Genomic DNA, 72,089 nt, shown 5'->3' on the forward strand with positions numbered 1-72,089 from the left:
TGGTTGTGAATTGCGCTCAAAAAACATTGCCTCTTCTCTTACCAGCTGACATAAAGCATACTTTCAATAAACGGGAGACAAATTTTATTCAGTTATGAAGTGTTTTCTTTGTTTTGACATCTTTCGCGATGTTCTTACAGACGGGATTCACACACAACGTGTCTGCTAATGTCCGATTCGTGACCTGATGACTCATTTGAACAGAATCATTTTAACGACTGGTTAGAACAACTGATCTGTCCAACACTGAACTCATGAATCAGTTTATTAATTTACTCAGAACGCATCTGAAATGAGAACACAAGTGCTTACCCAATTAAGCAAGAGTGGGTAGTAAGAATTATTTTTAATTATCAACAGTATTTCAGCTTATTTCTGTTGACAATGTGTAGTAAAATAAATAGGCCTAGCCTACAATCATTTAGACAGGAGTGAGGTGAAACCAGAACAAAGTTGTTATTAGCTAGCTGATCATTTTTATTAAATTGCATATGGCAGAAAATTAAGACTATTTGTTAATTTGTAATGCTACTTTTTAATATTGATATGATTATATACCAAAACAATGATCTGTAGTGTAAAAAATGTTTAGTAACTGTCAGATTACTATTGTATGTTTGACTGTTTTTTGTTTCCACTGCTACATTTTATTTATTTAAAGAAGTTTGATTACATTCTATTTTAGATTTGAAAGCACAATTGTTTTTTAAATAAATAAGAATTCAACACTTTACATTCATCTGTTATTTTGTCTTAGTTATGTTTAGTTAGTAAAGTCTGGTGCCTTTAGTCTCTTCAAGGAAGGTATAAGGTGGAAGATATACAGTTTATTATTAATTCAACAATAGTATCGGATCGGTATCGGGTATCGACAGATACACAAAGCCCAGGCATCGGTATCGGTATCGGGACTGAAAAAGTCGGATCGGTGCACCCCTAATTCATGGTATTATGTTCTTGACTAATTTTGACAATTGAACAGACTATTGTGCATGTGATGACTTATACAATGAAATGACGCAGATAGGTTTTGGAGCGAACAACCATTAGACTGAGAATCAAACAATCAGTTTAGATCAACAAGATCTATTCACTTGCAAACTGTGCTAAATGTAGGCTACCTGTACTTAATCATTTGCAAAGATGTACTGAGACATTGAGACATGTACTTAGACATTTGCAATTTGATGAAATGAATGAGAAATGCTATTCTGTTGTGAACAATTGCCAAGTGGTTTGGAGATTTGTCCATGTTGTTTTGAGAATGTAATTTCTGTTTCAAGAAATGAGCCAAACCAATGGAGAAAAACTGTAATATAAATACACACTTTTCAATTGTAAAAATTATTTTATTAAGAATAATCGCAATTAGATATTTTCCCCAAATCGTGCAGCCCACACTCTGTCCAGTATTATAATGTTCTTTGTGTTTCAGCAGCATTACCTGTAAAATGAGTCTCTGTCAGAAGAGAGAGGAGGAGGAAGGTGTTCACACACATAAAAAAACAGCATCTCCAGAACCCAGCTGTGTGTCTATGAAGAGTGATGCATCCATGGACCCTCCCCCTAAACTCAGTAATGGAGCAGTGACCTCTGACCCTGAGTGAGTAAAATGTGAAAAACACTGTATTGTTATTTAATTATTTGTTTACATCCAAGATTTGTGGCAGGGGCTTTGTGTTAGGTTTAATCTGTGACTGCTAGATCTCAGCTCACTAATTATCACCAATGGAAGATGAAAGAATTATACCAGCACCTGCCGTGGTGTACAGAGCTGAAGTGTGAGCTCATATTAGCTTCCACTGTAAATAATTGCTTTATGTAAAGAATCCTGCAAGCGTTCATTTCTATCCTTTACTCAGATTGCAAAAAAGTAGCGCTATGAAGTTGGATACAGGGGATGATAAATGTTTATTGCGATGATGATATAAATTTAGTACTATTCCCTGTTTTTGGCTACAAGTGAGAGAATTCTTGATAGCCTCAGAAACACAAACAATGATCAGAAGTAAAACGTACCCGTCATCATATAGGCTCCTATAATAAACACATTACATAAAAGAAAAAAAATTGCAAATAATGATTTAATGTTAAAACTTGGTAATCATGTGCGAATGAAAACGTATGAATGCATGTTTGTCATTTAAACCATTTTAATCATTTTAACCATTTAAAATCATGCCTGGATGCAAAGTGTGTACTAGGGCTGAAACAATTCCTTGAGTAACTCGAATACAAAAAATCATTGAGGCTTCGTCCATTTAACTACACACGGTCAAGTTGCAGAAAAATGTGCTAAGAAATTTTATGCATAAGGAGTGATGCGTGGATCACGGTTATATCCGCGGACACAGCAGTTATATCCGCGGACCGCAGGTCTGGTGGGTCAAGTAATAAAAAAATAACATTCCAAAAATTGCGGGTGGATGAGAGATAAATCATTAGTGTGTTTATTTTTATAAAGACGCAGGACTTTCATTTCACGGTAGAATGCAATGAACGTGTGTCTTTCTTTTACATTTGTTTTCAGCTCATTTTAAGACCAAAGACCGCAATGTGAGAGCGGCATCAGCACTGGTAATATAATTTAGTCTCGCTTAGGGTTGGGCGATGTCCCCTAAATTGGCAGTTGACGATGTTTACAGTAAAACATCGTGATGGCCGATGATATCGTCGTTGGGGGGGGGGGGATTAGGTAAATAGGGAGATAATTTACTATATCTCTTTACATAAATACTATTTTCTACTTAAAACTATCCTTTCGTTATTTTTACTAACCCAAATAATGACTCATCAGCTAGGTTGGACGTGAGGGGGAAAAAATTGCTTGAGTTGAGAGTTGAGCTCTTTTTATTTTAATATATCTCTTTACATAAATACTATTTTCTACTTGAAAAAAATTATTTCGTTATTTTACTAACCCAGTGTTTTGTATGTGAATGCTTTTTCACGTGAATATTAGGCTACCACAGGAGTGAAGCACAAAGGTTTAGCCTAGAAAGGAAATAATGGTCAGATAGCACTTTTTAATTCTGTTTTGAGATCTGGTCACTCGATTTTCCATGAATTTTAACAATAGGCCTAGTCCATTTTATCCCAATGGACATGGAGATCTCGTTTCTTTTCCCAAATCTTCACTCACGTTGCACCCATTTTTGCAGGGGATTATAAACGTTTCTTCCTTTTGTTTGCTTATATTAAAGTCTATTATAACTATTCACATCCTTTACTGTGGTAAAGTATAAAAAACACTGTAGGACGAATACCTTTTACTTCAAGTTTTATTGTTTTTTTCTTGTTATTAAACTTGGTAAGGTGCGTCAAGTTTGGTTTATTTGAATAGCGCATTACACACACACACACAGATTTTAGTTTCGTTTTCTCTGGCAGTGAATAATCAAACATTGCCTAAATGTCTTGACCCTGTGGAAGATAAAATCCGCTCTTCAGAACTTTTACAACAAGTGTTGCTTTGCAACATAAGGAGAAAACAAAAAGACGAAGATATTCGAAAAGGTGTCTATCCAGCTTGAGTCCCACATTCCTCTCAGAGCGCAGAGTGGTAGCCTATAGGACACATCTTTGCGGGGAAATGGTATATATTTAATTTTCTTATATTCTTTCGGGTACCATTATTTACTGAAAATCGTTTAAATGATATCGTCCATCGACACAACCCTAGTCTCGCTATGTTTAAATGAAGACAACTGTGTGTTGAGCTTCAGGATGCGACGCTGAACATTTAAGTGTCATTTGCAGCAGTTTGTGAAAGAGAAACGAGCTACTCAAAACACATGAAGCGACCAGCATGAATGAAGTTTGCACATGCATCACCGTCATTGTGATGTGTATGTCAAGAAGAAAGTATAGGCTTCTGTCATGCCTGAGCTGTAGTTAGGCTGAAACTTGAAAGTTAAGTTGCACAACATAAATGCAATGTTTAGGTATTATTATTTTTTTTATTAATATAATTTATAAGTTGTAGGTTTAGTTTTAGGTTGTACTATTTAAAAAAAAATGTTTTAAGTAATTTGAAATTTGAAGATTTTTTGTATTTTTATTAGATTGTTTATTTATTCATATATTTGCATTTTGAATGTAATCTGGTAATTGAATGCACTAAATGTGTTTAGTTTTCACAGATATTAATGTATGCAATTTCAGCAATAAAAATTTACTTTTTTCCAAAAAGGAAACACATTAGTTGTTAATTTTAAGAGACCGGTCTTATTTTCTCTTGTATATTTAGTATTGCTCTTTAATAAAGAAAAAGTGCTTGTTATCCAATTACTGATTAATCAGTAGAATACTCGATTACTAAAGTAATCGATAGCTGCAACCATAGTGTGTACACTGCATATCCTGAAAACACCTGCATTTCATATGAATTCTGTAACGTTGTTTCTAAATCATGTCAGTAATCAATAATCAAAAAATTTCTCCGTTCATTATTTAGGTGAAAAACCTTTAAAATACAAACATACAGAAAGTGTAAATCACCAGCAAACCCAAGCTTACAGTACAAGATATTTCACATAGGTCTGAGTTATTAAATATTGCACATTAAAATTAAAGCTGATTGATATTACACAGCTCAACAATAAAAGTTACATTCAATATCATTTAACTTCAAATTTAAAGTATAAAATGCATACATTTTAATAGCTTTTACACATCTGTATAGTTTAATTACAAAGACTATAAAATAACATGTGCTTTTAACTTGCTCAAATCACTTAAATTATTATTTATATATTATTTATATTTATCAATGGATTTTACGCAATATTTTATAGAATTTAACTACGATGCAAATCATGAATTACCAAATTTAAACCAGGCAAATTAAGCAATCTTAAGTAAATCAAATTCAAAAAAATATTATCAAACCATAACCATTAAACAAAGTATAAACATATACAAAGATGCATTTTAGCACTACACAAATTTAAACACCTTGTGAATTGCACTACTCAAACCAATGGCGCAGAGCGTCATTGAATACTACGTTATTTCACTCGGAAAGCAGTAACAACAGCAGAGCTTCAGAGCTTACCGGCTTTCACTTCAGAGTTCTTTGGTTAGTACCCACTCCCGCACAGTGTTTGAATCAAACAGGCTCTAATACTCATATGACTTTGAGTCAGCACTGCTGTCTGCTGTAGCATCAGCTCCCGGTGCACACCAACAATAGCGAAGTGCGTTGCCTTATCTGACCCAGGCACGCACAACAGATTGCGAATCAGTCTCACCTGGTCCTAATGAGGGAAGGCTCTTTAATGGTCACCCTTCGCCGCGAGTTTGATTGACAAGCAATCTGACCAATCACATCGACAAATCTGCCGGTTTGTACAACAAAGCAGTCAGGAGAGTTAGTAGATTAACGTCGGTGGACTTGAACTTGAAAAACGGTGTTTACTGACGTCTTTCTGCAGTTGAAACATTTCTTTTATTCTTCATTCATGTTTATTTGATGCTTATCAATGAACTAGAAGGAAGAGATGATCGGTTCACGAGCAGCTTTAACTGAGGCGCTACAGCGATCATGACACATTAAAGGCTATTTGTGGTTTACATTTCTTAAAAAAAGACAACATTTTAAAGTTGAGACTTTGTTTCATATCAAAAGTAACTTGCTCTGTCCTGTCTGTCGGTGTGTTGTCAGTGTCCTCTTTGCTCCGCAATGTATTTTCTCTACGTGAGAACGTGTGTGGTGTGAGAGCGCCATGGCTTGTCGGACATAGCAACAGTAACTAAAGGGGGCGGGTCTTTGCGAACGGTCAATTCACCAGCATACGAACGTTCATCTATCAACAGGTTTTTCTGTTTGGCCAGTGACCACACACGCACAGTGGTGAAGTGGCAGTTTGAATTGAACACAGAATCGATTCTGAATCGTTAGATAACAAATCGCGATGCATCGATGCATCAACCTTTTCTCCCACCCCTGTATTATATAGTGTCAATGCGGGCAAATCAGTAATAGTTTAATATTTAGTGTCCCCAGCTAAGCAAGCCAAAGGCAAAAAAGGCGATGGTGGCAAGGACCCAAAACTCCATCAGGTTACATAATGGAGAAAAAAACCTTGGGAGAAACCAGGCTCAGTCAGGGTACCAGTTCTCCTCTGGCCAACGAACAAACAGTGTATGATTATGATTTAGGCAAACATTACAAGTCAGAAGTCAGATTAGATTGGAACATTCAGAAAAGTTGTCCAGTTCCATCTGGTTGAAGATCGGAGTCATCACACAGGAGACTGATTTGTTGAGGATCAGTGCCACAGGATGACGTGACGACACCAGCCCCACTCCAACACCGTCAGAGACCAGCCAACCACCACCAGCGAGCCACTCAACGGAGATGTTGCACAAACCCACTGCAGACCGTGGAGACCAGCCTGCCGCGAAGGACGAGCCCCAACCGAGGAAAAAGTTGGAGGGAGTCATCGCCCGGGAGCCAGCTTCACATTATGCATCTGACCAGGTGCGCGAGCCGGCAACACCGCAGACCACAGAGAGAGTGTTAGTGGTGATTAATGGCTTAGAGAAGAGCTCCGCCCACACTCCCGCCACTATGTGTGAGTACAATTCAGCTCCACCTAGCCCAGAGAATCCCCTGGCTATGTCTCCAGCCTCTTTGCCCATCACACCACCTTGGCCTGTTGACACTTCGGCTTTATCCTCTGTTCCATTGCTACACCTCGGATGCTCGTCGCTGCGTCTCCACCCCGGTCTCCAGGACCTTCAGCGTTGTGTGGGCTTATCGGCTCCACCTGGATCTCCAGGTGTTCGTAGGGTATTATGTCTGCAGTTAATTTATTAAAGTTGATGTTCTAGCATTCTCCTTTTGTCTTTGTGAGCTTATTCCTACACGTACTGTGACACTTGAATTATAAAGTTTCATTTGTATTAATTAGGAGCGAACATGCATCAAGACTAAGTAATGCCTATGAAAACCAAATTATATTAAACCGGGTGTCACACAAGAGCTAATAAAACAGATGTGATGGTGATAATTGGAAAATTAATGAGAACAGAAGAAAATTAAGAAAACGTTCTTCCATCTAATGGCCGTTAGTTCCATGTTCTATTGTTCTTCCTGTGACGTCATGGATGGGTGACCAGAGCAGAACCACATTACCAACAATGACAGACCTGCATCAGATTTTCATCAGAGATGTATTTTATGATAGTGGTGTTAAATGAAGTATGTTTCTGTTCTGTCTGTTTCAATAGTACTACCTGGAAAATTAGTCCCCCTGAGCAGAGAAAGGTGTTTTCCTTTGGGAAACGTAATGCAGCTTCTCCTGAACCTAGCATTGTGTCTGTGAAGAGATGCAGATCCATGCGTGATCCCCCTGAACTCAGTCATGGAGCAGGGACCACTGAGGCTGAGTGAGTATCAGTGTGATTCTGTAATTGGGGTAGTTGTGACCTAATGGTTAGAGAGTTAGACTGGTAACCCGAAGGTTGTGATTTTAATTCTCAAAACAAGCCCTTCAGTAACCCCTAATCCCCGGGCAACCGTGTGTGTGTGATTCTGAGTATGGGTTTACTATATTGGCCTTCACGTCACTTCACTTCACTACTTCATACAGTTACACCATTTGTTCCCAAAGTATTATGTAGTTAAAGGAAATGTATGTAAGATTGTGGCCAAAACTGGTACTGCAATCACTTTCAAATTACTGTAGAAAGGTGTATCCCCTCTCCCCCTTCCCCCTGACTCGAGGTTGCCAGATAAGCTGCAGGATCCAGCAGGAACGTAGGCTGCTACAAGGAGCTTCCAATGGCAAGTGAAGAGTCCTACACAGCAAGTTTTTTTTTTTCATTGTCACAACGTTTTTCTGATTCATAACGAGGTCTTTTAGGTTTCGTAAAGTTTTATTTTTTATCCAAAAAGTTTGTAGCTGCAACTGTAGTAACTAGAGCAGAGCTGGCAATCCAGATGCCGAAACTCTAATGACTTCATGATTGGTAGGTAGGTGGAGGGTGGCACTTCAAGCCAAAACACAACATGTCAACATCAACATCAGTTGAGGGCTGCAACTTCACTTTTAAATGACAATATCCTGGCCGGACTACTGTTGTCAGTGATATAAGTATTTGAAATTAACATGATTTCTTAATGTCTAGTGACATATCAGGGCGATTTTATGATTAATTGAAATACATTTCTTACATACAGTTCCTTTAAGTTTGGTGTGCTAGAAACATTAGTAAATTTTTCTGGATTTCAATGCTTTTTTAATTACAGTTTCTGTCTTTCTGAATTTCATCTCCCTGTTTTTGAAGAGTGATGAGAGATGTGACCTACTCTGACTCCGACTGTGAAACCTTTATTTGGCAAAGAGTCAAAGACCATCACAAAACCAGCATGAAGAACAAATATGAGAGATTATTTGAGGGAATCAAACTAGAAGAGAATCAAACCCTCCTAAACAGGATCTACACACAGCTCTACATCATAGAGGGAGAGAGTGAAGGAGTGAATGAAGAACATGAGGTTTTACAGATGGAGAAAAGAACCAGAACACAAGACACTCCAATCTACTGCAATGACATCTTTAAACCCTTACATCTACCAGGATGTGAGGAGAGAGACCAAATCAAGACTGTTCTTACTAAAGGCATCGCTGGAATTGGAAAAACCGTTTCTGTGCAGAAGTTCATTCTGGACTGGGCCGAGGGAAAAGCCAATCAGGATGTAGATTTCATGTTTGTGCTTCCATTTCGAGAGCTACACTTTATTAAAGATCACCAGTACAGTCTTCACAGACTTCTGCTGGACTTTCATCCTGAACTTCGAGATCTGGACTCAAAGATATATGATGAGTGTAAAGTTGTGTTCATATTTGATGGTCTGGATGAAAGCAGAATGAAACTGATGTTTTCAGACGATGAGAGAGTTTGTGATGTGAATGAGTCTTCATCAGTGGGTGTGTTGATGTCAAACCTCATCAGAGGAAAGCTGCTTCCCTCTGCTCTCATCTGGATCACCTCCAGACCAGCAGCAGCCAATCAGATCCCCTCAAAATACATCAAACGTGTGACAGAAATTCTGGGTTTCAATGAGTGTCAGAAGGAGGAATATTTCAGAAAGAGAATCAGTGACGAGCATCAAGCCAGCAGAATCATCTCACACATTAGAAGATCAAGAAGCCTCCACATCATGTGTCACATACCCGTCTTCTGCTGGATCTCAGCCACTGTGCTTCAAAACCTCCTGAAACAAGATGACAGTGCAGAAATCCCTCAAACTCTGACTGAAATGTACATCCACTTCCTGCTGACTCAGATCAACATGAAGAATCAGAAGTATGATGAGAAAGATCCTGAGAAACTCCTGAAGTCCAACAGAGATGTGATTGTGAAACTTTCTGATCTGGCTTTCAAACAGCTGATGAAGGGCAATGTGATGTTCTATGAGGAAGACCTGATTGAGAGTGGCATAGACGTCACTGAAGCCTCAGTGTATTCTGGGATTTGCACCGAGATCTTTAAGGAGGAATCTGTGATACATCAGAGGAAAGTCTACTGCTTCATTCATATGAGCTTTCAGGAGTTTCTAGCTGCTTTCTATCTGTTTTACTGTCATGTAGTCAAGAATGAGGACTCACTGAAGTTGTTTTTGAATGAAAGAAATCAGTGGAAAAACTCTCTGCTTGAGCTACTAAAAGAAGCAATTAATAAATCCTTACAGAGTGAAAATGGACACCTGGATCTTTTCCTGCGGTTCCTGCTGGGCATTTCACTGCAGTCCAATCAGAGACTCTTACGGGATCTACTGACACACACAGTGAAGAGATCAGTGACCATCAAGGCAATCACACAGTACATTAAATACATAATCAAAGGTGATAGTGAACGTCTCTCAGCTGACAGATGCATCAATCTGTTCCTCTGTCTGCTGGAAATGAAGGATCAGACTCTGTACAGAAAGATTCAGGAGTTTGTGAAGTCAGAGAAGCACTCAGTGAAAGGACTCTCTCCGTCTCACTGCTCAACAATCGCCTACATGCTTCAGATATCAGAGGAGGTGCTGGATGAGTTTGATCTGAAGAAATACAACACATCAGATGAGGGCAGAATGAGACTGATGCCAGCTGTGGTGAACTGCAGAAAAGCTCAGTGAGTATTAATTTATGTGATTGGAGATTAAACTGAATGTGTCTGTTTTGTTGAGACAGTGACATTGTAATTCCTCCTTAAAATCATGAAGCGGTTTTCTTTGACATGACAATAACGTGAGGAGAAATAGACAAAACTTATAGACAAAACTTATTTACAGTGTATGTGCATAAATATTTGGCAAGTCGATATTCTGATCATATTTTTTCCAAGTAGTCGACTACAGCTACAGAAGAGGCTTAGTCGACCAAAATTTTATCAGATGGTTGTCTAGTAGCAGAAAAAAAAAACTTGTGGCAAAGCTGTTGCCACTGTTGGCGTTTTTGGCAGTGGACAGGGGTCAGCATGGTCACCCTGACTGGTCAGCGGCTATGCAGCCCCATACGCAACAAACTGTGATGCTCTGTGTATTCTGACACCTTTCTATCAGAACCAGCATTAACTTCTTGAGCAATTTGCCAGTTAATTTGTCAGATTACTGCTAATAATGCCCTAAGAGAGAATCACATTCTGCGGAATATTTTAAGCTATTTTAATTGACGACGGCCATTATAAGGAAGGAAATGCCACAGAATAGAATCTTGCTTAAAAAAGTGCATAGAGCTGCTTGTTTTATTTGTTGTTTGTTGTTTTTTAAATATAAAACCTTCTGGATGATCTCTGTGTTTGATTATGTTTCTCGAGTAGTCCGTTGCTCCAAGGACTGTATCCTGCTCTTGGTTCTTGTCTCTTTGTTGTTGAATTCTCCACCATTTTCACTGTACAGCCTCCGGGGGGCGCCATATATACTAATCCCAGTGTGAATGGAATTGACAATTTCAGATGACTCCTTTGTTCTCACAATGTTTCCAGCGCAGAAATATGTGAAGTGGTCGATAATGTGAAGATACCATACACTTGGCTCAAACTCAGATCCGCTGCCACTGTCTAATTATATTCAGAAGCTAAGGGCAACCCCACAGCAGGCTTTGACTTTTTCTTTTTGTACTTTTGGCATATTTCACAGCCATATAGTATTTGTTGTAAATAGTAAAGCATTCTTTGTCCTTATTTCCTGAACTGCGTGACAACTGTTTATGGTGCTTCAGAAGGAATTTGCGTTTCTCATGTGGAGGGATATTTTCTGTCACTCTTAGGACTTCCTCTTCCTTTTTTTTTAAGTTTCTTTATATCTGATATCGACACAGTAATGCCCATAACTAGTAAATTTAAGAGGAATGGATTGTTTGAACATCACTGCACTGTCCTTTTCCATGTCCAAAATGGATTTGTCCCAAGTAATGACTGCATTAGTTGTCCACTCTGCAAATTTGCGTTCCTTTTTCCTCTTCCTTGTGGACTTTATTCTGTGAAAAACGCCATGTTCTGGTTCACTTGTCACAAGCCGGTCGTTTTATCAATAAGAAATCAAGGTTTATCATTAAATCAGATGTTTTATATTTTTTCATTTTATTGTATTCTAAGTTTTATAAACAAATAATTAGTCAAATCTCTCCATAATTCCAAAGCAATGCAGTCATATATGTAAATGCAATAAGAGATTGTGTAGATAAAGCAATCAAGTATTTTATTGAGCCATATTTCATTCTGTTATAGATTTGCTGGCTGTTATCTCACTGATCAGTGCTGTGAAAGTTTGTCTTCATCTTTACAATCTTCAAACTCCTCACTGAAAGAGCTGGACCTGAGTCACAATGACCTGCAGGATTCAGGAGTAAAACTGCTCTCTGATGGACTGAAGAGTTTACACTGTCAACTCAACATACTGAGGTAAGAAATAGATAAAGGTTCACTGATTATGAAATTAAAGATGCCCTCTGATCTCCAGAATTTTTTTTTACTGTTACTGTACTTATCTAGTAAACCTAAAATCTAGAAGGCCTACCTAAAGCTCATTTATTATGCAGCTCGTTATTATGCAGGTCTTTGATTCTCAGGAATGATCACATTATTATTCATGAATCGTTAACGCCTACTCGCAAAAGGCCTGAGTAAAGAAAAAAGTGTTTTACAAAATGTAAATTAATATATTGTTTTATGTGAATGAGTAGGCTCAATGATTCTCACATCAGTTTAAAGCGAAAACTCTTAACAAAAACACCCAATAATCAAAGGGCTTGTGAACACATATCTATTGTGTGTTTTGAAGCCTTAATTTTAAAACAATTTAAAAAAAAAACTTAATTTGTTTTTTTCCAAAAATTATGCATAAACATTATTCTCTCAAAAATACAACCATGTAGATACATGTTGCTCACATATTATGGTAGCCCAGTTTGTGCTAAATACAGTGTAATTACACTTTTGCCATTATCCCTCTAGGCGCCACGGTCGAGTTTACTCGACAAGATGCGTCACTGAATAAAACAGCCGATTTTGTCAAATAGGGTGTCAAATTTCGTTCGCCCTCCCCTCCACTAGATGGCAGACATGTCATACTTCATCCCTGACTCAAAAAAACGTCATGCTTCTATACAAAATCTTCGAGCAAGAGCGCATTGAATCAGTGCGAACAAAACCGGAGCTAGTGTGCAAGTGAGCCATTTTATCAGAGCAATATTGTCAATGTCAGCGAGTATTTGCATTAGAATTAGATTATTATTATTTTCTAATGGCATCAATAAAGCTTACCCACAATGAAGTGTTGGGTCTTCTGTAAGGTGGAAAATAATCAAAGATATTTGAAATGGAACAAAATCATCTGCTTTGCTGTTAGCGGCCATCGTCGTGATCAAGAGAATGGAAATTGACTCAACCCCCTCCCCCTTAACGCCATCAGAGGGGCCATTTGGAGTTAGAAGAACAAAAGAATGGCTGGCTGGCCAAAAAGGTTTTTATACCTTTGATTCAATGGGGGAAGTTTTGTCTGATTGGTTACTTTCAAACGTCTTACGGTTTGGTCTGATTGGTTATTTTCAAATGTCTTACGGTTTGGTCTGATTGGTCAGTTTTACAAGAGTCAGATTTGAATTTGGTGACATCAGGGAAGAGGATAAAAGAGGATTTCAACTGTAGCTCGCTCTCTTTTGGCTTTCCCTAGAGAGAGCTGCTCTTTAGCTCTCTCTTTCTCTCTCTATCTCACAGGTAACATTCTAGGCAGAGGCCTACTGAGCATAATTAAGGGTTTATGTTTACATTTATTTGAAACGATTTTAAGTGTAACCATAACTAGAATTTGTGTTTCCTTTTAGAAGAGATTTCTGTCTATTATGTAATTGACATTTTACATTTACTTGATTGTTAATAAATTGTTACATTTTTGATCCTTTCTGAATTAATCTGTAATTATTAACTATCTCCAATGTGGAACGGTATAATTGCAACAAAGGGTTATAACGGAACGATTAAATGTATGATTAACTATCAAATATAAATGATCAAACAACTGGTTGGCATTCTCTTCTAAATGCGAAAACTATGATAAATGGAGTCAGATAAAGAATATTATAATCAAATCCATTCTTCCAGCTGAAACACTGAACGCGCGTGTGGCCTTCACCGCGTTTCGCTACCGATCCTTGGAGCGAATTCATGCGGTCTTACACTTCTATTCGCGGACTTTGATTCTGAAGGGGAATATCTGCTTTCAGAAGATTACGTGATTCTGAAAGTGAAAGTATAGCCCTACACCAACAAGCACAAACGGTGAATCCTTTGCCCAATGTAGATGGTCCTTGGCCCAATGTCAGTGGTGGGAACACAGTGGTGTTTCCCAGGGTCGGAGTGTTCATCGCAAAGTTAGAAGGCGTGTTACGCCGGCTTCACACCGCACGCGCAGGCAGGTGCGTTGGCAGGGCAGGAGTGGTGCGTATGTATGGAGAGCGGGAGCCGCGCGTTGTGCATTCACACTGGCAGCGTTTGTCTTGCGCAGCTGAACCACGAATTGTGTATTGCAAATACAGTTAGGGGCAACGTGGAGGCAGGCTGGGGAGTCGCAATGACAATGACAGTAGTCCGAACTGTGCACACTGCGGCGGGCGCGCTTGGCGTCTGTCTCTCGTCTTGTCTCGTCATCTCACTCATGATCTCTGCCTTGCCGTGGCGAGTGATCTTTTGAACTAAACAGGTCTTGTCTACTTGTGTTTGTGTGTCATATGAATAATATACATATGCCCCATACATGGAATCAGAGTGCCTACTGTATAAATGGAAAGTCTCTATAGCAAAAGGCCAACCGTTACATGCATTCGGTTTGTTTCTACCATTTATTAGTAACAATTTACACAGTTTGTTTACTATTTACAATTTACCTGAGCATTCAGTATTGTGCAATATAGCATACAGAAGGGGAGGGACATTTTGGGGGGAAAGAAGTGCTGCATTTTATCATTTAAATATGTGACTTTTCATGAAAATTCCATAATCCAAGGTGACCACCACCATATGACGTCATAATATGCAAATTACAACCCCAAATCAGAAAAAGTTGGGACAGTATGGAAAACGCAAAAAAAAGAGAAGTGATTTCTAAATTTACTTTGACTTGTATTTCATTGCAGACAATATGAACACAAAATATTTCATGTTTTGTCTTGTCAACTTCATGTCATTTGTAAATATACATCCTTTCCTGTCATTCAGACCTGCAACACATTTCGAAAAAAGTTGGGACAGTAAAGCATTTATCACTTTGTAATGTTGCCATTCTTTTTCACAACACTTAAAAGATGTTTAGGGACTGAAGACACCAAGTGATGCAGTGTTTCAGGTGTAATTTTGTCCCATTCTTCCTGCAAACAAGTCTTAAGGTGGGCAACAGTACGGGGTCTTCATTGTCGCATTTTGCGCTCCAAAATGCGCCACACATTCTCTATTGGAGACAGGTCGGGACTGCAGGCAGGCCAGTCAAGTACCCGTACCCTCTTCCTCCGCAGCCAGGACTTTGTAATGTGTGCAGAATGTGGTTTTGCATTGTCTTGTTGAAATATGCATGGACGTCCCTGGAAAAGATGTCTTCTTGAAGGCAGCATATTATGCTCCAAAATCTCTATGTACTTTTCAGCATTAATGGTGCCTTCACAGAAGTGCAAGTTACCTTTGCCAAGGGCACTGACACAACCCCATACCATGACAGACCCTGGCTTTTGGACTTGTTGCTGGTAACAGTCTGGATGATACTTTTCTTCTTTGGTCCGGAGCACACGGCGTCCATTCCTCCCAAAAAATACCTCAAATACTGATTTATCTGACCACAGTACACGTTTCCACTGTGTGATGGTCCATCCCAGATGCCTCCGAGCCCAGAGAAGTCGACGGCACTTCTGGACACTGTTAACATAGGGCTTCCTTTTGGCACAGTACAGTTTTAACTGGCATTTGTGGATGTAACTACGTATTGTGGTACTTGACAAAGGTTTGCAAAAGTAGTCCTGAGCCCATGTGGTGATATCGCTTATAGATGAATGACGATTCTTGATGCAGTGCCGCCTGAGGGATCGGAGATCACGGTTGTTCAGCTTAGGCTAGCGCCCTTGTCCTTTACGCACAGAAATTCCTCCAGATTCCTTGAATTTTTTAATTATGTTATGCACTGTTGAATGTGAAATATCCAAATGTCTTCTTGTCTTTCTTTGAGGAACATTGTTTTTAAACATTTCAATAATTTTCTCACGTATTTGTTGGCAAACTGGCGATCTTCAGCCCATCTTTGCTCCTAAAGGATTAGACCTTTCTTGGATGCTGCTTTTGTACCAAATCATAATTACAATCACCTGTTGACATCACCTGTTTCAAATCACATCATATTTAACCATTTTACCTCATTACTAGCCCTAAATTGCTCCTGTCCCAACTTTTTTATAAATGTGTTGCAGTTCTGAATGACAGGAAAGGATACATATTTACAAATGACATGAAGTTGACCAGACAAAACATGAAATATTTTGTGTTCATATTGTCTGCAATGAAATACAAGTCAAAGTAAATTTAGAAATCACTTCTTTTTTTTAATTTGAGTTTTCCATACTGTCCCAACTTTTTCTGATTTGGGGTTGTAGATGGGAAATCTACATATTGTATTTATGTAATCCCTACATAAACTTTGGGTCATCCTTAATATTTCTCTAATTCACAGAAAGTCTCTATCTTTTATCACTTTTAAGTAGTGCTGTCAGTTAAACGCGTTATTAACGACGTTAACGCAAACCTATTTTAACGGCGTCAATTTTTTTATCGCGAGATTAACGTTCTTTTTGGTCTAACAAACTTTGTAGTTTTTTCACATGCAGTTGCAGCAACTAGTAACGTTAGAAAAACTACAACACCACTCCGGATGTAGCTAGACCGGAAACAAAACATCAGGCACGCTGCGGCTGCCCACACTTGTTTGGGCCATTAAAAGATTAGACGTGGATGGCAAGCGTGAGACGCCGAAATGAGAAACGTATTATGCCATGGTTTAACTCAGGGGTCTTCAACTAAAAGTGCTTGTCTTGAGCGCTGCTTTCTGCTCTGATGGTGCATTCACACCGGACGCGAATGAAGCGTTTTGCGCGAGTCATTTAAGTCAATGCAAAGACGCAAATAGACATTCTGCGGCGCGAATTAAGCGGCGTGCATGTCGCGTCATTCGCGTCCGGTGTGATTCACCTGCATGCTTGACCGCGCGTCTGGGTCTGAACGCAACAGTGAGCATTGCAACGTTAACTGTTTCATTAGCCTACGTCAAAAGGCTTCGCGGTCCGGATTTGGACCGGAGTCCGCTAGTTGGCGACCCCTGGTTTAACTGCACTATAGGCGGAGTCCTAGTTTACCTTGCATGTGCACTTTGTAATTTTATTTTGTATCACCCTGTTTTGATCCCTTAGAAAGGGCTGTTGAAGGGGCTGTTTGTGCAACAAAGTATTTTTTTTTACCCTTTTATTGATGGACAGTGTTACATTGTGTGAGCGATTATTTGCTCCAAGTGTGAATGACTGCTTCAAGTGAGAATGTTGGTGTGAAATCGAACACTACAGTATGCCAATGTTGTTTTCAATAAAACAAACATTTGAACAAAGCAAGCCGATCCACTTTTCTATGTTGATAAGAGCATTAAAATAAGAAAAAATAATGGGACAAAAAGAAATCAAGGGACATTTAGAATAAATAAAAATTTGCGATTAATTGTGATTAATTGTGAGTTAACTATGGCATTAATGCGATTAATCGCGATTAAATATTTTAATCGTTTGACAGCACTACTTTTAAGATATAGCCTTTTAAAATTAAGATGTCAAAATCGAACGTTTTAGGAAAAAACCTCTGGCGCCTAAAGGGTTAATATGTTTATAAGCAACAAAAAAATGCACAAATGTCAGAGCATGTCAAAACTTCTAAAGGGCCCCAAAACAGCTCAGACTCATAGGGGTTAAACATATTTGAATTGATTTTCTGTTCACCTCCTGATGAAAAATAGAATATTGGTGGAGACCATATATTACTGAGATGGACCACTGGTATTATAATAAATCGGACAAATTGGAATGTAATATATGGCGGCTTTAGCAAAGAACGTCCCACTTTGCAAATCAAATAGCCAATTGGCTAACTCAATGCCTGGTCTTTCAATGAAAATTCCTGAGTGAATTCTCAAGAGTGGACTGAGGTTCACTGAAAGGGACTTTGATATTAGACATGTGATCAATAGCATGTGCATAACAGAGAACACAATATTTTAACCCAGCATCTACTTATTTGATCATTTCTTTTCATCCTGCTTAATAGACTCACTGGCTGTAATCTCACTGGTCAGTGCTGTGAAAGTTTGTCTTCATCTTTACAATCGTCAAACTCCTCACTGAAAGAGCTGGACCTGAGTCACAATAACCTTCAGGATTCAGGAGTGAAGCGTCTCTCTAATGGACTGAAGAGTTTACACTGTCAACTCAACATACTGAGGTAAGAAACAGATAAAGGTTCACTGATTATGAAATTAAAGATGCCCTCTGCTCTGGTCCTGATCTCCTTGGTGATATATAATATATCAGCAGTGTGTCTGAAGACTTTGGTTTGTATTTTCTCCAGTCTTGTTTTTGAAAAGGATCTATTCAATTATTACAATGTTGATGTTGTGAGAATGGAGATGAACAGAGTTAAAGATGATCTCCAGTCCTAGATGATGTGATGTTGAGTGTTTGTGGGCATGTGTTTGTAGATTATCTGGCTGTATGGTGACAGAGGAAGGCTGTTGTTTTCTGGCTTCAGCTTTGAGTTCAAACCCCTCACACTTGAGAGAGCTGGATCTGAGCTACAATCACCCAGGACAATCATTAGTCAAGCTGTTCTCTGATCCAAACTACAGACTGGACAAACTCAAGTATGTTCAACTCTGACAATCATCCTGTCATGTGTGTTTGAACATGTGTCAGGTATAATTAAAAACTCACATAGATCTCTGCATACAGCACATATATACACACACATTCTGCACAGGGCCATAAAGATGTGTCTTGAACTCTTACTGAAGATGATCTTGATTCAGATCAACAGCTGCTTGTGATTCATAACAGGAGCATCTGAGAAACAGACTCAAGTTTTGGATCCTAAAACATCAATTCAAAGGTTGTTGCTGGTCTAGAAATGTAATTTTAATTGTTGTCAGAGACAGATACAAACACAAAGATACAGACTTAGAGATCACAGTCTGAATGAGAGGAAATTATGTACCTCATTATACTGAATAAGCAGATCAGCTGAACAGCAAGAGATTGCTGCTAGAGCTGCATGATAAAATAAAACATCTTGCATTGTTATATTTATTCTTAAATAAAAAAAATGTGTATTATTAATAATGAACGGGTTATTCTATACATTTTTTAAAAAGTGAAATTACATTTCACCCCCAAAGCAGCCCTTATTTCTGCAGTTGTGATTAAAACACTTTATGAAAGGATAAACACACAAATGTTCAATGAATGTAAAGGTGATTCTGTAGCTCAAGACTTTAGGATCTTATTCTGTGATAGAGTCTGTGAATCAGGAAATCCTGACATCAAATACTGGTGGATAGAGGATTTTGTAGATATAGTTCACCAAAAAATACAACTGTCATTTACTCACCCTCATGTCAGTACAAATATGTGTGACTTTCATATTATATTGTGGTACTTTTTTTGTTAGTGTAGCAAAGGCCTAGCCTGGCTCCGCCCTCCTAGGTACTTCTGCTCAATTTTCATTTTCCTTCAGTACGTTGTCTGGGTTTGCGGTACATTCGCTGGTTTTCTCCGGTCAAATTTTAACCGGTCCAATTAGCGAACAGAGGGAATGGCTGAGAACAATGACGTTGATGCTGTGCACTATGGTGGCGGAGAAAGATATGAGCAAAGCTAAATTAAATGTACAAGAGTCTGGTAGGACCAGGCTAGCAAAAGCCCAATTGAATGGTTGAAATTACTTTAGGGCAGAATGTTGATTGGGAGTTAAACTGTAAGGTAAGTGATGTATTGTAATCATCATAAAACAGAGAGAGACATGCTTAAATATTTTTACAACCATGTAGAGATTTTCTAATTTGGCAACTAAATGTTTTTAGCCTGGCGCCCTGCAATAGAGAGAGAGAGCAATGGTTTATTTTGTTTAGGAAAGATTTGTATTTATAGCAGCGGTCGCCAACCTGTCGATCGCGATGGACTGGTAGATCTTTATCACTGTCCCGGTAGCTCCCGATAAATAACCGAAAAATAAGTTACAACATGTAACAAGTAGAATTAGGTACTGCTCCTTTAAAGCAGAATTCATGCACTCACTCACTCGCTGATGAGTGGGCAGTCCGTGGATGGAGCGCGAGCTATGAACATCGCATGTAAGCGTGTAATATTTCTTTTGCTCTTTGTTTATTTTCTGTTCAGTAACGCGGTTGTTAGTGGAGTATTTTTCAAACAGCCCCATGTGTGCACGGGATCGACAACGCTGATAATAAACCCCTGTGAAATATCAGATACCAGAGTTTTGCTTACACTCGCTATTCAGGCCAGCTATCCGGCCTCTCTGTGTAAAGCGCTCCATTTACTCCCAAAATTTATTCTCTGCAACCTCAAAATTCGCACCGCACAAATTGCCAATGTTATAGTCAGATATGACAGCGCTACTGCCGCACGCCTCGCCGCAGACGAGCAGCTGAATATCTCTTCAGCAAACTGACACAAATGAAAGTAAAAGTTGCAGACGCTCAATATTCAATCGTCATCATTAAAAGTAAAGAAACTAAATGATCAGTGCTTATTCCACTTTTTCTCCTATTGCAGTTCTTGATTTTGAAATTAGCTGTTGATCATTATATTTGTTGCAGCTCATATCTGTTGATTTCGGTGACATGAACTCCATTAAAATGCATATAACGTGGGAATTGAAGATCGGATTTACATCCATTTTGCGGAGACACATTTATGTGACCAAGTGTAAATGGAATCTTTCTGATACACATGAAACACATGAAGTGGAACATAAATAGGCAAAATCACTGTTCGGGATGCTTGAAATATAGGAAGAAAAATATAAATATTGAATTGGGGAGGGCGGTTACGTGAATGTATCTCTGAACAAAACTGACTGTCTTCAGAATAGTTTCGATGGCATTTTTACAGCGGTATCCAATAGGGTTGTGCCGTGATGGCTGACTGACATCACGATGGAGCGCCACCATAGTGATGCCACGCCCCCCATTGCGAGTCTTGTTGTGAGTGCGAAGCACACTAAATCCTTTTCTATAGTTAAAAACTTTGCAGGCATTTCCCTGAAAATTAAATTGAGAATATAACTAATGCATATATTCTATTTTAAATACTGTAGTCTATGCCAGATATAGCCTACATTTTGAAATAATAAACGAGGCTCAAACATCCATTTCAAGCATGCGTGTTTCTTTCAGCGCTTCCGTCAGTGAAACAACACACCACAGCCTGTTAAATATTTAAACAATTATCAGTAAATAATGGTAACCTAAAGAATATAAGAAAATTAAATATTATAAAAAAAAAAATAATCATTTCCCCTCAATGATGCGTCCCCTCCGCTCTGCGCGAGATCACGAGCTGAATAGACACCTTCTCAAATATCTTCGTCTTCATGTTTTCTCATGATCTTCCAAAGGCACACTTGTTGAAAAAGGTCTGAAGAGCGAATTTTATCTTCCACAGGGTAAAGACATTTAAGCTATGTTTGATTTTTCACTGCCAGAGAAAACGAAAGTAAAATGGCCTGTGTGTGTGAAATGCGCTATTCAAATAAACTTGACGCGCCTTACCAAGTCTAATAACAAGCACAAACTGTGTTAAATAAAATTAAGTAAAAAGGTAGCCTATTCGTCCTTCAATGTTTTTCTACTTTCCCACAGTAAAGGACGCGAATGGGTATAATAGACTTAATTATAAACAAACGAAAGGAAGAAACGTTTATAATTCCCTGCGAAATGGGTGCGACGCGAGTGAAGATTTGAGAAAAGAAACGAGATGTTCATGTGGGATAAAATGGACTAACGTTATGCCTATTGTAAAATTCACGGAAATCGCTAGCCTGGCGTGGCCATACTCAATTCTAGTCAGAATTTGAGTCGGGTACCGCTCCATTGAGCTTTGAAATATGGGGCGTGTTTCAACCGAGCCAGGAAAGACCTCAATTGGATAGACCCACAACCAATCAGAGCAACGGAGCGACGCGTAACGTTAGTTGTCAAATGTCAACAGAACTCAACTGCACTGTGTTACCAAGTCCGTGTTTTTCTCCATGTCCGCGGGTTGAAGCGACCCCAATTATGTGATTATATAAACCCAGGAATGCGAATTTTAGCAGGCAACCTTGCCAAAATAACATATTTTGCCAACCAAACGTTTTGAGTAGCAATTGTGCGCAACATTGCAAAAACACTTGGAAACCCTGTCTGCACGCACGCATGATTAAGTAACGTTACAAGAAAAACATGAGTGTAAACGATCTTTGGCAGTAATAAAATAATTTAAGGATACACAGAGTACTTACCAACACGATCATCGTTTCTGAGAGAAATAGTGAAGGTGAACGCATATACGAACAAGTTCTCCGTTTAGGATAAGAGCAAATTCAACCCAAGAGCCTTCGATCATGACGTGGATGATTACGTTACTGTTGATCATCTGTCCATCATCGTCTAAAGCCCGCCCTGACAATTTCATTGGTCCGAACAGTTTCTGTTCGGGCATAATTCCTCCTCTATGGAGCGAGTCCAGACCGAATTGCCCGAGCAAAACATTTTGTGGGCGGGGCTAAATTCGGCTGGCATCCAGGCTAGGAAATCGCAAAACAGAATAAAAAAGCTGACAAATCTTAAATTGGGCTCAGCATACCTCTCTCATTCGGTATGAATCCATTCATGGCTGCGAATTTATTTCCTTTGTAAACAAAGCTTTGTGCTTCACTCTGTATTATTCACGTAAAACAGCATTACCATACAAATCACTGACGAAATTATAGTTTTGAAGTAGAAAATGGTATTTATGTAAAGAGATATATTAAAATAAAAAGTGCACAACTCTTCTTAAGTGGAAGGAAGCTACTTTTTTCCCCTCACGTGCAACCTAGCGCGGATGAGTCATTATTTGGGTTAGAAAAATAACAAAATTATATAGTTTTTAAGTAGAAAATAGTATTTATGTAAAGAGATGGTAAAATACAGATATAGTAAATTATATATTTGTATTAATAAAAAAAACGACGATATCATCGTCCATCACAATGTTTTACTGTAAACATCGTCAACTGCCAATTTAGGAGACATCGCCCATCCCTAGTACCCAAAGAAACGCTTCTTTTCCATAAGAACCACCTACTGTCAGAGAGTGCATATTTATTCAGTCCATCTGTTTTTGTTTTGTGCAGGTGTGTCTTATGTAACAATTTCACAAAGCTAAAGTCAGAACATTCTGTATTTGCTCTAAGTCTGGAATCTATTCAATCTCATTTAAATAAAAAACACTTGCTCATGCTACATGTGTGTATCTCTGCGAGTAAAAAATGCAGTGGTTCCCTCAAATTTCAAATGGCAAATTTTTTTAAGGCCAGTTTTGGCCTGTTATAGAGCAAATAAACAACAAATACATTTGCTTAAATAAAGTTTAAAAAATCGGTAAATGGTGTCGGAAATAAAAAAAAAACTCTGAATCGGCCATGAAAATTGTATAGGTCGCCTTTCCTTGCCTTTCATCAAGGCTGAGGTCAGGGATCTTTGGCTTGAAAAGGTTGGTGACCACTGATTTATAGGATTTATGTGTGTTTAATGTCCAGCTTTATGTAAAATGAGAGTGACATCTTTTATTTTATAGTGTGGATCATGGCGGAGAGATCAGGATTACAGCAGGACAACAGAAATGTAGGTCTCTCTCACACACACATACACACATGCACATTTGTTTCACTATATTAATGAGGACATTGCTAGACTTTCATTGATCTTATATCAGGTTAATGATAGTTCCCTTTCAGTCGGTCACGTTCGACGTACGTCGGACGTACAGACGAATTGGGATCACTTCTGGGAGCCCCTATCAGCTTCGAGCTATATAGAACCGGCCAATGAACAATTGGCGTGCGAGATTTGCATCTCGCGCTCCTCCCCGCACTGCTGGTATAAACAGGAAGCGAGAGCGAATGCACGCTGTCATTCACTTCGGAGCCAAACACGTTTGAAGACGACTCTCAAATCGTTATTTGAGTTTAAAGCTGCTATCAGCGAGTTATTGAGAAGACCGGAGAATGAGAGAAATGTGTGTTGGAGAGACGGCACATTCCAGCGGGATCGCGCTGACTCATCGGCTGCTCTGTGAAACAGAGAAAAACTGCTGTTTTCACAGCAACAAATTTCTGTTGGTCTGGTGGGCGTTTTTCCTGTTTGAGTACAGGCACGGGCTGCACTAAACCCCGTGCGCTGTCGCGTTTCCCACAGAGCATTTCCTCACAAAAAGAGCTTCACGGGTGACGCTGAGTCTTTTTCAAGATGGCATTCCACCTGTGCGTTTCTGGATGCGGTCGTTCCCTGGCGCCTACTGACGGTCACAATCGCTGTCTCACGTGTTTGGGCAAACAGCACGCTGAGGCGGCGTTTGTGGATAGTTCATGTTCCCACTGCGGGAACATGACTATCTCGGAACTAAGATCGAGACTCTCCTACCTTCGGGCAGGCGGAGTCCCCTTACCCATCCCACGATCTAGTGCTACCCCTAACCCGGGTAGACCTACTTCTTTGGATGGCCAGGGTGATCTGAGGATCACGTTTAGGGCAAACCCGCCGAGTGAAACTCCGCAGGCCCCTATTCCCTCGGTTCCGCAGCCGGTAGAGCTCCCGAGAGAACCCGCTGGTCCCTCCCATGGGCGGCCAGTAGTGACTTTTGGAGCTCCAGCAGACGAACAGATGTCGATCGTTGCATCAGAGGGGGAGTTTCAGTCCTCGGAGGATGAAGGGTCAGATGTACTGCCTCCCTCTGGGAGAGTGGCAACGGCTGCCCCAGACCCCGAGATCACTACTATGCTTGCCCGGGCCGCCGAAAGGGTAGGGCTCATGTGGAACCCTCCACCGTGTCCCGAACCCTCTAGGTTGGAAGATTGGTTCCTCAGGGCGGGTCGCGCTGGTTCTCAGCGTCCCGCCCCGACACATTTCTTCCCGGAGGTGCATGAGGAGCTCACGAGGTCATGGACGGCACCTTTTTCTGCCAGAAACCGACCGAGTGACTCCTCCCCCCCTCACTACCCTCGACGGTGGACCAGCCAAGGTTACGTGGAGATTCACGTATGGAGATAAACTCGGTCGCCATGACAGCGCGCCTCACCGAGGAGCGCGTCCAGTCAGTGTTGAACTGCTTGAATTCGTTCAAAGGCAGGACAGCGGCACCACTGAAACATTTTCAGAGGCTCCTGGGGCATATGGCATCCGCAGCCGCAGTAACGCCGTTGGGATTGCTTCATATGAGACCGCTTCAATGCTGGCTACACGACAGAGTCTTCGTTTCTACGGGCGGGAGTTCCCCTAGAACAAGTGTCCGTTGTCTCCACGGATGCCTCATCCATGGGCTGGGGTGCCACGTACAACGGGCTTGCAGTTTCTGGTCTGTGGACGGGGCCTCAAGTGCAATGGCATATCAATTGCCTCGAGTTGTTAGCAGTTCGTCTTGCATTCAGCCGCTTCAAAGTGCCGCTCAGAGGCAAGCACGTTCTGGTCCGTACGGACAACACTGCGGCCGTAGTGTACATCAACAAACAGGGTGGTCTACGCTCCCGTCGCATGTCGCAACTCGCCCGCCATCTCCTCCTTTGGAGTCAGAAGCATCTGAGGTCGCTTCGTGCCATTCACATTCCGGGCCTGCTCAATCGTGCAGCCGACGAGCTGTCACGTCAGCCGGTGCTTCCGGGAGAGTGGCGACTCCATCCCCAAGTGGTCCAGCTGATCTGGAGTCTTTTCGAAGGACCTCCTGACTCAGAGACGGGGCACCCTATGGCACCCGCGTCCAGACCTCTGGAAACTCCATGTCTGGTCCCTGGACGGGACGTGGAGGTTCTAGGTGACCTACCGCAAGCGGTAGTTGACACCATCACTTCCGCTAGAACCCCCTCTATGAGGCGCCTCTATGCGTTGAAGTGGAACCTGTTCGTCAATTGGTGCTCTTCTCGCCGAGAAGACCCCCGGAGATGTTCGATCAGGTCTGTGCTTTCCTTTCTACAAGATGGGTTGGAGCGAAGGCTGTCTCCCTCCACCCTCAAAGTCTATGTTGCCGCTATCGCCGCTAATCATGAGCTAGTAGATGGAAAAACTCTAGGTAAGCACGATCTGATCGTCAGGTTCCTGAGGGGGGCGAGGAGACTAAATCCGCCTCGCCCTCCCTCCATACCCTCTTGGGACTTAACTCTGGTGCTAACTGCACTACAGAGAGCGCCCTTTGAGCCCTTTGCAGTGAAATTTTTTTATTTATTATTATCGATAGCAATTATTTTCATGTTTATGTGCCTGATAACAGATATACAGAACTGATATTTCTGTTTTATTTCTGTTTTTGACCATTTTAACACTGCACTGAACTAAACAAACATTTTATTAAACTCTTTTTAAAAACTGTAATTTCTGCGAGGTCACTCCCTCGCATTCAAAACAAAACGTCTCAGGTTACGTTTGTAACCATGGTTCCCTGAGAGGGAACTCGCACTGCGTCGAAATGCCGTGAGAACGCCTCTGCATGATTGCGTCTTGAAGCTCTTGTGGAATCAGTCCAATGGACAGACGGAACGTCATAGGCCGGTGACGTCATAGACCGGAAACTATAAAGCACTCGTGAACACAAACAGAAACTAGCTTCTGAAAAAGAAGAGAGCCATCCAGAAGAGAAACTACGTCTGAGCCCTACTCGGGCCAGCCAGTACGGGGCTATTTATAACAGATGAGCCCGTCTCGACAAATTCTCTCCAGAACTCCCAGAAGCAGAGCAATCGTGGTTAAGGTGTACAGGGGTTGCCTCTATCATGGTGTCCAGTCCTGGAGGAGCTGGAGAACCACAAGAGCTCCGCCACCTCGTGTGGAGTCTTAATTTCCCCGGGCCTCAGCCCCTGCCTCAGCTGGATGTTTGCTTCCTGGAATTACATATATGCAACCACCGAAGTGTCGTTGTTAACCAAGTTTCTAGCAATATATGCATTTATAACACATGACCTGAACGAACCATCAATTATTATTTTCACCCTCCTATCGTTTCTTAGGTGGGGTTATTCAATTTGATATCAATGCACCAGTTCAGTTAGAATCTGAAGGTTAAAACTTAACTTAGAACACGAGACTCAACAGAAAGAAAAGAAACTAAGTCAAAGAAAGGAAAGTGAGACGAGAGTATTTAGATGGCTTGAAATAAAGTTGTTTACCCATTTTCTCGGATCTTGGTCTGCCACGATCGTCTGATCGTCTATCTCGTCCTCTTATGTCTCCAGTCTTTGTCTGGACTGTCTTTGTTTTTGGACCAATAAGTAACACCTCCGTTTTATCTGAATTTAATAGCAGAAAATTACACGTCATCCAGTATTTAATATCTTCAACACACGCTGTCAGTTTAGATAATTTAGCGTTTTCATCCGGTCGTGATGAAATATATAATTGAGTGTCATCAGCATAACAGTGGAAATTAATTCCATGTTTTCTTATAATATTACCAAGTGGCAGCATATATATTGAGAATAGCAGAGGGCCTAACACGGATCCTTGCGGCACCCCATAGTCTACTGACGTCATCTTTGATTTTTCCCCATTTAAACAGACAAAATGGTAGCGGTCTGATAAGTACGATCTAAACCAGTTTAATGCCTGTCCCTGAACACCAGTATAATTTTGAAGTCGATCTAAGAGTAGTTTATGATCTATAGTATCAAACGCAGCACTAAGATCGAGTAGAACTAGTATTGAGATACAGCCTTGGTCAGAAGCTAGCAGTAAATCATTTGTGATTTTAACGAGTGCAGTTTCTGTGCTATGATGCGGCCTGAATCCTGATTGAAATTTTTCATAGATATCATTTTCTTGCAAGAAAGCGCACAATTGAGCGGACACAACTTTTTCTAGTATTTTAGACATAAATGGAAGATTTGAAATTGGTCTGTAATTTGCTAGGTTATTATGATCTAATTGTGGCTTCTTAATGAGAGGTTTTATGACTGCCAACTTGAATATTCTTGGAACATGACCTAAAGATAAAGATGAGTTAATAATATTGAGAAGAGGCTCTTCCACTACAGGTAACAACTCTTTCAGTAGTTTAGTGGGTATTGGATCTAATAAACATGTTGTTGGTTTAGATGCAATGATAAGTTTATTTAGCTCTTCCTGTCCTATAGTTGTAAAGCGGTGTAGTAGTTCTTGAGGGGCGATAATCGCGGTTGAATCATAAGACATCATTAAAGATTGTACATTTACAATTTTGTTTCTGATGCTTTCTATTTTCTCAGTGAAGAAATTCATAAAATCATTACTACTAAACTGTAACGGAATATTTTGTTCAGGCGATGCTTGTTTATTTGTTAGTCTAGCCACGGTGTTAAATAAAAACCTTGGTTTATTTTGATTATTTTCTATTATTTTGCGGAGATGCTCAGCCCTGGCTGCTTTTAGGGCCTTTTTATAACGTGACATACTATCTTTCCACGCGATTCTAAAGACCTCTAAATTTGTTTGTTTCCATTTACGCTCTAAGTTACGAGTTTCTCTCTTGATAACATGTGTAGCACTGTTGTACCATAGTGCTTTAGTTTTCTCTCTAACCTTTTTTAATCTAATTGGTGCAACAATTTCTAATGTGCTAGATAAAATCGTGCTCATACTGCTGTTCTCAACAATGTCCCTTTGTACAGAGGGGATTTAGCACTTACTAACATGAAGAACAAGAGTGGATTAAGATCAATTTAAGACTCAATCTATCTTCGATACAAAAACATACCCTTGTGTGAGTTCTTGTAATTAATGTTGATAATATAGTTTACAAACAAGAATGCATTTGTTTCCAAATATCCACACAATTGCAAATGTAACATTGATTATTATACAACAGGGCAACAATCAAAAGGGTAACATTAACTAATGTACATTTCAAACACAGTATTGACAGTAGGTTTTAGTTTAATATTTAAAAGTATTACTTCATTTTTACCGTCATTGCATACTGTATTTCTCTATTAAACATTTTTTTATTTAAAACATTTTTTTTTTTTGCACTGGAAATTGCACTGGAAAATGTATTTAGGGGGCAAATATTGTCCCTTAATGTGAAAGGTATGACTGCAGTACATATTAACTGATTTAAAAAAAAAAATTTAATGTCAAAGAGCGTGCTGAAAATATCTTTTTCATATTTTCATCTCTGTAATAGTCTTTCTATGGAGTCAAAATAGGGCCACTTATATCTGCAAAATAACACAATGTTTTGCAAACAAAAAATATGTTTTGCAAAAAAAAAAAAGTTTTGCAAAAAAATAATAATAATTTTGCAAAAAAAAATAGAATATTGAGAAAAAAATGTTTTTTTGCAAGTAAAAAAATAGTAATTGCAAAAGAAAAGTTACCACTGAGAGGAAAAATAAAGTTTAGCAAAGTAAAACTTGCAGCATTGACTTTGCAACACCTTTGCGCCGCTCCTTTAAATCTGCGTTTCCGTCATCCGTGCCTCTGCGGCGCAAGCTTTCCTTTGCGCTTCATTTTTCTTTGCGCCTCGCTTTGTGTCCCTGAATTGACGTGGGGGAGGGGTCAAGAGGTTGGGGTGTGTACATGGGTGTGTACAAGGGACGAAGGCGCGTCCTTCTCGTTACGTCAATCAATACAATCTGACTTAAATTTGGCCACTCGCCCTTGAGGCTGAGCAACTGTGCTGATCTCTCGCTGTCTCAATTAATTTGCCCAATCTCATTCACTTTCTATGCAGAGGATGATCCATCGATGTCTAGCATTCTGGTGTAAGGGTTATAAATACCCATGTTGCATGCATGCAGCTCTCAGCTATGTTAACTAACCAAACTACATCAGGAATCATTTCTTGAATCTGTCTGACACATCATCAGTGTTGGGGTAAAGTGTTACAAGTAGAGCTGTCAATTTAACTCATTAATTAAAAAAAAACACATGATTAAAAAAATGTATGCAATTAATCATGCCCAATATATTCTTGTGTTCAAAGACAGTTAGATGATATGCAGCAGAATGACACACAGAGGTCTCGAGATCCACACGGTCTGGGGCTCGCGCTGATGACGTAACGAGAAGAACGCCTTCGTCCCTTGTACACACCCATGTACACACCCCAACCTCTTGACCCCTCCCCCACGTCAAATCAGGGACACAAAGCGAGGCGCAAAGAAAAATGAAGCGCAAAGGAAAGCTTGCGCCTCAGAGGCACGGATGACGGAAACGCGGATTTAAAGGAGCGGCGCAAAGGTGTTGCAAAGTCAATGCTGCAAGTTTTACTTTGCTAAACTTTATTTTTCCTCTCAGTGGTAACTTTTCTTTTGCAATTACTATTTTTTTACTTGCAAAAAAGCATTTTTTTCTCAATATTCTATTTTTTTTTGCAAACATTTTTTTTTTTTTTGCAAAACTTTTTTTTTTTTGCAAAACATATTTTTTGTTTGCAAAACATTGTGTTATTTTGCAGATATATGTGGCCCTATTTTGACTCCATATCTTTCCCTATTGTTTTGGAAGTAGGTACATTTTATCACTTAAGTGATGTTTTTTAAAAAGTTAGCAGTCAAAATTATAACTGTTGGAGGATATAGATATTCTTCCTTCTTTCTGACAAACAACAAAAGAGAATGTGAATTAGATTATGTACAGTGTTTTCAAACATTTTGAATTGCAGTGTAATGTGTTTATTAAGTGCAGTGGGTTTGCTAAAGCAATGGCACAAAACACAACATCTTTTATGTTATTATGTAAAGTGTAAAATTGCACAAAAAAAATTGGTTTATTATGAAACTGTTGAGACAGATTAGACTGTGGCAGACCGCCAGAGTCTATGTAATTTATGGGAAACACCGTGTTAATGTTATAATCTCTCTTCTTGTGTTCAGATGCATGTGATCTCACACTGGATTCAAACACAGCAAACACTCGTCTCGCTCTGTCTAAGAGGAACAGAAAGGCATCATTTGTGTCAGAGGAGCAGCCGTATCCTGATCATCCAGGCAGATTTGATGAGTGTCCTCAGGTTCTGTGTAAAGAGAGTCTGACTGGACGCTGTTACTGGGAGGCTGAATGGAGCGGGCTAGTTCATATATCAGTGACATATAAAGGAATCAACAGGAAAGGAAAGAGTGATGACTGTGTGTTTGGATCCAATGAAAAGTCCTGGAGTCTGGACTGTTGTAATAACCGATTCACTGTCAGACACAATAAGACAACAGTCATATATGCCTCTTTGTGCTCTAACAGAGTAGGAGTGTATCTGAACTGTCCGGCAGGTACTCTGTCCTTCTACAGTGTCTCTGACACACAAACACTCACACAGATACACACATTCAACAGCACATTCACTGAACCCCTCTATGCTGGATTTGGGTTTTATTCTGATAGTTCAGTGTCTCTGTGTGAGATTAAACAGCTTCCTCTGAGAACCAACTGAGAGAGTTGAGTGAAAGAAACACTCACGTTAACTCACACAGCTATAAACTCTTTCTTATAATCTCAATTTCAGTGTCAGAATCAGAATTAGATTTATTGCCAAGTATGCCTACACACAAGGAATTTGTGATTAGGAATTTGGTGATGAAAGCTTCCAGTGTACAGTCAGCTATCCATTTACCTGACAGTACATTTACTTCTTTGTTTCCTTGTATTGATAATTTTTTTTAACTCTTTACTTTAATTATGGGTGCATATTATTGTGTTCTATGGTAGAGGGGGATTAAATATGTTAGATGAGCATTTAGAAACAAGTATTAACCCATTTTAACACAAATTATACCACTTTATCTCAAGGGGACTCAAATGGCACAGAATTCTAGGAATGACCCATTTGTGAGTTTTTTTCTTCCGTTAGTTTTTTACATCTGTGGGCAAATGTGTCGTAGTTTCGACTTAATTGTTAATAGTGTAAATATTATTATGTATCATCCAAAATACCAGTAAATTCTGTCATATCAGTCATCGAAAAATTATTGTTAAATGCTTTGTTGTTGTCAAGCACTTTAGTTTCACTATCTGTTCAATTTGACAACATTTGATCAAACAAAATGTGTTTTTCCTCTTAAAAACATGAGATGTGCAGAGCCGCAGCGCTGATCTTGTGCATGTAACGTTTAAAAAGCTGTGAAACAGGCCTTTGGTTGATGATCAACGGTCAAAGATGATCATCTTGCACATATTTATTGGAAAAACTATTAAAAAACTTACTGTAAACAGCACTGAGTAATCATGTTATCTCCATAATTTTTTTTTTTTTTCATAAGAACTTTATGATTGGCCCAAAGCAGACTTCTTACGTCAGCACGTTCTGACCTCGTACGTGCTCATACCGGTAATCTTCATTCCGAATTCACACAGTGCACATTACCATTATTCATTTACTGCCAATGTCACAACTTCCCTTACTGGCAAAAAAATCGAAAAGGTCCTTTTCACACATGATCTCTTACAGGTAATTTACCAGTAAAGACTGCATGTGTGAAAGGGTTTTTTTTTACTCACACAGCTGTTTACAAAAGTTTCATGAATGAGGCCCAATGTGTGTGTTTGTATTTATATTAGACAGGAACGAATTCAGAAATTAAGAGAACTGCTTCACCTGGTTGAACCAGTTTTTGTCAAAAGTTAAAAGTTTCCCCACAGACTCCATTTTGTGAAGGATGAACATGAACAACATCAGGAGAGAAAATAAATTTGTGAATAATGTGAATCAGTTTGAGCACATCAGATCAGTTTAATGCTGTTATGTAGAGACAGAATGGATTTATGATCTGAATGAAGTTTATGTTTGAGGTTCTTCACTGTTTAGACAGAGGTAGGTTTGAAAACTTATAATCCTGCTGTAATGTATGAGTAGCCAACTAACAAAAATAAGTTATTTGAATGTTTTGTTAACACATTAAGTTATGAAAGTATTATTTCTGAAAATTCTCTGAATGTTCAAACTAATGTGCAACTAAAGAGACATGTTCCATGAACAATGTTCAGACACATAAAGCAAAGCTTCCAAATAATTATAGCCATTTCATAAAAAAATATTATTAATGTCATTTTTTAAATTAATTTGCAATACAATTTATTTCGTCATATCATATTTTTTATTGTTTTTTATATAAAAATAAACACACTCATTTAAAGGGAAAGTTCACCCAAAAATGAAAATGATGTCATCATTTATTCACCCTCAAGTTGTTCCAAACCTGTATGAGTTTCTTTCTTCTGCTGAACACAAAAGAAGATATTTGGAAGAATGTTTTTTGTAGGGAAAAAAATACTATGGTAATCAATGGTTGCTCTATCTGCTTTGTTACAAACATTCTTCCAAATATCTTCTTTTGTGTTCAGCAGAAGAAAGAAACTCATACAGGTTTGGAACAACTTGAGGGTGAGTAAATGATGACATCATTTTCATTTTTGGGTGAACTATCCCTTTAACCATTTAAATGTCAAACCGTCCCGTCACTGATTCTGAAGACCAAACTTTCCACAACTTCACCTGCCATAAGATTTTAAAACAGACACATTGTTGTGGAACATTTTGTCTTCAGAATCAGTGATGGGATGGTTTGATATTTAAATGGTTAAATGAGTGTGTGAATCCAGTGCAGTTCGTCTCCACCAGAGTCTCTGTCACACGCTTATGCAACACAATTCAATATTTACACTATTACATTTTTGTTCATTATGTCATAGTTGTAGTATTGCTAATATTGAACTTTATTATCTGTGGCAATCTATTTAGACCATAAATACTGCAATACTTTCGGTTTCAATTAGTTTATTTCATAAATGCCTGATTCACTGTACATAAGCTATGTTTTGTAATTTCAGTTTTTCGTGATGTGTGATAAAACTCCCTGTTCTACATCATTAATGTTTTCTCCTTAAAAACTTTGATATTAATTGTATTACATCTGTGCATTTCTGAATGTATAGGCCAACTTTATATATATATATATATATATATATATATATATATATATATATATATATATATATATATATATATATATATATATATATATATAATACCTAACACATTGCACTAAATTGTATTATTTTAAATATATATATATATATGTCGAGGATGAAAGTTGGAGAGTGACAACATGAATCACTAAACCATGCCAGTTTATGACATCTGTATGAAGCTGTTAGAATGTGATATGTTGTGATTTATTCTTATCTTCATTCTGCAAGGAAGCTATTTGGCTGATCATGGCTGGACTAGAATCAACAAATTTGTCTCCAGCAAGATGGAGCTGATTTGATGTCTAAAATATATAATAATAAAATATATAAATATTATTGAATTTTATTTAAATCTTTTTTTTTATTGAACTGTTGCATAAAAACATTATCACAATCGTGCTATTTTTCCAACATCAACCCACAACAGAAAGACTTTGAAAATACTTTGACAAATATAAACTTACTGCTAAACAATGTGTGATTTGTCATTCACCTGTCATTTAATTCCTATCACTTTACTGAGCTTGTTTGAAAATACATGGTCAAGCCAGCGCGATAAAAAAAAGTGCAGAGCGTACATCTAATTTGTTATGCTTATTACGTATAGGCTACATGCGGTGTCTTTAAAGTTGTGTGCTTTAAATAAAGCTTTTATTTTCTTTAAAGGTCACTTTTCAAGTCTTTGAAATTTTGAGAAAAAATCTCGAAACATTACATCTTTTTATATTATTTCACAGTTCTGTTATGTGGACAAGTGTTTTACACCAGCCAACATTTGTTTTCATCTTTCACTGGTCATGTGACACTGTCAAAAGTGAAAGTATTTCAACAGACTCCATTTTGTGAAAAAAGAACACAAACAACACCAGGAAAGAAAAGCTGTTTGTGAATAATGTGATTCAGTTTTATGAACAGATCCGTTTAATGTTGCTATCTAAAGACAGAATGGATTCATGAACTGAATAAAATTTGTGTTTGATGTTCTTCGTTCTTGAGACAGAGGTAGGTTTGAAGAAACTCATTTCTGTATTTATTCTCACGCATCATTTAACATTTGCATGTGTAAATATAGGCCTATGTTATAATCTACAGTAATGTCGGTCTGTTTGGATGCATTGGTTTGTTTTTCTTTCTCTTGATAGCCTTCCATGCTGAATACCTACTGATAAAACATATGATAAGAAATACTACAGAAATTGAACTATCCTGTAAAATGTTATATCGGTTTAAGAATCTCTTTGTTTTGACATGCAGTCATAAATGGATTAATTTCCTCTATTTGCAGTTTCTTAAACCATTATTAGTTGGACTGTCAAAAGCATCTTTGTTTGTTTTCCTTCCACACAGTAAATTAGACTTTCTGTGAACTATTTAAATATTGTGTGTATTAGTGCACCTAGCAAAGAGTTCATGGTCATACTGAAACTGGTAAATCATACCCAAATACACTTATATTTTTATTAAATGTTTCATTCTGTATGTCTAAATATGTAATTTGTTGTACATTGTGTGTTTCAGTTGTACATCCTGTAAAATGAGTCTCTATAAGCAGGGAAAAGAGGGTGTTTCTGTTCAGACACGTAAAGCAGCATCTCCAGAACCCAGCTGTGTGTCTATGAAGAGTGACGCATCCATGGACCCTCCACTTAAATTCAGTGATGGAGCAGGGACCTCTAACCCTGAGTGAGTATAATGCGATTTCTAACTTTCAAGGAGACATTAAGATTTAGTGCCGTAAAAAAACATTGGTGATGGTCAGGTTTTTTTAGGATAGGATTTCATGTGTTTTTCGTCATCCAATAGGTTAAAGGGGTCATGACACGAGAAATCAAATTTGCCCTGATCTTTTGCCATCTTGAAAGTTTCATAGCATAAAATGTCCTGCTTATTATAAACAAAGCATTTATTTAATAAAATTTTAAAAACAGCTCGTTTTGATATTTTGGGATCTAATTTGACTTGTTATTATGAAAAAGGAAAGGCTGTATTTTTTCCCCCCGATTTTTAATTAAATAAATATATGGACAGCATGTTAGTGAACTTAGGCTCTGTGATAAATAGTAAATGCTGCTCCATCTCTTAAAGCACTGCGCATTTGAAAAAGCAACATGCATCAAACATCTTTCTAAACTTGTAATGGGAAGCGTTTATTAACCTGTTGTCCAACAAAAGACAACATTTAATTACGTTTTTACTCCAAACTCATGTCATAGCGTCAATCGAGTGTTTTAAACAACTTCCTTTTGTGAACTGATGTGACTTCTTATCATAGAATGAGGCAGACGATATATTATTTAAAAATATTCTATACATTGATAAAGGCTATGTCGATAAAAGTTTATCTTCTTTTTATTCAGCTACAGCGATAGCTTGATGCCCTTTGTCCAGGGATTTCCTGGAACATCATAAGTTATATTACTTCTGCATGTTTGGAGTTTCTGTGATGATGCACTCCAGAATTTTTTCCCCAAATCGTTTAGCCCTAGATGCGTGTTCAGTTTCTGCCATAATCCATGCACTTGAGACTGTCGACAACAGGAAAAATGGAAGAGCGAAAGAGTGTTCGCTTTGACGCTCCCGTTTAAAATCTCATTTGCGCCTCTGTACAGACTTCAGAAGGATCCCAGCATCAGAATGAAGTCTGAATGAAGATTAAAAATAATATTTTTTTCCGCATATGTATGTACTGTATAGTATATATGTGTGTATATATAAATAAATAATTAATCACTTTTTTTCTGTAATTAATCACGTTTTTAATTTTTTTTAAATTGTAATTTAAATTGAAATAATAATTTCACAGTTACTCTCCAAATTAATGTAGAAACAACTGAAGACAGTATATTTTAAATATTTGTTGTAATGGCATCTTTTTTTGAACGAAGGCCAGTATCACTGATACTAATACTGCTACTGATGTCTCTATGAAATAGATTTTTTAAACATTAATGATAGACATTCAACATTACAGTATAATTGAAAGCTATATCAACTATATTAGAAAAATAACAACTTTAAACAATCTTCACATAAACCCATTATAATACATTTCCTATTTAGCCTATTGTTAGACAGTTAGGAAATATACAGAAATTGAATAAAGTTATCAAACACTCTGCACTGCATTAACCCTCTGGAGTCTGAGCTCTTTTGGGGCCCTTTAGAAGTTTTGACATGCTCTGTGTAGTAATGTTTTTTCGTGTGGGAAGAAGGAGGCGGGAACCGGCGAACGTTCAACATACTTTTAATAAAATAAATGAACACAAAATTAAAGTAAAAGCGGCAGCCCCTCACGGACGACTGCCACACACATACATAAACAAAACATAAATAAAAATACAATTTAAAGTCCAGGCCTGGTCCTCTCTCGTCCTTCACTGGAGTCGCTCGTCCTTTTATGTCTCGGTGCTCCCTCATGAGAGGACTCGAGACCGGTGTGCCTCGCAGGTGACGTTCATTCTCAATCACGCACACCGATCTCGCTCGCTCCTCCCATGTCTCTCGCTCGCCCACCTCGCCACATACCCCCAACACCCCTCGTAGGCCGGGGACTACCCCGCGTCTACGCCTACTCCCCCCCCCCGGGGAGCCCAATCTCGGCGTCCGGGGATATGGGCCGGCGAGCCGAGAGAACGGGAGACGGAGACCCCCAGAGCAACCGGACGAGAGAGTGAAGAGAGTAGAAAAAAAAAAAATCGAGGACTCGAGACCGGTGTGCCTCGCAGGTGACGTTCATTCTCAATCACGCACACCGATCTCGCTCGCTCCTCCCATGTCTCTCGCTCGTCCACCTCGCCACACTCTGACATTTGTGTTTTTTTCAGTTGCTTATAAACAAATTAATGGCAAAAGTGTAATTACACTGTATTCAGCACAAACTGGGCTACCAGAATATGTGAGCAACATGTATGTACATGCTTGTATTTTAGAGAGAAAAATGTTTATGCACGGATTTTGAAAAAACAATTTTTTTTAAATTAAGGCCTCAAAACACACAATAGATATGTGTTCACAAGACTGTTGACTCCATCTTGTATTTCTATAGAGTTTTTTCTTTATACTGATGTGAGAATCATTGAGCCTACTCATTCACATAAAACAATACACTGATTTAAAATTTGTATGACAGTTTCTCTTCTCAAAGCCAATATGCGAGGAGGCGTGATATCTAATGAATAATGATGAGATAGCACCTGAGATAACAAAGGACTCACATTAATGAGCTGCATAATGAATGAGCTGCAGGTAAGTCTGTGACAGAGAGCAACAGGGCAAAGGAAATGTATATTTTTTGTAGTTTATTATATTTGGGAATGTAATCAACAAAGGCCTATTATATTTTAAATGATCAGAAGATTTGACTACACTGCAAAAATTGCTCTTCTTATTTGGTATCCAGTCCAAATATTTAAAATTCTTAAATCAAGATTAATTTACTAGATAAGTACAAATTTCTGGCCGGAAAATCAAAATGAAGTGAATTTTTGTTTAGTTAGTTAGTTAAATTTATTGTCCCCAAGGGGAAATTCTGCTTGGGCACAGTGCAGAGTTGCTTCATAAAGGTAGACCAGATAACTTAAAGCAATCTATACTCTCTGCCACAACAATTTATGATTTATTAAACTATAATTTATTATTTATTACACCAATTTATTAAAACACAACAATTAGCTAATGCGATTAAAACCATGTTTTTACTCCAAACTTACTTTACTTTTGGCTTTGGATCTAAAAATCAGACAGAAAATATATTTCACAATATTCTGCATAATTATAATGCTCGAGTAGCATTGCATTATAAATATAATCTATTATGAAAACACCCAACATGGTATAAATAACACAGATAAGCCATATATTGTCGCGATTGTTATTATCTTCAAACTTGTCTATCTGCATGTTAGTCTAACATTGTTAGAGCGATTTCTGGAAGCTGTTTATGTCAATGTCACATGTGTGAAATCGATCAATGAATATGAAAACCGTCGGTACCTTCTAAAGATAGTAATACGAGCGTCAGCTGCTCTCATTCATTAAAAACTCTTCATACTGGCAGCCGGAGGGCACTCCTTGCACATGTAGTCCATGGCTGCGTCCCAATTCGCATACTATCCGTACTAAATAGTATTCGAAAAAAGAATGAGTATGTCCCAAATCTTAGTATGTTGAAAAAAGTATTCCAAAGATTCCCGGATGGTTTACTATTTCCAGTCAGAATCCGAAGTGCAGATCGATGCGCACTCTAACGGCTGATATTGCCCACAACCCATTGCGAGATGGACGAGGATTCGATTAGAACTACAAACGCGGATAAAAAGTGTTTAAAAAACTACAAACATGACGGTTACGCGAGTCTGACGGTTAAGTGGAGAGGATTAGATAAAGTGGTTTGAGTGAGCAATTATCAGTATTTAACCTGACGAAAAGATATTTATTCAATATTATCCATATTATATTTCTTCTTCAGCAGCATTGAGAACTTTTGTAATGATACGTTTGGCCATTAACTCTTTGCAAACACATGAGAGGATTCTCTGCATTAAAGACCCACGAAAGGCAGATCAATGAGTGACTACATTTCTCTCCGATACGGTAGGAAATTAAATTGAAAGTGGGGGATTTGAACTGTGACGATGATTGACAGGGCAGTTTAAACGGTGACGGGACGCACGTAACAGAGTCCGTTAAAGATGACGAAGTAGTATGTCCCAAAGTTTGCATACTCTTCTGCTACACACTCAAAAGTATGTACTTTTTCTTCACAAAAAGAGTACATACTTTTAGGACGTAGTATAAGTAGGCGAATTGGGACGCAGCCCATATGTAGATATCTTCTTCATGAGTGCTATATATGGACTACATGTGCACGGAGCGCCCTCCGGCTGCCAGTATGAAGTATGAAGAGTTTTTTTATGAATGAGAGCAGCTGATGCTCGTATTACTATCTTTAGAAGGTACCGACGGTTTTCATGTTCATAACTCCTGACACATATTAACAAATTACAGTCACTATATGTCTTTGAGAATAAAACAGAGGTCAAAATGGAAGCTTGAGTCTTAGATCTTTTAAACGATGTATAGTTTGTCTAGGTAATTACTTACATCTGACAGTAATTTTGAGCTAATTTAAACAAAGAAAGCTTCAGTGCGCCTCGTTGCACGATGTGTTTGTTTGAGCTGATGTGTGTGTGGGCGTCGCCTCAGTATTTGAATCTCAATAGAGCGCGTGCTTCGTGGGCATGGTCGCATTAACGTATAATGAGCCGCTCAGGAACGAATAACATCGCTCTGCTTTCAAACGGATTACATAAACACAGAATATTTGTTTTTGATTTGGTTTACAGTGTTTAAAACCTGACATTTCAGCGTTTCTTCAGACACATGTCTCATGTTTGTCTCATGTCTCATGTTTGTAAGACAAGAATTCACTAAGCTAGAGGTCATTTTCTGAAGACTATCTGAATGAACGTCTTTGACAGAGGCTGCAGATCGCGCATCAAGTTTGATTTCTTTATTTTACAAAAAGTACAACAATTTGATTTTATTGTGACTGTACTAAAAAAATTATTATAAGATTATAAAGATGTATAACACTTGCCTGGACTACTTCCTGCTTCGCTACTGTTCGGACGCTCTTGCTTACTGCTCCGCGCTTTGCTCTATCGCTTCTATATTTTACAACTTCAGCAAATCAGCACATTGACAAAGCTTGACTCCAATGATAAAATTAGAAACTCTGGTGACTGAATTCCTAAACAAAAAGCGGAATATTTCAACCGACCAGCCTCCCACTGCCTCCAGCTTACATTCCGGAGAAGGGAAAACACAGCTGCCTACATTCAAAAGGATAAGAAAATGCCTCTTCTAGAATCTACTTGCTGCACAAACTGCCACAGACTTTTACAAAGGATTGCAGTTCTTGAAACAAAGTTATTTGCGGAACCATCCAACCAGACGAATCACACAGCAGAGCTTCATCATGATCGCCCTCTGCACACTGCCGGTGAGTCCCATAAATGTAGTGCTACTCAACATGTAGAGAAACAAGTAACTGATCAACACACTAATCAATGGAACAAACAGGGAGCAAGACCCAAAGGCACTCGAGACATCAGATTGTCACGAGCATCACATATTGCCGCAGTAGCATGCTCTACCCCAGACACAAGGATTGCAAACACTAGTTTTCTACCACCAAATATACATCTTGAAAACAGATTTGAAGTGCTAATGAATGTGGGTGAGGAATCCCCAAATGTGATGAATATGACCGAACACAGATTGAATCAGCCCGCAGCTAACACTGCTAACAGGCGCTCAAGGTCAAGCAGACAGCGGCCCTCAGCTCAGAGCGCAGCCGAGCCCAGGACTCTCATAGTGGGGGACTCAACAATCAGAAACATTAGCAGCAGGGATACAACTACATGCTGCCTTCCACAAGCAACAGTCTCTGATGTAAACAGGGAACTTAAGAACATTCTGATGAAACATAAGACTGCAAATCGACTTATCATTCATGTGGGAAAGAACGATATTCAGAGAGAGGAGTCAGAACTTCTAAAGAGGGATTTTAATGAACTTTTTGAAACACTTAGAAAACTGAAAGTTCAGCCGTTCATCAGTGGACCACTTCCAGCAAGAGGAACAAATAGGTTCTCACGGCTACTTGGGCTTAATACATGGCTGCAAAAAACCTGCAACATGAAGGGAGTGAACTTTATCGACAACTTTAATCTCTTCTGGAGTCAGAGACAACTGTTTACATCAAATGGCCTCCACCCAAACAAACTCGGTGCAAGAGTGCTAAAGGACAATATTTATTTTTCCCTTCATCATCCTTCAGCTGTGTGTGCTAACCTACTCAACCTGGAAAGCACACACACACCAGTAAAGTACGATCACAGGACTTCATTTCAGCATCTGAATGGACATGCGGTTGATACACCCCACAAGGACAATGATAACACCACGCAGCCACAACAACCACTTCTCATGGACACACTCCCAGCTGAGCCCCGCCCTCAGAGCTCACCACAGACACACTGTGACGGATTAGAACAGCTCGAAGTGACACAGATCGAGCCACTAAACAGTAACATCTCAGCCCATACTGTGGAGTCTGTGGAGGCACTGGTAAAAATGGGGACCATCAGGAGTGACACTGGTGAACTTTTAAAACTTATATGTAATATAAGCAATAGGCTGGAAGAAATGTCAATCCTTGAACCGGACGATAACATATTGCAGTTTCCGGTAACACCAGAGAAACAGCCCCCCTCACCAGACATGTTATCCCGCTCTACAGCATCCCCGCCTCTGAGCTTCACAGAGAAAATGGATTTTGTTTATACTGGAAACAGACAATCATACTCGATCACTGCGAGCCCCCAGATATCAACCAAAGAGCGTCGAGCCCCACAACCACCAAAGACTGTGGGCCCAGCTCGCTCTGCCCCTCCTCCTGTGAGATTTCTTCGGTCACAACGCCAGGGCACACACCCTCCTCCATCTGCACCAAAAACAACTGATACCAGCTCTCAGTGACGTGTTCTGGGTCCTCGCAACGTCAACAGCAATCTTATCAAATGTTTACAAAACATGCGTGAATCCAGTGTGCCTCTATCTTTCTCTATTTCTGTTCTGTTACGTGATAGAAAGTCCAAGGCTTTCTCAGGCCGTATGGCAAACCCATCTAATCTGCTGCCTGTTAATTGTCAAACTAAGATTACTATGGGGGAAAAAATTAAAATTAATACTGTTAAGTTAGCACTCTTAAACATCCGTTCACTTAAAAACAAATCATTTCTAGTCAACGACTTAATATCCACAAACAACCTAGATTTTTTGCTGCTAAATGAAACGTGGCTAGAAGACAGCTACAGTGCAACAGTCCTCAATGAAACAGCCCCTCCTAACTTTACTTTTATGAGTGTCTGCAGACCAGTCAGAAGGGGCGGGGGGGTCGCAGCACTATTTAAAGATGTCTATCAATGTAAGCAAGTATCGTTTGGTGACTATTTGTCTCTAGAATATCTGGGCATTGTGCTAAAAGGTGCTCCACGCATCCTGCTTATCATTATTTATAGGCCTCCGAAATATTCTCCGGCCTTTATTGAAGACTTTACAGAGCTGTTATCAGCAATCTCATCTGAGTATGACTGTTTTGCTATTGCTGGGGATTTTAACATTCACATTGACAATGCTGAATCCAGTACAACAAAAGATCTCATGACTGTTCTTAACACTTTTGATTTGACACAACATGTTCACGGACCCACACATGATCGTGGACACACTCTAGATTTACTTATCAGTAAGGGGCTAAACATTTCATCGATAGTTATTAAGGATGTGGCACTGTCTGATCATTTCTGTATTTTCTTTGATATATCAATCTCTCCTGCCATTGAAACCAGATCTGTCTCTATCAAAAAGAGATGCTTAAATGAGAACACTAGTGTGCTGTTTATGAAGGCTATATCTCTAACACCAAGCATATCTGCAGACTCTGTTGATTTTCTCCTTGACTCTTTTAACTCAAAAGTTAAGGGTGTAATTGATGATATTGCTCCTGTAAAAGCCAGGAAAAAGAGTGGCAAACAAAAAGCACCTTGGAGAAACTCAACAGAAGTGCAATTAATGAAAAGACAATGCAGGAAATCGGAACGCATGTGGCGAAAGACAAAACTTGTAGTCCATTATAAGATCTATAAAGACAGTCTTCGTGCTTTCAATGTGGAACTAGGCAAAGCTAGACAGACCTTCTTTTCAAATATTATAAACAGAAACATAAACAACACGCGCACTCTTTTTGCTACTGTAGAGAGACTAACAAACCCCCCGAGTCACATTCCCAGTGAAATGCTCTCAGACAGCAAATGCAGTGAGTTTGCTTCCTTCTTCTCCGAGAAAATCATTAATATCAGAAATGCGATCAGCACATCATTTAGTTGCTCTGAGGTGAATCAGATCAGACCACAGCCTCAGAAAGTTACTATGACTGATTTCGAAGCAATTGATGGTAAAATTTTAGAAGAAACGGTACAGCACCTTAAAACATCAACCTGCGCCCTTGACACACTCCCCACTTCTTTTTTCAAAAGTGTGTTTAACTGTTTAGAAGCAGATCTCCTAGAAGTGGTAAACGCCTCACTTCTTTCTGGGACTTTTCCAAACTCCCTTAAAACCGCAGTAGTTAAGCCTCTCCTGAAAAAGAGAAATCTGGATAACTCCATATTGAGCAACTACAGACCAATCTCAAATCTCCCCTTCATAGGCAAGATCATTGAAAAAGTTGTTTTCAGTCAGCTGAACAAATTCTTAAGCTCAAACGGATACTTTGACAATTTTCAATCTGGTTTCCGACCGCATCACAGCACAGAGACGGCGCTCATAAAGATTATAAATGATATTCGCCTCAATACAGATACAGGCAAAACATCAATTCTGGTACTACTGGACCTCAGTGCTGCATTCGACACTGTTGACCACAAAATACTTCTTGACAGGCTAGAAAATTGGATTGGGCTTTCTGGAATGGTCCTCAAATGGTTCAGGTCATACTTAGAAGGGAGAGGTTATTATGTGAGTATAGGTGACCATAAGTCTGAGTGGACATCCATGACATGCGGAGTCCCACAAGGGTCAATTCTTGCACCACTCCTATTCAACCTGTACATGCTGCCACTCAGCCAAATAATGAAAAATAACAAAATGGCTTACCACAGCTATGCTGACGACACCCAGATCTACTTAGCCCTATCACCTAATGACTACAGCCCCATTGACTCTCTATGTAAATGCATTGATGAAGTTAACAGTTGGATGTGCCAAAACTTTCTTCAGTTAAACAAAGACAAAACTGAAATTACTACATTTGGAAACAAAGATGAAATTCTGAAGGTGAATGCATATCTTGAGGCTAAAGGCCTGAAATCAAAAAATCAAGTCAGGAATCTTGGTGTGATTTTGGAGTCAGACCTGAGTTTCAATAGTCATGTCAAAGCAATAACTAAATCCGCTTACTATCATCTCAAAAATATATCAAGAATTAGATGCTTTGTTTCCAGGCAAGACTTAGAGAAACTCGTTCATGCTTTTATTACCAGTAGGGTGGACTATTGTAATGGTCTTCTCACTGGCCTTCCCAAAAAGACCATTAGAAAGCTGCAGCTCATACAGAACGCTGCTGCCAGGATCCTGAGCCGAACCAGAAAATATGACCATATCACACCAGTCCTCAGATCTTTACACTGGCTTCCAGTTACATTTAGGATCGATTTTAAAGTGCTATTACTTGTATATAAATCACTCAATGACCTAGGACCTCAATACATTGCAGATATGCTGATTAAATACAAACCCAACAGATCACTCAGATCATCAGGATCAAGTCAATTAGAAATACCAAGGGTTCACTCAAAGCAAGGAGAGTCTGCTTTTAGCTATTATGCCAGCCGTAGCTGGAACCAGCTTCCTGAACAGATCAGATGTGCTCCAACAGTAGCCACTTTCAAATCCAGACTCAAAACACATCTGTTTAGCTGTGCATTTACTGAATGAGCTATGCCACTGTACGTGCTTTGTCCGAACTGCTTGCATTTTAATTTATATGCTTAAATTTAACCCTGTTTTTATTTTTATTTTTAATTATACTCTTTATTTTTATCTTTCAATATTTTCTTTATTTTTATTTCTTTAAATTCCTATTATAACTGTAATATTTTTATTTCATTTCTGTGTAAAGCACTTTGAATTGCCACTGTGTATGAAATGTGCTATACAAATAAACTTGCCTTGCCTTGCCTTGAATGATAAAAAAATGACAGTTATTTGAGTCTCTTTGGCACTGATAAGAAAAAAAGCAAGCCAGTCACGCCGGCGTGATTGCCGACTCGAGAGGGTTAAATATAGAATAACTCCTTATTAAATCTTACATTTCCTCTGTTACCTCTGTTCATTAAATATTATTGACAGGTATCACATCAACAAAAAAAAAACATTAAAAAAACAAATCATGAGCCCTTTAAATCATGGATGACAGTGACCAGTAACACTAATTCAAATGGAACACTTTGAACCATGTCATAAATGTAATTCTACTGGTTAAGTTTTTTTGTTTTGTTTTTTTACCCTGGTGGGGGTGGATTTCTGTTGTCAACACTGTCCAAACTTTATAATGTTCTGTGTGTCCAACTGCTGAGCTGAACTCAACCCTACTGGAGAAGATGCACACAAATGCAAGCTGGTAAAAGACTCAGGGATTAAATAACCCAACATGCTCATGAATTATAAAGTTTTCAGCGAACACACCTAAACACTACTGACAACAGTGTTCTTAAATGAGGTATATTTCTGTTTTGTGTGTTTTAATAGCACCTATGAGCAAAGAAAGGAGGGTTTTTTTGTTCAGACACGTAAATTAGCATCTCCAGAACCCAGCTGTGTGTCTATGAAGAGTGACGCATCCATGGACCCTCCACTTAAATTCAGTGATGGAGCAGTGACCTCTGACCCTGAGTGAGTATCAGTAGCTGTGTCCCAATTCAGGGGCTACATCCTCTGTAGATCGCATTTGAAGGCTGCATAAGTCATAATTTAAGTCTCATTTAAGAAAGGTAATAATAAAAAAATGTACTGTTATTCCCTGTGAGGTGTAAAATTCTGTGATTTAAAAAAAAATGTTTTATTACCATGCAATCTAACAGTTACTTTTCTTAAATGAGACCGACTTAATTACATATGCATCCTTCAAATGCGACCTCCGGAGGACGCAGCCCCTGAATTAGGACACAGCAGTGTGAAGCTGAGTCTGTACTTTATTCAGTTGCATCATTTGTTTATAAGGCAAGAATTACTGTAACTAGTAGGTTGGAGACCCTAATCATGTTCCTTGAGAATCAGCTCCAACTCTGAACACAACTGAAGCAGCTAATTAAGATCTTCAGGAGCACTTGATAATTACAGACAGGTGTGTTGGATCGGGGTTGGATCTGAACCTCGCAGGTAGATAGATCTCCAGGAACAGGATTGGGCACTCCTGTAGTAGGTCATAAGCTAACTTGACATAAAGTAACATGTATTTGCAAAATATGACATTTAAGTTAAGTTACGGTAATGTTATGTTCACTGTTAAGTTCACTGTTGTAGTCTGACAGGTAAAACAAGCCCATTAAGTGTGTCTACATGTACTTTAAAGTTCAATTTCAGTCAGAAGAAACCAATAATTTGGTGTAAACACTTTAGTCTTAGTTTAGATCAGGGGTACAGACATGTATCTGAAAGCAGTGTATTAAACTGACACTTCTTTCTAAGTGTGGGATCAAATAAGATCTTAGTGTTTGGTGTGCTGGAAACATTTGTAAATACTTTTTCTGGAACTACTTTTCATTGAAAATGCTTTTACAGGGTCTCAAAGTTTTATTTCTTAATTTTATAATCTTATTTCATCTCTCTTTTTCTGCAGATTGAAGAGAGATGATGTGATCAGATCAGTGACGCCCTGTCTGACCTGCACTGACTATCAGACCCTCATCAGGCAGAGTGTCAAAGAACAGCACAAAACCAGCATGAAGAACAAATATGAGAGATTATTTGAGGGAATCAAACTAGACGAGAATCAAACCCTCCTGAACAGGATCTACACACAGCTCTACATCATAGAGGGAGAGAGTGAAGGAGTGAATGAAGAACATGAGGTTTTACAGATGGAGAAAACAGCCAGAACACAAGACACTCCAATCTACTGCAATGACATCTTTAAACCCTTACATCCACCAGGACATGAAGAGAAAGACCAAATCAAGACTGTTCTTACTAAAGGCATCGCTGGAATTGGAAAAACCGTCTCTGTGCAGAAGTTCATTCTGGACTGGGCCGAGGGAAAAGCCAATCAGGATGTAGATTTCATGTTTGTGCTTCCATTTCGAGAGCTGAACTTGATTAAAGGTCACCAGTACAGTCTTCACAGACTTCTGCTGGACTTTCATCCTGAACTTCAAGATCTGGACTCAAAGATTTATGAGGACTGTAAAGTTGTGTTAATCTTTGATGGTCTGGATGAAAGCAGAATCACACAGATGTTTTCATACAGAAAAGTGTGTGATGTGAATGAGTCTTCATCAGTGGGTGTGTTGATGTCAAACCTCATCAGAGGAGAGCTGCTTCCCTCTGCTCTCATCTGGATCACCTCCAGACCAGCTGCAGCCAATCAGATCCCCTCAAAATACATCAACCGTGTGACAGAAATTCAAGGATTCAATGAGCCTCAGAAGGAGGAATATTTCAGGAAGAGAATCAGTGATGAGCATCAAGCCAGCATAATCATCTCACACATTAGAAGATCAAGAAGCCTCCACATCATGTGTCACATACCCGTCTTCTGCTGGATCTCAGCCACTGTGCTTCAAAACCTCCTGAAACAAGATGACAGTGCAGAAATCCCTCAAACTCTGACTGAAATGTACATCCACTTCCTGCTGACTCAGATCAATATGAGGAATCAGAAGTATGATGAGAAAGATCCTGAGAAACTCCTGAAGTCCAACAGAGATGTGATTGTGAAACTTGCTGAACTGGCTTTCAAACAGCTGATGAAGGGCAATGTGATGTTCTATGAGGAGGACCTGATTGAGAGCGGCATAGACGTCACTGACGCCTCAGTGTATTCTGGGATTTGCACTGAGATCTTTAAGGAGGAATCTGTGATTCATCAGAGGAAAGTCTACTGCTTCATTCATCTGAGCTTTCAGGAGTTTCTAGCTGCTTTCTATCTGTTTTACTGCTATGTAGTCAAGAATGTGAACTCACTGAAGTCATTTCTGATGAAATTATATATGGGGTACAGTCAGAAAAACTCTCTGCATGAGCTACTAAAAGCAACAGTTAATAAATCCTTACAGAGTAAAAATGGGCACCTGGATCTTTTCCTGCGGTTCCTGCTGGGCATCTCACTGGAGTCCAATCAGAGACTCTTACAGGATCTACTGACACACATAGTGAACAAATCAGAGACCATCCAAGAAATCCCAAAGTACATTAAAGACACAATCAAGGGTGATAAACGTCTCTCAGCTGACAGATGCATCAATCTGTTCCTCTGTCTGCTGGAAATGAAGGATCAGACTCTGTACAGAGAGATTCAGGAGTTTGTGAAATCAGAGAATCACTCAGTGAATCAACTCTCTCCGTCTCACTGCTCAACAATCGCCTACATGCTTCAGATATCAGAGGAGGTGCTGGATGAGTTTGATCTGAAGAAATACAACACATCAGATGAGGGTAGAATGAGACTGATACCAGCAGTGGTGAACTGCAGAAAAGCTATGTGAGTACTAATTTATGTGATTGAAAATTAAGCTGTTGAGACAGTAATATTGTAATTCCTCCATCAAATCTTCACTGTTTTCTTTTAAATGACTATAATTTAAAAGGAAATCAGAAGCTCTTTGAAGAGGACAGAACTGATGAACAGATGAATGATCAGGAATTCAATGATTTGTGTTCTTTGTGTACAAGAACAATGACTGTCCATCTTATATGTTTTGTTCTGTTATGTAGAATCAGTTGCTTTAGATAAATGTCTCTGCCATTTGATTTCAGCAAACAGCTTTACCTGTCAAATATGACTAACTGTTCTTGAGTCAGTTTTATAATAACCTCATAGTATCAAACTAATTTAAATATTTGGGGATATTGAGATATCAAATATTATTGTCAGTCAATATTCAAAATTCACCTCCTGATGAAAAATAGAGTATTTGTCAATATGTGATCAATACCATGTGCACGACACAGACGTTTTAGTTACTAACAAAACCTTGGTTCCTGAGATAGAGAGGAATGAGACATTGCTTCATTAGCTGACGCTATGGGGAAATCCCTTTCTCCAAAAATACTGAAGCCTAATTGAATCCCGTCTGTCCAATTGCACAGACCAAGCATGCACTGGGGACTGGGGAAGTGTTCAAGCATAACAACACGGCAAACATACCCAATGTCTCATTCCCATCTATCTCAAAGAACCGAGGTTACATTAGTAACCGAAACGTTCCCTTTCAAATTACAGTCTCTCAACAATGCTTCATTAGCTGACACTATGGGGACCGCAATCCAAAAGCGGTGTGTTATTAGCGCAGGACTGTCCTAGCCTAAAAGGCAGATAAGAGGCTCTGCAAGCCTGCAGAGGTGCAAAATGGTAAGCCACTCCTTCGAACACAAACCTCAAGATCCACTGATAAAAACCAATCCCCTATCCCCTATGCCTTTTTGCCTGTAAGCTCCCTAAGCTGACTCCTCTATTAACCTGAGGAGCTTGACCTGGAAGACTTAAGGACTGCCATCGTGTGGAGGGCAGATCCTGCCATAAACAGAGGTGAGGGTGGAAGAATCTGAAGAGGGGACACAAGTAGCCTTTGAGAGGACTTGGATGAGCTCAGAGTCCAGCCCGGGCCGGAAATCACCTGGCTCGTTCTGTAGCAAGGTGGCGGAATCCTCTGAAGGGTTCGACCACTCCTCTGCATCTGAAGTGGCCAGGGACATGGCATCATCACAGTCATCCTCCTCAGACCAATCAAATTAAACCAGGCCCCTTGCATTAAAAGAGGGGCGCTGGTCTTTGTGGGTGAAGAGCACCGGGGAATCCTCACACTGTGGGGAGAGTGAGGAACTGAGTCGATGTGAGCTCACTGTGTCCCGTTTGCTCAGCCTCTTGACGTGAGCTCAGTGTCCCGTTTGCTCAGCCTCTCGACGTGAACTCACTGTGTCCCTTTTGCTCAGCCTCGGCTTCTTCCCCCTGAGCTCGTGAGAGGAGGGTGGAGAAAATGAGAGAGAGTCTTCAGTCCTTTCGAAGAAAGGGATTTCCCCATAGCATCAGCTAATGAGCAATGTTGAGACCGTTATTGAAAGGGAACAATATTTTAATCCACCATCTCTTCTTTATTTAAACATATTTCATCCTCTATTATAGACTTGCTGACTGTAATCTCTCTGATCAGTCCTGTGAATGTGTGTCTTCATTTCTACAATCATCAAACTCCTCACTGAGAGAGCTGGACCTGAGTAACAATGACCTGCAGGATTCAGGAGTGAAGCTGCTCTCTAATGGACTGAAGAGTTCACACTGTCAACTCAACATACTGAGGTAAGAAAAACAGATAATGGTTCATGTGGTAATTAAATTAAATATGCCTTCTGCTCTGGTCCCATTCGTGTGAAATTTAATAGGGATGCTGATATGTCAACTACTAAATCTTCCTTAGCAATAATTATGCAATTAAAATGAAATGCGAACATTAATAAATGTCCTTCAGAATTACATTTAGATCTGCTCAGGTTGCATCAAAGATTTATTTGAATGTGATGCACTGGGAACGTTCTTTACTTGCTTTCTGTACATCATTTATTCACAATTTGAATAACAGTTTTCCCCTCACACAGTTTTCTGTTTCCCCAAACACAAAAGCATTTTTAATGTATTCTATTAATCCACATTAATAGTCATGAGTATCAAGTATGAGTATCAAGGTCAATAATTGAAGATGATCATTTTTGTGATAATGTTGCCCTAAACTGTAATGAGTATAACATGCTTGCTCTGACCCACTGTCCTATTAAAGACAACGTCTCTGTTACGGATGTAACCTCAGGGAACGAGGGTTACATCCGTAACGAGACGTTCCCTTTTGTTCAGTCACTACGACGTAACGTTAGTGACTAACAAATGGGGGTCCCAATATAATCACGCCACTCAGCTGTCTTCCAGTGCCCTGCGTAAGTGCGAGTGCCCTGTCGTAAGACTAGTACGGACTCTAGTACTCCCACTTAACACAGGAATACCAAGGTACACTGGGATGCATATTCCAGTGAGGAAATGCCAAGATGCCTACCCGTAGGGAGGACTTAGAGAGTACACATATGACCCGCTAAGGGCTGCATATGGGAAATCTCTGGGGTACCAGCCAAAGGTGGATTTTTAACCCCAGGGGTGGCTGGGACTTGCCAAGGGAAAGACACCTGCTCACAGAGGAGGCTTACGGTGGAAATACTCGTGTGGGGGTCGCCGGAGGGGAACCATGCACACGGGGCACCTGGCCGAACACGAGGGTCTGGGCTCGAGAGAGGGCAGACTGAACTGGTGTCAGCGTAAGACAGTGCTGGAGGAACTCAGGCCTTTCGGGGAAGCTCACCTGAGGAGAAATCGCACATATCCAGTCCGTGGAGTGGAATGGCGAGCAAGCGAAGACACCTGAGCCTGGTCCATTACCGGCCACTAGTAGAGGCGAGTACATAGTTGGACACTGGCTCCACTCGGAGATTGTAGAATCTGGCGAATGTGTTAGGTGTCGCCCAGCCTGCAGCTCTGCAGATGTCTGTTAGCGAGGCGCCATGCGCTAGAGCCCAAGAGGAGGCCACACTCCAGGTGGAGTGGGCCCTAACCCCAAGGGGACATGGTCGACCTTGCTGCTGGTAAGCCAAAACAATGGTGTCCACTATCCAGTGAGACAGCCTTTGCTTTGAGAGAGCTCTTCCCTTCCGCTCTCCACCATAACAGACAAAGAGCTGGTCTGAGGTCCTGAAACACTGCATCCTGTCTAAGTAAGCGCGGAGAGCGCGTACTGGACAGAGCAGTGCCAAGGCTGGGTCTGCCTCCTCCAAAGGCAGCGCTTGCAGGTTCACCACCTGGTCTCTGAACGGAGTGGTGGGAACCTTGGGCACATATCCGAGCCGGGGTCTCAGGATTCCAGGCACGCTTCGTCAACCGAAAATGCTTGCAGGTCCCCTACCCTCTTGATGGAGGCCAATGCGGTCAGTAGCCCTGTCTTCATTGACAAGAACTTAATATCGACCGACCGCAAAGGCTCAAAGGGGGACCTCTGCAGAGCATCTAAGACTACTGAAAGGCCCCAAGAGGGTACGAGGGGAGAACGAGGCGTATTTATTCTCCTCGCTCCCCTCAGGAACTGAATGACCAGGTCGTGCTGACTTAGCTCTTTGTCCCGGCGGGAAGAACACCAGGTGAAGAAGAGGTTCCACTTCAACGCATAGGCATGCCGAGTGCACTCTGCCCTAGCGGAAGTGATGGTAGCCACCACCGTAGGTGTTAGGGTACTCAAACCTGCCGCGTCCCGTCCAGGAGCCACACGTGGAGGTTCCACAGGTCGGGACGCGGGTGCCAAAGGGTGCCCCGTCTCTGAGTAAGGAGGTCGCATCTCAGAGGAATAGGCCAGGGAGGGGCTGTCGCAAGGAGTAAGAGTTCGGGGAACCAGGTCCGGCCGTGCCAGTACGGGGCGACCAAAAGGACCTGCTCCTTGTCCTCCCTGATCTTGCACAAGAGCTGTGCGAGAAGGCTCACTGGGGGGAACGCATATTTGCATAGGCCCCGCGGCCAGCTGTGCGCCAGTGCATCCGTGCCGAGCGTGCCCTCGGTCAGGGAATAGAACAGCCTGCAATGGGAAGAGTCGTGGGAGGTAAACAAATCTATCTGTGCATCGCCGAACTGTTCCCAAATCAGCTGAACCATCTGGGGATGGAGTCTCCATTCTCCCGGAAGTGGCTGAAGCTGTGAGAGCTCGTCGGCTGCACGGTTCAGGACTCCTGGAATATGGACCTCAGGCGCTTCTGACTCCATAAAACGAGATGGCGGGCGAGTTGAGACATACGGCGGGAGCGTAGACCGCCCTGGTGGTTGATGTACGCTACAACGGCTGTGTTGTCTGTCCTGACCAGTATATCTTGACCCTTCAGCAACGCTCGGAAGCGGTGCAGGGCGAACCATACTGCCAGCAACTCAAGGCAATTTACATGCAGAAGGCGCTGGGGTCCTGTCCAGGAGCCCGCGGCTTCTTGTCCATTGCACATGGCACCCCAACCCGTGGCAGAGGCATCCGTCGATACGACAACATGCCTGGAAACTCGTTCTAAGGGCACACCGGCCCGTAGAAAGATTGCTCTTCTCCCAGTTGACCCAAAGGCCCAGACGGGCTAAGAGTTGGAGAACTAGATCTCTGTGTTCGCACATCAATGCTCGAGAGTGGCCCAGTATGAGCCAGTCGTCGAGGTAGTTGAGTATGCGAACCCCGTGCTGCCGGAGAGTTGCAAGGGCTGGAAAGAACTGCCCATCCCTGAGCTGTCCGCGTCAGGAGCGCCGCTTGGCCTGGCGTTTTTTCGCGGGCTGCGGGGCTGGAGCGGACTGGGGCGCCTTCCTGCGGTTACCTCTGCGCGGCCCGGGTGGAGGCTGCTGCTTGGGTGGCACAGAGGTAGAGGGAACCGCGGGAGGGCGTCCTCGGCGGCGAGCAGACTGAGGCACCTGTGCCGGCGGTGGGGTGGAGGCAGCAGCTGACCGCCGGGGCAGGATATGTTTTATAGCCTCAGTCGGCACTTTGGCTGGTGGCCAGGGTGACCTGAGGGTGACGGTGTGGAATAAAGCTCAGACGCTCATGCCTCGGCCCACACCCCCTCTAATGCTCTGTTGCGATGCAACTGTGTCCTCAGAGTGCTTCGACTTGGCGCGGTGACCCAAAGCACCCCTCCAAGGCCTGTAGGTTTTCGTCGTCTCTGGTGGCGAAGACCTATAGAGGTATGCACTGCCTGGGATATGGGTGCGTCGAGGAAACGGGTTCGCTCGCCGTCACGCATATCGGCCAGGTTGAGCCATAGGTGTCTCTCCTGGACCATGGCAGTGGACATCACCTGACCCAGGGAGCGCGCGGTCACCTTCGTCGCCCGGAGAGCGAGGTCGGTGGCAGCACGCAACTCATTGCTGAGTCCTGGGTCAACTCGGCCCTCGTGCATGTTGCACATCAACTCGGCTTGGTAAGCCTGGAGGGTTGCCATGGCATGCAGCGAAGCGGCGGCCTGCCCCGCAGCTCTATAGGTCTTCGCCACCAGAGACAACGAAAACCTACAGGCCTTGGAGGGGTGCTTTGGGTCACCGCGCCAAGTCGAAGCACTCTGAGGACACAGTTGCATCGCAACAGAGCATTAGAGGGGGGTGTGGGCCGAGGCATGAGCGTCTGAGCTTTATTCCACACCGTCACCCTCAGGTCACCCTGGCCACCAGCCAAAGTGCCGCCTCCGGTGGAGACCGCAGATTGGGGTGTGGCAGAGGGGACTCTCGAAACCCCCATTTGTTAGTCACTAACGTTACGTCGTAGTGACTGAACGAAAGGGAACTCTAATGCCACTTGGTAGTAAGAGGCATCAGAAAAACCTTAAACGTTTTGGCATGATAGAGCTTTTTCTTAATTTATATACGTTGTATTTAAAATGTTATTAATTTCATAAAATTATGCAATTATTGTGTAAATGCTTTATGCCACATTTGAGCAGCATTAAACAGTCTGTGTACATAAACAAATGCCATGTCAGATGCACTACGTTCCACCTTTGCAGTGTAAAGATTTTCCCTATATTCAAATTAAACTATATTGCACAATTTTTCTTTTTACTTTCCTAGACAATAAAACTGCTCAAATATATTTGACTTTGTGTGTGTGTGTGTGTGTGTTTGTAGATTATCTGGCTGTATGGTGACAAAGGAAGGCTGTTGTTATCTGGCTTCAGCTCTGAGTTCAAACCCCTCACACCTGAGAGAGCTGGATCTGAGCTACAATCACCCAGGACAATCACTAGTCAAGCTGCTCTCTGATCCAAATTACAGACTGGACAAACTCAAGTATGTTCAACACTAACAATAATCCTGTCAGGTGTGTTTGTACATGTGTGTGCTATAAAGTCGTTGAAAACTCATATGTACATAGATCTCTGTATACAGAACACATGCTGTACAGGAAAATAAGGACATGTCTTGAACTCTGTGACTGAAGATGATCTTGATTCAGATCAACAGCTGCTTGTGACTCATAACAGCAGCATCTGAGAAACAGACTCAAGTCTTTGATCCCAAAACATCAATTCAAATCTTGTTGGTGCTCTAGAAAGTAAATTCTCAGTTCTTGACATGAGGCAAAAACAGATCCTAGATAAAAAAACTCGGAGATCACAGTATAAATGAGAAGAAATTATGTTTGGCCTCATGATACTGAATATAGAATATCAGCTGAACAGAAAGAGATTTCTGCAGTTAGTAGATGAACATCAGCTATTGATTAAAACACTTGCACAAGTAAAAGGCTAAAGACACAAATTATCTGTGAATGTAAAGGTGATTCTTTAGCTTAAGGCTTGAGCATCGTATCTAATGACAGAGGCTGTGAATCAGGAACTACGTCAAATGCTGGATAGCAAACAGAGGATCTCAAAGGATCTTTATCAGAAGAGACATCAAAATGAGTTTGATACAGTTCACTTTTTTCTGGACCTATTCCAGCTCTTCTTAAGATATACCATGACATTCTGTGACGAACAGACCAAAATTTAAGTCATTATTAACACACAATGTTTAGATAAGAGAATCATTTTCAATTTAATACCCACTTTCATTTTGTATTATTATGTAAATTGACTGTGACATTTTGTTTTTATAGTGTGGATCATGGTGGAAGGTTCAGGACTACAAAAGGACTACAGAAATGTAGGTTACAAACAAACTTATCTTAATCTTAAGAGAGTCTTAATCGTTGTTTGGTTGTGTTATAAATGTTATAATCTCTCTTTTTGTGTCCAGATGCATGTGATCTTACACTGGATTTAAACACAGTAAATACTAGTCTCGCTTTGTCTGAGAGGAACAGAAAGGTGACACATGTGGAAGAGGAGCAGCCATATCCTGATCATCCAGACAGATTTGATGTGTGGCCTCAGGTTCTGTGTAGAGAGAGTCTCTCTGGACGCTGTTACTGGGAGGCTGAATGGAGCAGGTGGGCTGATATATCAGTGGCATATAAAGGAATCAACAGGAGAGGAAAGAGTGATGACTGTGTGTTTGGACTCAATGAAAAGTCCTGGAGTCTGAACTGTTTTATTAACAGTTTCACTTTCAGACACAATAATAAGAGCACAAACATACCTGACCCTTCACATTACCCTAACAGAGTAGGAGTGTATCTGGACTGTCCGGCCAGCATTCTGTCCTTCTACAGCGTCTCTGACACACACACACTCACACACTTACACACATTCAACAGCACATTCACTGAACCCCTCTATGCTGGATTTGGGGTTTATTCTGGTGGTTCAGTGTCTCTGTGTGAGATTAAACAGCTTCCTGTAAAAAACAACTGAGACACACAGTTGAGTGAAAAAAACACACTCACATTATTTCTCTATCTCACACAGCTGTAAACTTTTTCTCTCTTCTAATCTTAATTTCAGTGTGTGTATATAGAGACACACACATGTTGACTTCAGTCTAAATGAGACACACCATAGACTTCTATTGTGTTTCTATAAAGACATTTGAATGCGGCTCAACAGGAGTTTTGTCTTTCTGAGTCAAGAGAGCCACCTGGAGGAAGATTTAGTTTCTCGCTCACAGGAAATAGTTCCTGTCAACCACTTGCTCTGTTACTATGGTGACTGAGGGTCAGGTCAGAGTTATTTTCTAAACACACTTCGTTACAAATGTTAAAGACCGTGGAGCTCATCTTACGCTCCATGTGGAAGGTTGACATCTTTTCTTGATCACTCATTCTCAACTGTCTGTCTTACAATCACAGTCACACTGATTGTCTAAAGAGTTACTGCAGATACAAAAATAATGTGTTGAATATATATTATAAACATCTAGGGGTAGGCAACGTCAGTCCTGGAGAGCCAATGTCCTGCAGAGTTTAGCTCCCACCCTAATCAAACACACCTGAATAAGATAATCAATGCTTCAGGATTACTAATGCCAAGTTCACACAGCACGATTTTAGCCCCGATTTTAACTCGCTGACAGGTTTTGAGAAATCGCAGACAATTGCTTGAAATCAGAGGCAAATCTTTGCTTGTTTACGTGAGTAATGCTAAATATCTGGACCTGTCGGCGATTCAAAATCCTGCTGTGTGAAATGTGTTCCAACTGAAAATTACATCGGCGATGAGTTACAGCCAATGAGAGAGCAAGAATATCATTATTACATGAAATCTTTGCAAAAAACCCAGACGAAGTACTGAAGGAAAATTAAAATTGAACGGGAGTACGAAGGAGGGCGGAGCCAGGCTATTGCGGGCTATCATTTTTAATAAAAATTTCAGACTCCGGTCTTGCGTTATTTCCTTATCACTTCTCGCATATGTTTGGTTGTGAAACGTAGTTTGCAGACGAGACAGAGTTGTCAGTGATTTTTCAAGTCATGCAGTGAAACATCCTGTCGCCGATCCATCGTGCAGTGTGAACACAGCAGCAACTGAATGCTACCCCAGATAGTCATGCAGTGTGAAAAGAACAGTGATCTGACAATTTTTTTAAATCATGCAATGTGAACTCTGCATAATGCTGCAGGCTGGTTAGTTTTTTTTCAGGTTTGGAGTGAAAAACTGTGCAGGACAGTGGCTCTCCAGGACCGACGTCTAGACCAATCTAAAATTGACTTTGAAATTACAGGACTTTATAAAAAAATATTTTATAAATATCTGATGGTGATGAAATAATGTAGGGACACAGCTGTGGAACCTTCTAACATTTTTATTTTTCTTCTGTCAGGACATAATAGTGTTTTGTTAAAAGATACATGTGTGTATTTCTGTTTTTCTTAACCTGAATATATATTTAATTCTATGTGAAGTGTTTAGTTATGATCTGATATGATCATACTAGTCAAGAATTAGGCAGCATAAAAGCAGAGAAGAAACTCAAACAGATTTTGAGAAGAGCTTTCTCCACAGCGATGTCTTTGTCTTGTCCAGCCTGTTGCTGAAGATTACCTTCTTGTTGTTGAACCTGATAGCTGCTTATTTTTCTACTTTTTGTATTGATTGTTGTGAGTGTCCAACATTTACACTTGTAGTTTTAAGTGCGGAGGTTAATGTTACCATTTACCTTTATCAGTCCTTTCCATATTTTTACTGTTGCTGCTGTTAATATCAAGCTTATTAGTTATTTTAATGGTTGCTTATTTGTTTGTTTATTTGGAAGCTGTAGGGAGGTGGAACTCTGTTTTCTCCACTGTTGTAGCCAGGGAGGGCATAATAGGTTACAATAGTTATTAATTTTCATTTTCTTTAGTTTAATTAGAGGTTTTACTCCCCATGCAGATCACTTTTTGTGTTATTTTGGACCATTTTTAAGTTGTGTTCTTCATTTTAAATACATTGTTTTTGTTTAATGAGCTGTAAATAAAAATCTTGAAGGTAATTTGTTTGTGGTGCTGTGGCAGAGGTCAGACCAATGCTCTTTAAAACATTTATTTTTTGTTGCGTCCGCCTATATCCCTAGACTCATATGGGTTGTTACAATTAAGTCTATCACTTTAGTAGGCTATATATTTAACTTTTATTTAATTAATTAAGTAAATGTGTGATTAGTTGACTAATGGCTTAAGTGAACAACTACTAGTCGAATAAAAAAAACTTAAGTCTGGGGCAGCCCTAATGATTTATTATTTAGATTTATAATCGATTATTATTTTCAAACCAGCACGTCACTAAGGACATTCTGGGTTGAGCAGGAGGCGTTCTCCGTTCTGGAGGATATATTACCGCTCCGCTCACATGCTCTCCTGCATGGATCCTGTTTGATAAACCCGCCCGCACCCAGTGACGGATTAAGACCCTATGGATTATTTTTTGCCTAGCAATCATTGAACTGTAGGTACAATTATTTAATTTACATGACCTTAAGTATAGTGAAAAGAGAAGGAAATTTATTTCTTCCAACAAAGAGACAAAAAAAATTATATATATATATATATATATATACCTATTAGGGGTGACCCCGAATAGTCGAAGATTCGATGCATCGATATCCGGAGCCTGATTCGACCACCGATCTCACAGTCGAATCTTTGCGGGTGTTATGCGGGTGTTTCGCACTTATAATACGCCATAAAGTGCGTATCATATGAACGCGAAAAACGCGTACCATGCACGCCAAAACTCATTGTGCCGTATACATTCCACGAGATTGCACACTTGTATTATTTATACGCATTTTCGTGAGATCGGGCTCGATGATTCGACTATCGGTCGACTATAGAAAGATTCGACAATTCTGATTCGAATATGTAAATCATTAGTCAGGGACACCCCTAATACCTATATATATATATATATATATATATATATATATATATATATATATATATATATATATATATATAGGGATAGTCAGAAATCAGATTATCGCGTGCACTGGGCTCCATGCTTCAGTAGTGCTGTCCTCGGTATGATCTATCATAACACTAGATTTTGCGGTAATAAAGGAGTCTACATTGATCCATACTAGAATAATGATTTCAGAATAATACAAGATACACATTTATTATGGCCAGACAGGAAAAGTAAATAAGTAAACAAGAATCCATGGTACACAACTGATCAGCGTAAAAACATAAAACACAATTGCAAGTAATTTGAAAATAATTTCAAAGAGTCATCTTGTCTGGCACAATAGGCTACATGCAGTGTGTGTGTGTCTCAAAGACACTGACACAGACTCCATGGGGGTTCTGGCTGCCAAATGTTTCCCAAATGGCATCTCTGTTACCCTTCCTTATATACTCCAACTAGAACAAAAGGGTTGTAAATATTTGCAACACAAACACCTGGTTTTGGGGGAGAGGATCAGATATCTTTGAAGAGACCATTTTACCATTCAAAAACATTTTAAAGGACACCAAACATGAAAGGGATAAAACAATAGATTCACAAGATACATCTTCGTTGGTATATCTGCATTATGTGACTTGAAACAGGGCAACGAGAGGGCAAAATGGGGAGGGGGGGGAAAGGTTTGATCAGGGTGATGTCCCACAGTTTCTGTGAGATCTTCTCTCAAGATTAGTGACTTTTATTGTTCTATTGCTGGGGTTTGGATCTCAGCTTTTGTCTAAGCAGCAAAACCGATCCTTACACAAAATCAAAAACTTTAGATGGATGCTAACTGAAACTAACAAAAATTAAACAGGCCTTAAAATAAATAAATCTCCCCTGTTAACAAAGTAACAACAAAACAGAAACACTAAGTTCAGGATGTTACTGTGGCTGCGCAATACGGACTAACCTCTGCTTTTACCAACAATGCTATAAATACCCATTCAGCTTCTACCAAACAAAAATAAAGGTAAATATCAAAATAATACCTTTAACAAATAAAATCAAACAAAATATTTACAGCACAATATCCATTATCATGCCTAACATAATACAATCATCTAACCAAAACATGAAAAGACAATACTCAAACAAAACAAACGGATGACTGAATAAAATAAAACAAAAGATCCCTTCTAAATCAGAACATGATGGTTCAGTCCAACTTCCTCTGGAACAGCATAAGTTTGGAGGCTGAAGCCTTGCCTTTTATTTTGTCTGCTGCCACATGTCCTGCGGCCATCACTCCATGGACCAGAGTAATCTAGGATGCTTTGTGAAACACTGAAACAGTTTAAGCCAATGTGCCATATTGTGTCGAAGCTTCGAAACAATCTGACACCTGTCTCCATGGCCACCCCTGCTGGTCAGAACAGGGTAAATGCCCAGGCCAAACATGCATAAAAACACCTTTTACAAATCAATTGCAAATGTTTTATTGAAAGTAAAACCTTTCAAATGCGATTAACTTATCATCTAATACAATTAAATATCAAGTGTATATGTTCTTTTATCAATTTTTAAGGGTTTGTTCCATGGATGGCTCAGCTAAACATGCCAATAAGAGACTATTATTACTTTGAATATACTAATGTCTAAACTTAAAACGTCTACAAATGTATAAAACTGATCAAAGATCAGGTAAAACCATTACAGTCTATTGGCAAAACCCCACAGACACTTGTTCAATGGTTCTCAGTAACTGCTCATGATTCATGGGTTCACAGAGATCATAGCCCCCTGGTGAACCATTGACATTTCGAATGGAAAATATCGAAAAGGGATTTTTTTTTAGCAAGCCTTTGCTAAATAATTTACAGAGGAACATAATACAACGTGTGAGATCTTTCTCATCTGTCATACATGTCACTTTACTAAGAGCTTGTTTGAAAATACACAGGCTGAATCCGGAATCGCCACCTAAACACTCATTCACTATTCCCCACGTTAGTTCAGTATATCAGTGGTCTTCGCTATTTTTTTTCAGGAGAGCCACACTGAAAGACATTCACTAGGAGAGCCACTTTTACCGCAAAGTATCAAAAGTTACATCCAGTCATAAATAGCATGTCTGCTTATCATGCCTGAACATACAATATGCTATACAATAAATAAAAAAGGTAGATAGATAGTGGGTATGCATAATATATTTTTAATGTAAACTTTCTTTTAGTGTTGTTTTAATCTCTTAACCTGCGCCCCTATTTTTGAGAATTTTCTGAAAACGACATACCCAAATGAAAATGTCTGCAGCTCTTAAACCCTATGGTCTATGTTCATAAATCTGGTCTTATTTTAAACTAGACACTTGAAATTTTGCTACCCAAGAGTCATAATAACTCAAAGTAATATGGGAACAGAGTAATATACATGTAAATATACATATAAGTGACTCGCGTTTTAAAAAAAAAATTAACTTAGGGAAAAATTATGAGCCTTTATGGCCCACCTCATGCAGACGTAAGCATGAGTAGTATTCACCAAGTGGCAACCTCCCGCAGTTTCTCTTGAAGCCAATGCGGAAGTGACTTAAACTGCAATTCATCGACTGGCACTAGAGTCAGACTCCAGAAGGAGCAGAATCTCATTGAGCTCATGTTAAAATGCCCAACTTTACAGCAGAAGAACACATGTTTACAGTCTGGTACAAATTGTGGTTTTGGTCTATACGGCTAATTTTGCCCTTCATGACGACTGTGAGGGGGGTGAATTTTTTTATAACTCATTAGTTTACATTATATAAAGACTTAAAGTTCTGCATAATTAAGGGCGTGGCCACTCTGAGTGACAGGTGGATAGACATTTATCTGCTGTCTGTTAGTCATCGCGTCACCTCAGCTCTACCCACGTCCCGCCTCTTTGCCCATTTTCTATTTTCCGGGAGTGACGCGCAATGACACGCTGACAAGATGGCAACGGCCAGCTCGACCCTACTTTGCGCTTCAAAACTGCTCTTCAGAATCCTATGGGTGACGCCACGGACACTACGTCCATATTTTTTTACAGTCTATGGTATTCCCCGATACTGCTTACATAAACTGAACAAGATAATGCCTTTTGATTGGCTACTATGTCCATCAATCAAACCTTTGTTGGCAAGGCATTGGCTAGGCTTTGACTGCCTTTATCCAACGAAAACCATGAGCACAAGGATTGACAGTTCACCAAGCCAGTAATGCTCTTCCTCGATATGAAAGGAAAGCCTGTGATTGAAGGAGAGAGACCTGGGAGGATTCATAATCCGTGTATCATTCGTTCAGTTGATTTTTGATTTAATATTGAAAGTTGAAAAATGAGAAAATAGCTAGTTTTTCATTTTTTCTTTGAAAAAAGAAAGAGCCTAGACAGGGCTAGAACGCGTCTTTTCACGATCACGGAGTAGTTTTAAAGGCTATAGTTTGAAAGACGGTGGGGAGCACGGAATAAAAATACCTGGGCCTTAATATCTTCCGACTGAGAGCTTCGAGGCCACAATCAAACGTTGCAACCAGACATTTAGGGGAGTGCGGGGCACAACCTAATGCGGGGTTAGTTGTAACTCCCAGTTGCGCAGGTGGGATGCATTGTAACACTGCGTTACAATGAGCCCCTATTAGAAATATATTATATTCTATACTTTTATGAATTCTTTTGAGAAACCATGAGAAAAGGGTGAATAATGACTGAGAGTTAATGTTCAGAAATTATTAATTATTATTATTATGTTTTATTATGTTCTATGTGTTTGTAGTCAAACTCAAAAATGCTTATATTTTTAATGACAAAAAATGCCATTATTTTATTAAAAAAAGTTAATAATTGTATTTTGTTGACAAAATATTTTAGTATGTCTTGTATATTTTTTTTATTATATCAGGTGACATTTTAAGCTGTTATTTGGTAATGTTACATCGTGTCCCACCACATGTTACAATGTACCCCACCTATGGGACATGTTGTCACATTTCACTTCCATTCTTTCGGGGTAAATCAAGAAAAAAGTATACACTGTATTAATGAAACAAAACCACATAATTGTACTAGACGTGTGCAATTAATGTGGGAGACAATAAATACTCTGAACCCCAAGTGAATTTACACAAACTGAGAAAGTCAAAAAGCGTTAGGTTGTGCCCCGCTCTCCCCCTGTCTTCATTTCTCAAAGAATAGCACGCGTATTGATCCGCATCAACTCCATTGCGATCGGCTACTTTAAATCGCTTCAATTAAGCTTTTAGTCCAAAAGAGCGCACATTTAGAGAAATCTTGATAAGAGAACAGAGAACAGAGAATGATCGTTTCTATAAATTTGTTCACTAAATGATGTGCTCTCGAGAGTTTTGAGCGCTCTCTCCACCGCCATCACAATATAGGAATAGGCATACGTCATCAAAATGAAAAAAAAGATTGGAAAAAAAAAAAAAAACCATTTAGCCTAGGCCTAACGAGTTCCCGTTTTATATAGTTATAACACGAGCCTATGTGAGTTATTACACCAGCAAGAGTGCTGTTTATCCGAACATCTGCACAATCGCAATTTTCGCAAATGTGACATTATACAACAGTTCAATAAAGTTACTGAGTAGGCTAACTTTTATAGATAGGCTACTTTCTGTTTTTGCTCCGTCCAAGAAAACAGAACTAACAGCACAACCGCTGCGTCTCCGAGCAACATGCGTTTTGTTCCTCAATATATCTGCATTTTTGACAGAATCAGACGAGTAAATGATTCAAGTAGGCTACCCACAGTCGTTTACTAGTTTAAACGAATTAGGATTTTTGAAAGTTTTAATAAAGGATTCAACTCTCTCATTAAGATAGAGACTTGCTGCTTCTTACTGGCGGTGTTAGTTTCATAGTTAAAGTAGACGTTTCAATTTCTCAATCATTTCATATTTCTACTAGGGATGCCACAATTCTCAATATAATATTGAACCGTTCGGTACAGCATTCACGGTTCAATACGCGCTTTTGAATTGTGTTTTTTTTTCGGTTTTGCATTTAATTAATTATTTTTCTACAAATTCTATCATTTGCCTCCATCCCAATATACTGAACAACGCGACATACATTCACATCACACGTTAGTGGTAGAGTTATACTCACGAAACACTATAATTATTCACAATCACCAAAGTTCATTATTTGCATGCGTTTTAAAACCTTCATTCACGTGCATATGCACTGTTTTAACATGCGCTTCTCCGAGCGCGCGCACTAAACGCCTGTCAAACACATGATTACTGGACTAAGTAGTCTTACTGCGCTAATACTGTCAAATACACACAAGGTTAACATAAACACAGTCGGTTATGTCTAAAGTGAAAGTAAAATCGGCGTGTGTCTGTATATTAGATGCACGCAGGTCTTAAATTGACAGCAGCAGCCTAGTGAACATGCTGTCCTTAAAGGGACAGTTCACCTCTAAAAGTATGTCGTTATTTACTCACTCTAATGTTGTTCCAAACCTGTATTCATTTCTCGATGACAGAATTTTCATTTTTGAGTGAACTATCCCTTTAATGTTAATACAACAACAAAAGACAAAGAGAACACTCACTGCTCTTGACTGAAGAACTTTAATACAGTAGCTTTAATAAGAATCAATGTATATTTTATAGTGAAGTCTATGTAGTGTTTTATTTTTACATTTATTCATTCAATTTCATACTTAAATGCTGCTGTACTGCTCTGAGCTGCCAGTGTAAATCTTTATATATATTTATTTTATATTATACAATACACTAGGAATGTGTACAAGGTTTTTTTTTAAAGGCAACTTTTAAGTTTAAGTAAGGTTTTTCAATTCTTTTAAGTAAAATAAAGAAAGAGTATTGTAATAAAAAATAGACTTTTTTCTCCCTAACCTCTTACTGTTACTGTCGCCTGAGAATAGAATAGCAAAAAACTGATGTGACAAGCCATCAGAACCGAACCAAACCGAAAACCGTGGTTAAACACCGAGGTATGTATTGAACCGTGGACTAACTGTATTGTTGCATCCCTAATTTCTACATAAAAATGTTTACATTTTAAACATTAATCACTTAACATAATTTATGCAATTATAATTTGCTGTGTAAATCCACATGCCATGTCTAAACAGCCTGTGTCAATCCAAAAATGTACATTATTGATACCGACATTTATTTGGTCATAATAGCCATGCACCTGTCTGGCTATTAGAGGACAGATAGCTATGACAATGATTTCAAAAATGCAGTTTTCTCTTGGCTTTATTATTAGACTTTTGATCTTCTCTCAACCGAGTGAGCACATCCTGCATTATATTGTATTATAATAATGTTGTAACTTTGACTAAAGGCATGTTTGTTGACTGACCTTTTGACTGACCTTTTTTTCCAAGATGGCTGCATGTCTTTCTGTCTGCTCCTTGTCTGTCCATTTTTAAGTTTTTTAAAGGATTTTATGGCACCTCTCACTGAAATAATCCAGACAGTGCCTTCATTTAATCTTAAACTAAGTTTCTGTAGTGGCCTATTATTTGGTTTGAGGCCTATCTTCATGCTACAGCCCAGGGATCTGCTCTAGTGTGGCTTGTCTTCAGCCTAGATCTGTGACGGGTTCTTGAAACAGGATTTACAGCAAGATAACAACATCTATCTCCAGCTGCATTGTGGTTCGCTTCCAACACACACTAAAGCCTATGCTATCTGACTATAGCTATTCTGAGAGGTTCTCGGCCTACTACACCTGGTCTGAGGCCTACCGGCTTGTTTCAATAGGATCTTGGCCTACTACACCTGGTCTGAGGCCTACCTGCTTGTTTTCGAGAGGATCTCGGCCTACTCTACCTGGTCTGAGGCCTACCTGCTTGTTTTCGAGAGGATCTCGGCCTACTCCACCTGGTCTGAGGCCTACCTGCTTGTTTTCGAGAGGATCTCGGCCTACTCCACCTGGTCTGAGGCCTACCTGCTTGTTTTCGAGAGGATCTCGGCCTACTCTACCTGGTCTGAGGACTACATGGACCTGCTGCAGTGTGGCTTGCCTTCAGCAGAGATCTGTGGCTGGGGTTTTCGATTCAGGATTTACATCAAGATACATCAAGGCTTGTTTCCAGCACACATTGAAGCCTGTGCTACACTACTAACATTTTTGAATCATGCTTTTCTTTATAAAAATCCTACTGGTTCTCTGGATTTTGTCATTCACCTTTTTGCTGCATGTACAGTATCAGGATCCCGGGTCTGCTGGTAAACACACTCTAGGGTCTGCCCCAGCATTTCACTGTCTGGGAACATTAGACTTCATTCTTCAATCGAGAGATGTCCCATCCTTATGGATTACTAAATCTGTTGGACTTTCTGTCACCCAGGTATTTCGAACCCTTCCATATTTTTCGATTATGCTACTGCAGGAACTGTTTGACTCTAACTTGTTACTGGCTTTGCCCTTTGTAAAAGACAAACAATGGATTTGTTCTGGTGTTGCTCTTAGACGCATGTTAATTATTCTCATGTTATTTATCTCTGGTAATGTTCATCCAAATCCTGGGCCAGCTAACTCAGTTACTGCCCAGCTGTCATTTGGTGAATTTTGTGACCGTAAATCATTGGGTTTTTTACATGTAAATATCTGCAGTCTGTTGAATTCTAAGCATTTTGACACTTTAAAAACATTGGTGCACACAGCTAAGCCTGATGTTCTTGCTATCTCTGAATCCTGGCTTAAAAAAAGGAACACTGACCTTGACATCTTCATACCAGGCTATAATGTGTTTCGTCAGGACAGAGCTACCAGGGGTGGTGGTGTAGCTATGTATGTTAAAGATCATCTGCAATGTACTGTTGCTCTTTCTAAGTCAGTTCCTAAACAACTTGAACTACTGGTACTAAAGCTTAGGCTTTCAAATACTCTCTCTATCTCTGTTGCTGTTTGTTATGGAGCACCTTCAGCTCCAGTTTCTGCACTCACAGCTTTTAGTCAACTCCTAGCTCCATACATATCCTCCGAGTTTGTCCTTATGGGTGATCTGAACTGGGATATGATCAATCCCCCAGATTCAGTTTTGCAACAGTTTGATGCTCTAAACATTACTCAGATGATAACTGAGCCCACCAGACCTAATCCTAAATCTTCCTCATCATCCACTCTGATTGACCTCCTTTTGACTAACAATCCATCTAATTATCAAGCGGGTGTTTTCAGTCAAATAAGTGATCATTGCGCTATTGCATGTATACGCTCTGGCCTTTCATTCAAAAGACGCCCAGTAATTGTAACCAAGCGCTCTTTGAAAAAACTGGATATGCAAGCTTTTCTCCAAGATGTTGCGGCTGTGTCGTGGGACAGAATTAATTCCTTCCCCATCTTGGAAGAGGCATGGTCTTTTTTAAAAAACACTTTCAGTATGATTATGAGTAAACATGCCCCTCTGAAAAAACTTAGAATAAAAAATAGATATAGTCCCTGGTTTTCCAATGACCTGGCTGAGATTATTCATCATAAAAATGCCCTCTGGAGAAAGGCCCGCTCTACCCAATCTCCAGATGACTGGCTGGCCTTCCGTCAATGCAGAAATAAAGCAACACAGGCTATCAGAAATGCTAAAATCTCGCATTTTAAAGAGAAACTCACCACATGTGGCACTGATGCTAGGGCATTCTGGAAAACAGTCAAGGTAATGGAAAATAAAGTTATTTCCCCTCATTTACCAGTTTCTATGTTATTTAATGACATTATTATTACTGATAAGTCTCGCATGGCCTCACTTCTAAACCATCACTTTATTAATTCAACCCATACAGTTTCAATGCCAATCCCTAATCCAGTCTCAATGGACACTTCAATTACAACCTCAGCAAATGCCCAACTTTCTCCATCAAGCAACAGTGGCTTCTCCTTTATGCCTCTTTCCACCTCTGAAGTCCAGGATGAACTCACCAAGCTGAATACAAACAAATCTGCTGGCCTTGATGGTCTTGATCCCATGTTCTTAAAAGCAGCAGCCCGCATTATTGCTGCTCCGGTCACAAGACTATTTAACATGTCCCTACAGCTCTCTGAGATCCCTATTGATTGGAAATCAACCATCATTTTTCCCCTCTTCAAAGGGGGTTCTGAATCTGACCCAAATTGCTATCGCCCATCCTACCATGCCTTGCCAAAGTTCTGGAGAAGCTCGTCCAAAAACAGTTAAATGATTTCCTGGATAAAAATCATATATTATTTGACATGCAATCTGGTTTTCGGACGGGACATGGGTGCATAACAGCCACCACAAAGGTCCTTGATGATGTAATTACAGCATTAGACAGCAAACAGGTCTGTATTGCCACCTTTATAGACCTCGCCAAGGCCTTTGACTCTGTCGACCATACGATCCTCTTACATAAGCTTTCCAGTATTGGTCTGTCCTCCTCTAGCTGTGATTGGTTTGCCAATTATCTCACCAACCGTGCCCAGCAATTGAAGAGTGAAAACATTATGTCAGACCCACTTATTATCTCTAAAGGTGTGCCTCAAGGCTCCATATTGGGCCCAACCCTTTTTTCTATCTACATCAATGATATAGCCAGAGCTGCTGGCACCTCCCGGATTCATCGTTATGCAGATGATACCATTTTGTACTAAGTTGGTTCCTCTCCTAATTCAGCGGCTTCCAATCTCAAACTCAGTTTCACCTCTATAGAGCAGTTCTTTGACAATCTCCACCTCCGTATTAACACCAGTAAGACAAAATGTATTCTTTTTAGCCGAAAACCGGTAACTGAGACTCCACTTACAATCACCTGCATGAACGGTATGGCTCTGGAGTATGTCAAAAAATATAAATATCTAGGTATCTGGTTGGACTCATCCCTGTCATTCATTACACACATCAATAACCTTCAAACAAAAGTCAAATCGAGACTAGCCTTTCTTTTTCGCAATAAAGCTTCCTTTACTCATGCTACCAAATGCACCCTCGTTAAGATGACAGTACTGCCAATTCTGGACTATGGCGATATTATCTACAGAATGCACCAATCACAGCCCTAAAAAATCTTGACACAATCTATCACTCAGCCATCCGTTTTGTCACTAATGCACCCTTTCACACTCATCACTGTGACCTGTATAAACTGGTGGGCTGGCCCTCCCTTTATACCCGGCGGCTTCATCATTGGTTTCTCTTCATATACAAGACAATCCTGGGCAAGACACCTCTCTATTTGTCATCTCTTCTTCATGCCGTTCATAACACCTATCACACAAGATCAAGTAATTTGATTAAATTTAGTACCCCTTCTACTTCTACTACCTTTGGACGTAATGCCTTCCGCTTTGCAGCAGTACATGACTGGAACACACTACAAAATACCTTGAAACTTACATCTCTGATCCCAATCTCCACCTTTAAGCAAAACCTCCAAAATTACATAGTTGACTTTTGTTCCTGCAGATAATCATGAACCATATTTATACATACAAATTTAAGCACTTTATTCTTTTCTTTTTTTCTTTTCTTTGTGGTCCACCGATTTTTAATTCAATTGTTTGTTCTATGTGTCATGTGTTTGACTATGTACTATGTACAGTATGTTCTGATTTATTCCTGTAGCCTCTTGGCCAGGTCATGTTTGTAAATGAGAAGTGGTTCTCAAACAGTTTACCTGGATAAATAAAGGTTAAATAAAAAAAATAAAAAAATAAATGTTGCATATTACTTGTTCTAGGAAACTGAAAGCATTTATATTATATTAATATAATAAAAATTATATTATTCATAAGAATTTAAGTTAATAAAAACATCTAAAACAAAGAATAAATGTATTATTTACATTTGTATGATGACAACTGTCAATGCGTGAACATGTTTAGGCTATTTCAATAGATTTTTTCAGTCAGCGAAGCCAAATAATTGGGTGACAAATAGCATGCATTTAGACTATTAATTGTACAGGCTAACAAATACAGTGTTGGGAAAACTCTTATTTTGAAAAACAATTAATGCATATCCTGCCAATCAGATTTCCGCGCAAGAACGGAAAACCAAAAATCTAGTCATAATTTAGTTTTTTCGTTTCTCATTTTCATATGTGAAAGCAAAAACAAATGAACAAACGATACCTGGACCTACGCGGAAGAGACTAAGCTGCAGGGGAGTTTGCCAGAAACGGATTAGAATCGATATTTCATTGAAAATGGACATGATTGATTACTCTAACTCAAAACGCTCATGCAAACAACGGAGGATTTTTAGTTTTTTCCCTTATTTTCTCGTTGTTTTGGATTAAAAAGTGAGATGCATTTTGAATAGTGGACCCTTACTGACATGTGTGCTGCTGTTTATTGGTGTCCGATCTGATCTGCACGATAGGAGATGAAAGCTGAGTAGGCTATTGCGTTTGTTATGCTAAAGTTTAAAACACGTTTTACTCATAAACTGTAAAAAAATATGGAAGTAGTGTCCGTGACGTCAACCTTAGGATTCTGATGAGCCGTTCTGAAGTGCAAAGTATGGACGAGATGGCCGTTGCCATCTTGGCAGCGCGTCATCGCGCGTCACTCCCGGATAACAGAAAATGGGCAAAAAGGCGGGATGTGTGCGGAGCTTAAGTGACGCGATGACTAACAGACAGCAGATAAATGGCTATCCACCTGTCACCCGAAGTGGCCACGCCCTTAATTATGCAGAAATGTAAGGCTTTATATAATGTAAACGAATGAGTTATAAAATAAATTCACCCCCCTCACAGTTGTCATGAAAGGCAAAATGAGCCGTATAGACCAAAAGCACAATTTGTACCAGGCTATAAACATGTTTTATTCTGCTCTAAAGTTGGCCATTTTAACATGAGGCTCAATGAGATTCTGCTCCCTTCTGGAGCCTGTCCCTAGCGGCCAGTCGATGAATTGCAGTTTGAGGCACTTCCGTATTGGCTTTAAGAGAAACTGCGGGAGGTTGCTGCTTGGTTTTACTATATTTAATAATGTAATAATTTCACAGTAGCCTAAATCACAAAATGAATGTAGAAAAAAAGACAGTATTTTAAATATTTGTTCAATGGCATCTTTTTTTGAATGGAGGCCAGTATTTTTATGAATGAAGGCCAGTGATTTTAAACATTAATTATAGTCATTCAACATTACAGTGAAATTGAAAGGCTTTTTTAACATTTATTAGGCTTCAAACTAGTTAGTGCTGCTGTGACTAAAAGATCTGCCG

At 39.8% G+C, this 72,089-nt stretch overlaps 2 protein-coding genes across 3 annotated transcripts; both read left to right on the forward strand.

Moving 5' to 3' along the window:
• The first annotated feature begins 1,441 nt into the window (after nt 1-1,441).
• On the forward strand, nt 1,442-31,992 carry LOC307135789 (NLR family CARD domain-containing protein 3-like). Its single transcript, XM_079832461.1, has 8 exons — nt 1,442-1,603; nt 7,237-7,395; nt 8,296-10,131; nt 11,728-11,901; nt 17,836-18,009; nt 18,266-18,427; nt 23,403-23,449; nt 30,661-31,992. The coding sequence occupies exons 1-8, from the start codon at nt 1,452-1,454 to the stop codon at nt 31,209-31,211; spliced, it is 3,255 nt and encodes a 1,084-aa protein (XP_079688587.1). The 5' UTR covers nt 1,442-1,451; the 3' UTR covers nt 31,212-31,992.
• A 2,583-nt stretch (nt 31,993-34,575) lies between these two features.
• LOC307135792 (protein NLRC3-like) lies at nt 34,576-58,980 on the forward strand. Of its 2 annotated transcripts, XR_013817714.1 has the most exons (9): nt 34,588-34,747; nt 35,264-35,428; nt 46,121-46,264; nt 47,211-49,070; nt 50,712-50,885; nt 55,257-55,418; nt 56,230-56,276; nt 56,370-57,433; nt 58,190-58,980. XR_013817714.1 is itself a non-coding variant. In XM_079832465.1 (8 exons), exons 2-8 carry the CDS (start codon nt 35,280-35,282, stop codon nt 56,924-56,926), a joined length of 3,093 nt encoding a protein of 1,030 aa, XP_079688591.1. In that variant the 5' UTR covers nt 34,576-34,747; nt 35,264-35,279; the 3' UTR covers nt 56,927-58,980. The 2 variants fall into 2 exon arrangements, 1 of the variants encoding a protein (XP_079688591.1); XM_079832465.1 differs by having other exon boundaries at nt 34,576-34,747; nt 56,370-58,980.
• Nucleotides 58,981-72,089: the final 13,109 nt, after the last annotated feature.

Source organism: Gobio gobio, assembly GCF_949357685.1.
Source record: "Gobio gobio genome assembly, chromosome: 13".
Taxonomy (NCBI): domain Eukaryota; kingdom Metazoa; phylum Chordata; class Actinopteri; order Cypriniformes; family Gobionidae; genus Gobio; species Gobio gobio.

Bases quoted from the DNA above. Each gene is read 5' to 3' on its own strand.
- LOC307135789 (XM_079832461.1), top strand. From the start codon at position 1,452: ATGAGTCTCTGTCAGAAGAGAGAGGAGGAGGAAGGTGTTCACACACAT. The intron at 18,428-23,402 runs GTATGTTCAACT...TTTATTTTATAG, and splicing joins TACAGACTGGACAAACTCAA to TGTGGATCATGGCGGAGAGA. The intron at 23,450-30,660 runs GTAGGTCTCTCT...TCTTGTGTTCAG, and splicing joins TACAGCAGGACAACAGAAAT to ATGCATGTGATCTCACACTG.
- LOC307135792 (XM_079832465.1), top strand. From the start codon at position 35,280: ATGAGTCTCTATAAGCAGGGAAAAGAGGGTGTTTCTGTTCAGACACGT. The intron at 35,429-46,120 runs GTGAGTATAATG...GTGTTTTAATAG, and splicing joins GCAGGGACCTCTAACCCTGA to CACCTATGAGCAAAGAAAGG. The intron at 49,071-50,711 runs GTGAGTACTAAT...CCTCTATTATAG, and splicing joins GTGAACTGCAGAAAAGCTAT to ACTTGCTGACTGTAATCTCT.